Source organism: Ascidia mentula, chromosome 5 (genome assembly GCF_947561715.1).
Source record: "Ascidia mentula chromosome 5, kaAscMent1.1, whole genome shotgun sequence".
NCBI lineage: Eukaryota > Metazoa > Chordata > Ascidiacea > Phlebobranchia > Ascidiidae > Ascidia > Ascidia mentula.
In genome coordinates, this window is record NC_138570.1 from 19410511 (window position 1) to 19474288 (window position 63778).

The following is a 63778-nucleotide window of genomic DNA, read 5'->3' on the forward strand; positions in this document are numbered from 1 at the left end:
CACGCCAACGCCCGCCGGCAGCCCAGGCCAAAACAACGAGACGGAAATTGGGCAGGGGGAAACGAACAATCACGGAAAATATCCAACGTTGTATATGGGGAACGATGAAATCCGTGCGTACGCGAATTGAATCTCCTCTAAGCTCGATTTAAAGCGCAGGGCTGGAGTTGACGAATCCTCAGGAAAGCACTTGTGAATGGAAAGAACCGACGATGAATCCAAGAGAAATGGTAGTAGCAACGGTCCAAATAAGAAACAGAGGAACCTTGAAAATCTCAGCAAGTGTTGAAAGATTTTCGATAGATTCCTCGTGACAGTTAAGATGATGAAAGAATTTCGACCAAAAGTACAACTGGTTTGGTACTCACGGTCAAAAATTTGTCGTTCGTCTTGGAAGAATTATCTTCAATCTTCTTTCTTCGAATTTTGCAGGAAACTTTGCAGGTACGGGGTCGCCAAATTGTATAATGGAATCAACAAAGACGAAAGAATATACAGACGGAGCCCCAGAGTAGAATATACAGACGTTGATTCTACGCTAAAGGCGAACCAAAATGTAGAATGGAATGGTGAAACTACACTAGGCAGAAGCCCAGCGCAGAGTAGCGATTCCACGATGTGGAATGAATTCGGACCACAGAAACCACAGATTTAAAGACAATTCATATTGACCAGTTATGCAGCTTGCGTGAGAACCGCGATACATAATTACATGTTACGAGCGATCTCCTGTGTCGTTTCAGAAAATAGGAGTTACACTTCCTGGTACGAACTGCTAAGTCACTCTGCATTACCTAATGGAAAATTACGTAAATGTGAACACTACGTCACAGCATAAACGTTACACTGTTTCGCCTCCCGCAGTGTTTCGTGTTTTGCCTCTGCTACGTGATCTAACAAGCGGTGTAAACGTGTCCTTTTTTGTGCCCCTGAATGTTTTAGTGTAGTTTACTTTGAAATTGCGGCATCAATACCTGATGAAGTCTCGCTGAATGGCAGACGAAACGTCGTAAAAATACAGCACGTATATTTTATGCCAGAAGAGCGGTACATTTTAAATTGCAATATGTCTGTGGCAGCAACAGGAGTTCCAGGTTTGTTTTAGGTTGAATGCATGGCCAATAAAAAATCAGAAAATCTTCATAAACTAAATGCAATTAACAGAAGAATATTTTTGAGAAAAAAAAACATCGCAAACCCATTTTCGGAAATTTATACGAGATAAAACTATTAATATTGCGAATTTTAATTTGTTTTAAACCTTTAAATTTCTTGTTTACTTCTAGCGTATGTTCTTTAATTTTGTGTAGCAATGATGTTAAAGTATTATTTGCAAGCTTTCCTGCTTTGTTATCTGCAATGCAAGAATCAATGCAATTCGTTGATAGGTAAGCTGCGTTTCAAATTTACTCAACAAATTTTCATGTACTGCTTATAAGTCTACTAAATATTTCGTTTTCACAGCAACGTGTGACACAAAGTTATCAGATTTAAATCACTCAATTTCAAAAGTAATCTGCCCACCCAACTGCTTGAGACAATATTCGGATTTGTGTGGAAGTGATGATTACGCCTCTGGTCCCCTTTGTCTGGCTGCAATGCATGCAGGAATGATGGACAGTAAGTTACAGTGACAGTACCCTGGCATGTTTACCGGATTTTCTTTTATATGAACTCAAACCAAATATTTTTGTAAAGATGATGGAGGCTACTTTGAAGTATACAAAAGTGATCCAATACATGAATATAAAGGATTGGACAGGAACGGAGTGAAAAGCAAATCTTGTTCGTTTGCAAGATGGTCGTACACATTTGAAAGTAAGCTATGCTCCGGGTAGCGTTTTGGTTAGAATAAATAATTACTATTAATGTAAATATAGTGAAATGCAGCACGACAGCAAACAGTGAGTTTTCTGTAACTGATGTATTTTCCCCACCTGGTTGTTCGTCCAACTACGTCTGTGGAACAAATTCGTACAACAAGAATTCCTCGGTTTGTGCCTCTGCCATTCACGCTGTTATCTTGTCGCGTAAGTTGGTGTAATTAACACTTTGTGGTTTGTTTGGTGGAGCTTGGTGGCATCGTGATTGTTCATATGAACCGCCTCAATGGTCCGTGGTGACAACACTATGAGTTAGTGGCATTGGAAAAACTCATGAAGCGGAATAATGAGTTCTAAGATGAAAGTGAAATGCGAGTAAATGTTGGGGAGGTTTAAAGTGACGAAAATTAACATTGCGTCGTTAGTTACCATGGCAACGTTGTGTTGATTTACAATTATCCGACAGACATTGTAAATACTTTCACCTGTTTTGAAAAAGGCTTTAAATCGTAAATAACAGGGAAACAATTTCACCAAACCGAATTTATTCCACAAATCCTCACAATTTTTGTGTTAGTAACGAACTTCACCTTTCTGCATGTTTGTTATTATCATGGTATTTGTAGGGCGTTACCTAAAACGTCCACAAATAATAACACTGCCGTATATCTGACTCCTGATAAAAAGGCTGCTATCAAACCCAAAGTCAATCGTGCAGTTTAATACATATTAAACAAACGCACGAGGATTAACAATAACACGTTACAAACCACGCGTACAAAAAGTCTTTGTCCTATATGTCCTTTGTCCTCTGTCCCTTCGTATCTTTTTTACGCAAAAGACCTGTGGCCTGTATAGAAAATGCACACCGGGTTATTTGAGTTCGGATTACCACGTGACACATTTGAAAAGGCGGCTTGTTGCTGGAAGTGTCAACGAACGAATAGCACGTTCGCCGTAAATGAGTTAAACTTGGTTTACAGCGTGATAATTATCCGACGTTAATAAAAAAACGGTTGATGCCAGAAAAACGCAACATAATAATTGCAATTATGACGTCGACACTACTTATTATTACATTTTGTGTGTTTCGGATGTCACTTCTTCCATATAATTATGTCAATGTGTCAATTAGATATTGACAACATATTCCGTTTTATCATTCCTTGTATATCATGTCGTTGTTGTAATATCGCATGCAACCGTTTCCATGTTTTATGTTGATAATCCATGTAAATATAAACATTGATCCATCAGATTTGACAGTTGATTTCTGATTCGAGGATGTCAGTAAATTTGATTCAGTTCAGTTTGGCTTTCTCTGATAAACCTCAAAAATGCAGTCACGCCAATTCACCGCTAATATTTACAGAAATGCGCGGATATCGCGGCGCCATTTCACCGACTTATGGGAAAGGTTTTTTGTGAGGGTAAATTGTGTAACAAGGTTTCTTGTCAACACCCAGGTCCTCATTGCAGCCCAAATGATGACGTCACGGCCGTGGGCCTTCGAGTGGCGTCTGTCACGTGTTTCATTTTGTTGTTGTTTTTGTCTGTTCAGTTACCTGCCTCCCTCTGCACACACCTTGCTGCAACTCATTCTTACTGGGCACTGATGATGAACACAGAGGTGTTGGAAACGTTTGCTTCGGCATGAGTAGGATACTAGCTTTGGCTTTCATTTACAAATCATTTCCTTGTCACCTCCCAAGGTTAGACTTTATACACTCTTGTGTAATAACCAAACCTAACACAGCAGTTTGTGGAGGACACAGACGCGTCTGATGCGTCTGCCGGTTGCATTCCTTACAACGAATTTGTAACTAGACTTCTCAAATCAAGTAAAAAAGTTCCAACGGCAACTTACTGTTCGAACTTTGCAACGATATCAGCGAGGAAAGTGTTTGGTTCAATCGCTCTGTCAACATCGCCCTTGTGTTCGAATAATGCGAACGTGTTCTTATTCCCTTCCACGTTCATTCCATGCTGGAGTTTCTGGACAACATGAACACCAAAGTTGGACGTAAACTGTCTAAAGTGACTCCTCTAATTTAAAGTAAAAATATTTTGTAACTAAAACAACGAAACGCTTCTGAACACATAAAAATGCAGAACATAATTTAATAACAAATATTGAAAAAGAAGCATGTTTGCCACCAACCAACAAAACCAGATCATCAGAAGAAAATACAATTCAAAATTATACAAGAAATACTTCCGAGTGTTCGACATTACAATTTGTAACAAAACACTACTTGCATTTCAAGCAGTGGTGAAAGAGTTGATGTAGATTTCGCATGTTGCGCCACCATAGCAGTTAATCACAGTGACCAGGTCCCTCATCTCCAGCACAGCACAAATCTCAGCAATGGAAGGAACCATCTCACGTCGACGTGACGTCTGCTGACTCAGCGCATTTTCACCGAACTCGGCATAAGCTCCACCAAGAGTGCCAGGAAATCGCTCTTGTACCCTGATAACGGATGTTAATAAACAAACGGTGAAAAGGATCCCCGAATAATCATTACTGTACAGATTCCCAGGCATCTTATGGCACATTTGTGTGCAGTCAACAGCGCGAGGTAAGATAACCCGACCCGCTGTAATGCAAAACTACTGCTTAGTAGCAAGTGCTTCTCAAAGTGCCGCACGCCCCACCAATTTGGCTCGGAAAAATCGTCGGTGGACGTGAAGGTTTAAGACATTTCTTGGCTTATCTCTCATTAAACGAGCATTTTGTTTCAAATTTACTGGGAATACAAAGCATTGAGGCAAGCAATAAATTCTGGTTTACCAACAAAAGTGGGGTTAGAGATGTTTTAGAATTAGCGCTCAGACCAGATATTCACAAACTTTTCGTCTGCAAAACCTATGAAGATTGTTTAACTTAACAAAGAACCCCCTAATGTAGTAAACCTTTTGTGTTAAGGGTTCCGCGAACTCTACATTGGATAACGAAGTTATTTACACACTTTGGTGACGTCATACCTCTTTAGATTCAGCTTCAGGTAAGACAGCACGGGACGTGATGGGTGGTACGCGCAACACATACAAGCTATGAGATGCCAGTAATGCGGACATGACGTCACATGAAGCTGGTCACACATTTGCTCGTCTGTGGTGAGTTGGAGGGTGTAGATGGCGGTTTGTTTGATTAATTGGAGATAAAGCTCGTCCTGGAATAGCTTGGAGCCGTGGCACACTCGCATGATCGCCTGGAACGAACAGATGGATAGTTTGTTGGATGGACGGTGTCGCAATTTTATTAGTTTATCTTTTTTGAATGCTGATTGATGTCAAGTAAAATTTTGATATAAAATGTGATCTGTAAACATCATTCCCCACTCATTGCAAAGGAAGATCCACAATTACCTGACAAACGTCATAACATGTGCAAATATATAGGGGAGGAAAATCAGTTACAGGCGGGAATTCGAGAAATATAAAAAGCAAAATTTAAAAACGATTTTTTCATTTTTTTTCCCTGGAGTGATTTCGTTTCCTCCTCAATGTTCTGAAAAGTCCGTTCTTCCAATTGAAGGAGGACGTTAAAAATCCTCACAGCCTCGTCCCTCAACGTGTAGTGGTCGTCACGAGAGGGCACCTGTGAGCGAACAACGGTTGATTATGATTTATATGCCCCTTTTTTCTAAGTAGCGAAACTATTAATTTTTTAATTTTTTTGGAATAATCAACTTGGTTCCTTAGCAACACAACAATATGATCAATGTTACGTCACAGATAGTTCGGGTAAGATGATGTTGACGTCATCGTGGTTTTATGACAACCACGTGGATACTTGCAGCACTATTAAGTTTGCGTTAGCATTGGATTCTGGGACGGATAGTTGTAATATTGGCAGGGTTACCTGTTCGTATGGAAGGGATAGCAAAGGGGATCTTGAAGGTTCGCTTGATTGCCTGAAGATTGGGTTCCTCTTGTAGATTAAGTCGATCTCCTTTTCATTGTCGTCTGAACGCTGTTGCAACATACACAAATTTTTAGCCATAGTTTCTTACACTATGGGCAACATGCTAAATATAAGTGAAAGAATGAAATGCTTTGGGCAGAGTCGTTTTGTTAACAACATTGTAATAATATTTTCTGATGTGTTTTTTAAGCAGGTAATTTCAAAGCAATGAGCTTTTCGCCTGGCTACCTAAGTGGCAAGATAGTCACCAGCACCCAAACCGACATATTAGATCGAAGCAGTTGCCCTGAAAGCAGATTACTCCAAGCAATAAGCTCAGTTTCAATTCTACACTTCTGTACCTTGATCTTGTCCATTAGGATCTTTGTTTTGGTGATAATCAGAGGTTGTCCATCTATCATAGCCTGGATCTCACTGCTCCAGATGTTCGCGTCTTCCTCTACCTCCGTGCTGAGTCGGAGGGTGTGTTTCCTCCCGTACACCACAATCTCCAACAAACCTGTCTGCGTCTTTAGTGAAATAGAGGTGGCGTAACTTCTAGTATAAAAAGTGTGGATCAAAACTACAGCTGCCGGTCAATGTTCAGTAATATTACGCAAAAAATCACATGCTTAAAGAATCAACGTATATTTCCCTTGTATTATACCAGACTGATCCTGTTTAAACAAGTGCTTTTTGTGTAGGCAACATACATATTATTAAACTTTATTACATTCGTTTTATGATTTTAAGTGTTACGTGTTTTACATGGTAAGACGGAATCGTCCAACTATACAGGATCTCACAGCGAGGGTTATTAAATCCCTCAAGCTGGACACTGCCTTGCCACGTGACGTAGAGCACAGTATGAACACGAGGCTCTGGAACTTGCCTCTCGACTTGATTGAGGTAACGCCGCTCCAATTGACGGGCATTCCGGCGCACAACAACATGCCCAGCCTCGACACGTGGTTGCATGTGCAAACTTTGCGTTGCCGCCGTTTGATTTGTGACACAAATTTGTACAGCTTTAATCAAAGTGAGATTTTCTTTTTTATGGAATATCACGAGGTCCACACACAATTTGATCTCTTATCAACGAATCTTGCAACTTGCAGAAAGGTTATTTAATTCCATTGTATATTGGTCGATGGGCTCACCTTGATGCTGATGTCGAGAAAAAAACTTGTGCCTCTCAAAAGTGACATTGCGTTTTGGACAGCAATATTGTCCAAACTGATGTATTACGGCTTCATACCCTGCTTCGTCAAAAGATTCTTTTCGAAGTGCTGAGGTGTCCATTTGCACTTGCATTCCTACTGTTTCGATTGCACAAACGATGTCTACGTCATCGGCACTTTCCTCTCCGTCGAAAGTTATATCATCGCCTTGTGGAAGTCGGCTTAAAACATCAGCATTGTTATGTTCGCAGGTTTTTCTGTACTCGATGGTGCTGTACTGAAATTGGTTTATAAAAAATGCCCATCGAGCCAACCTGTTGGCTGCTAAAGCTGGTGTAGGTTTTAGTGGACCAAATAAAGACATCAGTGGTTTATGATTTGTTATCTTCTTCCAAACAAATATTAAAAGAACTTCTTTAGAGCGTAAACGATTGACAAAGCCTCTTTTTGAATTTGACTGCAATTCCTCTGGCTTTGTGTCAAAGTTTTCGATACATTGGCAGTTGGCCGCTCTCTGCCGTCGGGAAAACGGTGAAACAACGTAGCACCAATTCCAACGCTTGATGCGTCACAAGCAATACCAACAGGAATGAATGGATTGAAATGAACCAACACTTGGTTTCTGATAACAATTCCTATAGCTGATTGAAAGAACGTTCTTCTTTTTGACACCATTTCCAAGGAATGCCTTTCTTCGTGAGACGATAGAGTGGTTCTGCTACAGTTGAAAATTCTGCGGGCAAAAATTGTACAGATCCAAAGAAAGACCGCAGCGTTGGTACATCGTGCGGTGCAGGCATCCTTTGTACAGCGTCGACTTTGGCACCCTTCGTGATGCCCTTGTTGGAGAGAACATGGCCAAGGTACTCAACCTGCTGTTGAGCAAATTTGCATTTTTCCTTCCTGCAACGTAAGCCTTTAGCTTGGAGCCGTTACAATAAACGTTTGAGATTGTGAAGTTGGTCCTTGGCAGACGAACCACTGACCAATATATCATCTAGATATACTGCAACATCCGGTAGGTCTTTAGTGATATCATCCATAATTTCTTGAAAATAAGCTGGCGCAGAACTGATACCAAAAGGCAATACGTTCTGTAATAAAACTCCGCGATGTGTGCTCAGAGCAAGCTTCTTCCGACTTTTTGGTCCCAACTTGATTTGATTGTACGCATCCGCCAAATCGATCTTCGTGAAGCCATAACCACCACCTAACTTTCACATTAAATCTTCTGGTAATGGCAATGGGTGACGATGAACCTCCAATTGTGAATTGGCAGTCACTGAATAATCACCAGAAATTCTTAAAACAGGCTTTTGCGAAGAAGTGATTGATTTGCGGACCGGAACTATTGGCGTACCCCAGTCGTTGAACTTCACTGGAGTCCAAATTCCTTTGCTTATCCCGGAATCCAAAACCTGGGACAAATCACTCTGCATAGCGAACGGAACTGAACGTGGTTTGCAGAAAACTGGTTTTGCGTCGTCCTTGAGTTGTACCTCCAGTTCATAATCTTTAAGACAGCCTAGATTGGGCTTAAACAGTTCTGCAAATTCACAGCACAACTTGACACACTCTTCATATAGTGATATATCTTGCGGTTCTTGGGCGGTTACGGCTTGTAGTACCTCTCCAGCTTGTAAGTTTGACTTGCCGTACAGAACTTTGTCTAACGAAATACCATTTTCTGTAGTTCGTTCCGCCCCACCAAATTCAGACGTTGAATGTCGCAGACGTTGAAATGAAGGTAAGCTACCTTTCCGGAATCTGCACAACTGGTAGCAGACGTAAATGTGCCCATCACCGGCAAGTTGTGCCTGCTTGCAGACTGATACTGGGACGTTGCTTTGTGCAGCTTTGGAGAACCAATCTTCTTCCATGTTTCTTTTGACAGAAAATTTCCGCCTGTAGCTGTATCAAGTTCTATGATCAGCGAACGATCGTTCATAGAAATTGGAACTTCCAACTTGAGCGTGGCTGCTGTAATATTGGAAACACAAGTCAGTTTCTCAATTCTTTTAATGCCATGGGACGTGCACTGTCGAATCTTTTTGCGGCAAACGGATTCCAAGTGTCTTGTTAGGTGACAAAAATGACAGGTTGCATTCTTGAAGCGACATTCGGAAGCCTGACGCGAAGTCTTGCCACATCGATAACATTTCCTCCCTTCAGGTAATTGCACCGACCTCGAATCCACTTTACGTTTCTCCCACGGTTTAGCTGTAGCACGTACCTTGAACACCGAAGTTGATGGCTGCGTCCCGTTAACAGTTTCTTTAGACATTTTGGCAGCATCTTCGGTTTCGACCGCAATGTCAATTGCACGAGCAAAACTCAATTCGTCATCCTTTGTCCTGAACAGAGCTTTCAAAACCGCTTCGTTTTCAATTGAACAGATGAAACGAGTGCGCAAAGCTTCATCCAATCAATCTGTGATGGATGCAAAGTCGCAAGTTGCTGCGCTTTGTCGAATGCGAACAGCGAGCTCTTGAATGGTTTCACCCGGCTTGCGCTTCATGTCGGTCCAAAACTTGTTTCACGGACTATGAAACGTTTGGGGTCGAACTGAAACTTCATGTGTTGGACGATTTCTTCTAACGTGAGCTCGTTGATATCTCTTGGTGGCGATTCCTGTGCAGCCAAATTGAAAAGCATCTTGTACACAGCTGAAGATTGATTCGTCAAAAATACTTTTGCCAGTCGATCGTCGGGTACCACGTGAGACCAGTAGTCAACCCACAGCTCTGATGTCGAATCAAAAGGCGAAAAATTTGGCGTGAGTTACCGTTGATGCTATTCCTTCTCTCGATCCTTCACTCGAGCGAGGCTTCCCCAGAATTGCTATCATTTGTTCTTGGTGTCGACGTTCTTGAATTTCGCGTTGACGTTCTCGGTTCGTTTGAAGCGGAAATCTTCGTTTTCGTTTGTGATCTCGTAAGCGGCCATCAACTTGTTGATTGGATAATATTTGCCGATGTCAGCACTGGAAAAAGAATCCATGTTTTATATTCGCAAGATATTTATACAGGCTGCAAATGCTGTGTGGTTCATTGTTTGCACTCATTTATACAGGCTGCAAATGCTAAGTGGTTCATTGCTTGCACTCATTTATACAGGCTGCAAATGCTGAGTGGTTCATTGCTTGCACTCATTTATACGAGATTTAAAGATTTTGTTTTTGATCCATTAGCATTTTTATATTTTTATTTTTGTGTTTTTTTGGGGGGGTTAAACGGAACGAAGCAATGAAAATCAGCTAATTTAAATATTCATTAAATTGCATTAAGATCAACTACGTCTTGTTCCCGAACAAACCAATTAAATGTAGCCATAACTCGAAGCCAGAATCAATGTAGAAGTTTACAAACTCTTGCAATCGAGCGCACGCACTTTAAGTTATTTAAAACCGACTTCCATTGCCTAGATGTATTTTGATACGCAGTGACGTCATTCGTTACGCCAGGTCTGATTGGGTCCTCGGAAATTCAAAGGTTTCCGGCACATTGAAGGAGGTTTTAAGCAAGTTACCGTTGCGTCGTGATTACTGCTTGGAGTTTGCTCGGGTCTGTGTAGTTGGAAACGCAACGTTATCCAGTTCAGATCAAGCTTGTATTGCAGCTGACCGTCTATCATAGCCTGGATCTCACTGCTCCAGATGTTCGCGTCTTCCTTTACCTCCGTGCTGAGTCGAAGTGTGTGTTTCCTCCCGTACACCACAATCTCCAACAAACCTGTCTGCGTCTGTAGTGAAATAGAGGTGGCGTAACTTCTAGTATAGAAAGTGTGGATCGAAACTACAGCTGCCGGTCAATGTTCAGTAATATTACACAAAAAATCACATGCTTAAAGGACCAACGTATATTTCCCTTGTATTATACCAGACTGATCCTGTTTAAACAAGTGCTTTTTGTGTAGGCAACATACATATTATTAAACTTTATTACATTCGTTTTATGATTTTAAGTGTTACGTGTTTTACATGGTAAGACGGAATCGTCCAACTATACAGGATCTCACAGCGAGGGTTATTAAATCCCTCAAGCTGGACACTGCCTTGCCACGTGACGTAGAGCACAGTATGAACACGAGGCTCTGGAACTTGCCTCTCGACTTGATTGAGGTAACGCCGCTCCAATTGACGGGCATTCCGGCGCACAACAACATGCCCAGCCTCGACACGTGGTTGCATGTGCAAACTTTGCGTTGCCGCCGTTTGATTTGTGACACAAATTTGTACAGCTTTAATCAAAGTGAGATTTTCTTTTTTATGGAATATCACGAGGTCCACACACAATTTGATCTCTTATCAACGAATCTTGCAACTTGCAGAAAGGTTATTTAATTCCATTATATATTGGTCGATGGGCTCACCTTGATGCTGATGTCGAGAAAAAAACTTGTACCTCTCAAAAGTGACATTGCGTTTTGGACAGCAATATTGTCCAAACTGATGTATTACGGCTTCATACCCTGCTTCGTCAAAAGATTCTTTTCGAAGTGCTGAGGAGTCCATTTGCACTTGCATTCCTACTGTTTCGATTGCACAAACGATGTCTACGTCATCGGCACTTTCCTCTCCGTCGAAAGTTGTATCGTCGCCTTGTGGAAGTCGGTGCTGTACTGAAATTGGTTCAAGAAAAGTGCCCATCGAGCCAACCTGTTGGCTGCCAAAGCAGGTGTCGGCTTTTGTTGACCAAATAAAGATCAGTGGTTATCAGGATGAATCTTCTTCCAAACAAATATTGAAAGAACTTCTTTAAAGCGTAAACGATTGACAAAGCCTCCTTTTGAATTTGACTGCAATACCTCTGGCTTTGTGTCAAAGTTTTCGATACATTAGCAATTGGCCGCTCCCTGCCGTCGGGAAAACGATGAAACAACGTAGCACCAGTTCCAACACTTGATGCGTCACAGGCAATACCAACAGGAATGGATGGATTGAAATGAACCAACAGTCTCTGGATAGCAAGTCCTTCAGCGAAGGTGGTCCTTGGCAGACCAACCACTGAAGGTGGTCCTTGGCAGACCAACCACTGACCAATATATCATCTAGATATACTGCAACACCCGGTAGGTCTGTAGTGATATCATCCATAATTTCTTGAAAATAAGCTGGCGCAGAACTGATACCAAAAGGCAATACGTCCTGCAATAAAACTCCGCGATGCGTGCTCAGAGCAAGCTTCTTCCGACTTTTTGGTCCCAACTTGATTTGATTGTACGCATCCGCCAAATCGATCTTCGTGAAGCCATAACCACCACCTAACTTTCGCATTAAATCTTCTGGTAATGGCAATGGGTGACGATGAACTTCCAATTGTGAATTGACAGTCACTGAATAATCACCAGAAATTCTTAATGCAGGCTTTTGCGAAGAAGTGATTGATTTGCGGACCGGAACTATTGGCGTACCCCAGTCGTTTCCTTTTCTTATCCCGGAATCCAAAACCTGGGACAAATCACTCTGCATAGCGAACGGAACTGAACGCGGTTTGCAGAAAACTGGTTTTGCGTCGTCCTTGAATTGTACCTACAGTTCATAATCTTGAAGACAGTCTGGATTGGGCTTAAACAGTTCTGCAAATTCACTGCACAACTTGACACACTCTTCATATAGTGATATATCTTGCGGTTCTTGGGCGGTTACGGCTTGTAGTACCTCTCCAGCTTGTAAGTTTGACTTGCCGTACAGAACTTTGTCTAACGAAATACCATTTTCTGTAGTTCGTTCCGCCCCACCAAATTCAGACGTTGAATGTCGCAGACGTTGAAATGAAGGTAAGCTACCTTTCCGGAATCTTCACAACTGGTAGCAGACGTAAATGTGCCCATTACCGGCAAGTTGTGCCTGCTTGCAGACTGATACTGGGACGTTGCTTTGTGCAGCTGTGGAGAACCAATCTTCTTCCATGTTTCTTTTGACAGAAAATTTCCGCCTGTAGCAGTATCAAGTTATATGATCAGCAAACGATCGTTCATGGAAATTGGAACTTCTAACTTGAGCGTGGCTGCTGCAATATTGGAAACACAATTTAGTTTCTCAATTCTTGTTAGGTGACAAAAATGACAGGTTGCATTCTTGAAACGACATTCGGAAGCCTGACGCGAAGTCTTGCCACATCGATAACATTTCCTCCCTTCAGGTGATTGCACCGTCCTCGAATCCACTTTACGTTTCTCCCACGGTTTAGCTGTAGCACGTACCTTGAACACCGAAGTTGATGGCTGCGTCCCGTTAACAGTTTCTTTAGCCACTTTGGCAGCATCTTCGGTTTCGACCGCAATGTCAAGTCGACCTGAAACTTCATGTGTTGGACGATTTCTTCTAACGTGAGCTCGTTGATATCTCTTGGTGGCGATTCCTGTGCAGCCAAATTGAAAAGCATCTCGTACACAGTTGAAGATTGATTCGTCAAAAATACTTTTGCCCATCGATCGTCGGGTACCACGTGAGACCAGTAGTCAACCCACAGCTCTGATGTCGAATCAAAAGGCGAAAAATTTGGCGTATTTAAATGAGTTACCGTTGATGCCATTCCTTCTCTCGATCCTTCACTCGAGCGAGGCTTCCCCAGAATTGCTATCATTTGTTCTTGGTGTCAACGTTCTTGAATTTCGCGTTGACGTTCTTTGTTCGTTTGAAGTAGAAGTCTTCGTTTTCGTTTGTGATCTCGTAAGCGGCCATCAACTTGTTGATTGGATAATATTTGCCAATGTCAGCACTGGAAAAAGAATCCATGTTTTATATTCGCAAGATATTTATACAGGCTGCAAATGCTGTGTGGCTCATTGCTTGCACTCATTCATACAGGCTGCAAATGCTGTGTGGTTCATTGCTTGCACTCATTTATACAGGCTGCAAATGCTGAGTGGTTCATTGCTTGCACTCATTTATACGAGATTTAAAGATTTTTTTTTTGATCCATTAGCATTTTTATATTTTTATTTTTGTGTTTTTTTGGGGGGGTTAAACGGAAAGAAGCAATGAAAATCAGCTAATTTAAATATTCATTAAATTGCATTAAGATCAACTACGTCTTGTTCCCGAACAAACCAATTAAAGGTAGCCATAATTCGAAGCCAGAATCAATGTAGAAGTTTACAAACTCTTGCAATCGAGCGCACGCACTTTAAGTTATTTAAAACCGACTTCCATTGCCTAGATGTATTTTAATACGCAGTGACGTCATTCGTTACGCCAGGTCTGATTGGGTCCTCGGAAATTCAAAGGTTTCCGGCACATTGAAGGAGGTTTTAAGCAAGTTACCGTTGCGTCGTGATTACTGCTTGGAGTTTGCTCGGGTCTGTGTGGTTGGAAACGCAACGTTATCCAGTTCAGATCAAGCTTGTATTGCAGCTGACCGTGGTTTAATGTCACTCGTACTTGGACAAGTTATAACTGATAGAGTTGAAGGTGAAGTTTAAACCAAGTAGAGATGCCAGATGTAATTTGCGATGGATAACTCGACTGCAAAACTCGTTTACAAGGATATGTGTTTCCTTTGTTATCAGAAAACAACTTTAATCATAAACAAATATTCTTAACACTTTCTGTGCGGCTGACTTATATCTGCATCAAAAAATCCTTAGCGCACAATGTTAATTGACGTAGAAGTACGTTTTTTAAATGCGGTTGGATATTAGTTTTCGTCGAGACCAAGCGGTCCACGTGATGAATGCGTGATCGCCGCGTGTCTAGGTCGACGCATTGCGATCACTAAGGCATTACGTGGCAGGTGCCTTTTTACAACGCGTGACGTAAGAAATCAAGCAAAAGTGACTTTTGTGTCGCAACAATTGACAAATCAGTTTGTCCTAACAAAGTTTTGTGGTGTATTTGGCAACGATGTACATAACAACAGCTTTCTTTTCATTGCGTTCGTTTGCTGATGTTGTTGAGACCTCAGTAGACGGGATAATGCAGTTATGTGCAATTAACAATCAACAAACGCACGCACTGAGCACTTCCTTGCATAATTGCTGGCCGCACTGAAAGTTTTACATTAAGTAACGTAACATTGGTCAACAGTTTAAGGTTGGATTATGCGCGACTTTCCTTTAAACTCCACATTTAAACATTTGCATTATTTTCATATTTGTTTCATCTACGCAGCATAAACGTGTATTGATTTTCGCCAGCAGGTCTCAGTGAATCTTCCATATTTTCAGTGTAGTTGTTAATTAGGTAATTTTGGTGCAAATTTAACGTTGGTGTTTACTTTGTTAATTTCCATGTGATGACTGAGCAACTATTTACAGATTTTCAAAGTCTAGCTTGTTTGAAAATGTTGAAATTTATTTTGTTTGGAGTTTTGTTGGTCGGCCGTCTTGTCATAACTCACCAACAACAACAAGTATGCAGAGTTGTTTCCATTTGTGACGGACAAGAACAAGGATCAGAGATAGAACATTCCGGCTTGAAAGGTGGCAGAGGAGAGACTGGAAGACCAGGAAAGATGGGACCACGTGGACCTCAAGGTCACCGAGGTGAAAAGGGAGACCAAGGACCTGTGGCTGGCAAAGAAGATTTGATGAGACTTGTTACAGGTATAAGATTCTTCTCTAAACACTTTTCGACAAAATTTATTATTGGATAGGAAACTTTAACAAACCAAGCAGTACAGATAGATATTTGATACAAACACAACAGTACAACAAATCCCCTACACGGTGAACTCTCATAAAATCATATTCAAGTAAATTCATCGAATATTTTATTCACAGAGTTGTCGAACAGAGTGAATCAACTGCAAGGTCAACTGAGTAACACTTCCAACAGTTGAGTTTCATATTCATATAGATTGATATCTCTCAGATGTGTCAAGATAACAAATGCTAAAACCTTTGCCCGTAACACACGTCATGACTCCCTTCTGCCCCTAGTGGTGTAAATACCTGCGTACTCACCAATCACGTGACTAAACTCAAACCCCCTCCGTAACGAACAGTCCGTCGGTGTTACTACAGGTCACTCATGTCGTACCACCCACAAAAAAAGCAAATTCTTTTTGAAAATAGTTTGTTTATGTCAAGTATTGTGTTCTTATTGTTAGTTATCTGACTTACCCTTGCAAGCCTCGTGGTACGACACAAGTGACCTGGATGTATGGCAGAGATTTGTTTTGTGCAAAGTAAGTATTGCATATAGCAACCACAGTCAAGATTTGCATCACTTGTCAGGGATTAAGCTGAAGCTTATTTTTCATAGGATTTTTCGACTTAAAGGATTTTTTTACCATTTAGCCCCAAACTCTTTGACTGACGAAAACATGCCAACGTAAACGTGAGTTTTGTTGACAGCTTTGGCGCAAAGAGTGGATCAACTGCAGAGTGAGCAGAACCTCACATCCAACAGTTAAGTTCATGCAGTTAACATTCAATGTCCACTCACACATCTAACATTTTATTCACAGAGTTGTCGAACAGAGTGGATCAACTGCAGAGTGAGCAGAACAGCACATCTAACAGTTAAGTTCATGTACTTAACATTCAATGTCCACTCACACATCTAACATTTTATTCACAGAGTTGTCGAACAGAGTGGATCAACTGCAGAGTGAGCAGAACCGCACATCTAACAGTTAAGTTCATGCACTTAACATTCAATGCCCACTCACACATGGAACATTTTATTCACAGAGATGTCGAACAGAGTGGATCAACTGCAGAGTGAGCAGAACAGCACATCTAACAGTTAAGTTCATGCAGTTAACATTCAATGTCCACTCACACATCTAAGATTTTATTCACAGAGTTGTCGAACAGAGTGGATCAACTGCAGAGTGAGCAGAACAGCACATCTAACAGTTAAGTTCATGCAGTTACCATTCAATGTCCACTCACACATCTAACATTTTATTCACAGAGTTGTCGAACAGAGTGGATCAACTGCAGAGTGAGCAGAACAGCACATCTAACAGTTAAGTTCATGCAGTTAACATTCAATGTCCACTCACACATCTAACATTTTATTCACAGAGTTGTCGAACAGAATGGATCAACTGCAGAGTGAGCAGAACCGCACATCTAACAGTTAAGTTCATGCAGTTAACATTCAATGTCCACTCACACATCTAACATTTTATTCACAGAGTTGTCGAACAGAGTGGATCAACTGCAGAGTGAGCAGAACCGCACATCTAACAGTTAAGTTCATGCAGTTAACATTCAATGTCCACTCACACATCTAACATTTTATTCACAGAGTTGTCGAACAGAGTGGATCAACTGCAGAGTGAGCAGAACAGCACATCTAACAGTTAAGTTCATGCAGTTAACATTCAATGTCCACTCACACATCTAACATTTTATTCACAGAGTTGTCGAACAGAGTGGATCAACTGCAGAGTGAGCAGAACCGCACATCTAACAGTTAAGTTCATGCACTTAACATTCAATGCCCACTCACACATGGAACATTTTGTTCACAGAGTTGTCGAACAGAGTGGATCAACTGCAGAGTGAGCAGAACCGCACATCTAACAGTTAAGTTCATGCAGTTAACATTCAATGTCCACTCACACATCTAACATTTTATTCACAGAGTTGTCGAACAGAGTGGATCAACTGCAGAGTGAGCAGAACCGCACATCTAACAGTTAAGTTCATGCAGTTAACATTCAATGTCCACTCACACATCTAACATTTTATTCACAGAGTTGTCGAACAGAGTGGATCAACTGCAGAGTGAGCAGAACCGCACATCTAACAGTTAAGTTCATGCAGTTAACATTCAATGTCCACTCACACATTTAACATTTTATTCACAGAGTTGTCGAACAGAGTGGATCAACTGCAGAGTGAGCAGAACCGCACATCTAACAGTTAAGTTCATGCAGTTAACATTCAATGTCCACTCACACATCAAACATTTTATTCACAGAGTTGTCGAACAGAGTGGATCAACTGCAGAGTGAGCAGAACCGCACATCTAACAGTTAAGTTCATGCACTTAACATTCAATGCCCACTCACACATGGAACATTTTATTCACAGAGTTGTCGAACAGAGTGGATCAACTGCAGAGTGAGCAGAACAGCACATCTAACAGTTAAGTTCATGCAGTTAACATTCAATGTCCACTCACACATCTAACATTTTATTCACAGAGTTGTCGAACAGAGTGGATCAACTGCAGAGTGAGCAGAACCGCACATCTAACAGTTAAGTTCATGCAGTTAACATTCAATGTCCATTCACACATCTAACATTTTATTCACAGAGTTGTCGAACAGAGTGGATCAACTGCAGAGTGAGCAGAACCGCACATCTAACAGTTAAGTTCATGCAGTTAACATTCAATGTCCACTCACACATCTAACATTTTATTCACAGAGTTGTCGAACAGAGTGGATCAACTGCAGAGTGAGCAGAACCGCACATCTAACAGTTAAGTTCATGCAGTTAACATTCAATGTCCACTCACACATCTAACATTTTATTCACAGAGTTGTCGAACAGAGTGGATCAACTGCAGAGTGAGCAGAACCGCACATCTAACAGTTAAGTTCATGCACTTAACATTCAATGCCCACTCACACATGGAACATTTTATTCACAGAGTTGTCGAACAGAGTGGATCAACTGCAGAGTGAGCAGAACCGCACATCTAACAGTTAAGTTCATGCAGTTAACATTCAATGTCCACTCACACATCTAACATTTTATTCACAGAGTTGTCGAACAGAGTGGATCAACTGCAGAGTGAGCAGAACCGCACATCTAACAGTTAAGTTCATGCAGTTAACATTCAATGTCCACTCACACATCTAACATTTTATTCACAGAGTTGTCGAACAGAGTGGATCAACTGCAGAGTGAGCAGAACCGCACATCTAACAGTTAAGTTCATGCAGTTAACATTCAATGTCCACTCACACATTTAACATTTTATTCACAGAGTTGTCGAACAGAGTGGATCAACTGCAGAATGAGCAGAACCGCACATCTAACAGTTAAGTTCATGCAGTTAACATTCAATGTCCACTCACACATCTAACATTTTATTCACAGAGTTGTCGAACAGAGTGGATCAACTGCAGAGTGAGCAGAACCGCACATCTAACAGTTAAGTTCATGCAGTTAACATTCAATGTCCACTCACACATCGAACATTTTATTCACAGAGTTGTCGAACAGAGTGGATCAACTGCAGAGTGAGCAGAACCGCACATCTAACAGTTAAGTTCATGCAGTTAACATTCAATGTCCACTCACACATCTAACATTTTATTCACAGAGTTGTCGAACAGAGTGGATCAAATGCAGAGTGAGCAGAACCGCACGTCTAACAGTTAAGTTCATGCAGTTAACATTCAATGTCCACTCACACATCTAACATTTTATTCACAGAGTTGTCGAACAGAGTGGATCAACTGCAGAGTGAGCAGAACAGCACATCTAACAGTTAAGTTCATGCAGTTAACATTCAATGTCCACTCACACATCTAACATTTTATTCACAGAGTTGTCGAACAGAGTGGATCAACTGCAGAGTGAGCAGAACCGCACATCTAACAGTTAAGTTCATGCAGTTAACATTCAATGTCCATTCACACATCTAACATTTTATTCACAGAGTTGTCGAACAGAGTGGATCAACTGCAGAGTGAGCAGAACCGCACATCTAACAGTTAAGTTCATGCAGTTAACATTCAATGTCCACTCACACATCTAACATTTTATTCACAGAGTTGTCGAACAGAGTGGATCAACTGCAGAGTGAGCAGAACCGCACATCTAACAGTTAAGTTCATGCAGTTAACATTCAATGTCCACTCACACATCTAACATTTTATTCACAGAGTTGTCGAACAGAGTGGATCAACTGCAGAGTGAGCAGAACCGCACATCTAACAGTTAAGTTCATGCACTTAACATTCAATGCCCACTCACACATGGAACATTTTATTCACAGAGTTGTCGAACAGAGTGGATCAACTGCAGAGTGAGCAGAACCGCACATCTAACAGTTAAGTTCATGCAGTTAACATTCAATGTCCACTCACACATCTAACATTTTATTCACAGAGTTGTCGAACAGAGTGGATCAACTGCAGAGTGAGCAGAACCGCACATCTAACAGTTAAGTTCATGCAGTTAACATTCAATGTCCACTCACACATCTAACATTTTATTCACAGAGTTGTCGAACAGAGTGGATCAACTGCAGAGTGAGCAGAACCGCACATCTAACAGTTAAGTTCATGCAGTTAACATTCAATGTCCACTCACACATTTAACATTTTATTCACAGAGTTGTCGAACAGAGTGGATCAACTGCAGAATGAGCAGAACCGCACATCTAACAGTTAAGTTCATGCAGTTAACATTCAATGTCCACTCACACATCTAACATTTTATTCACAGAGTTGTCGAACAGAGTGGATCAACTGCAGAGTGAGCAGAACCGCACATCTAACAGTTAAGTTCATGCAGTTAACATTCAATGTCCACTCACACATCGAACATTTTATTCACAGAGTTGTCGAACAGAGTGGATCAACTGCAGAGTGAGCAGAACCGCACATCTAACAGTTAAGTTCATGCACTTAACATCCAACGCCCACACACACATCGAACATTTTATTCACAGAGTTGTCGAACAGAGTGGATCAACTGCAAGGTCAACTGAGTAACATTTCCAACAGTTGAGTTTTACTTTATTTAAATATAAATCTCACATATGTGTCAAATTCGAAAAACCTTTGCCCGTAACTCACGTCATGACTCGCTTCTGCCTCTAGTGGTATAGATTGGTATGATATCTACACCACTAGGGGCAGAAGCGAGTCATGACGTGAGTTAAGGGCAAAGGTATTGTCATACCCAACATATACGTCATCACGTGCGAATCAGAGAGGGTTCCATCTGGCACCGGTATATTCTGGTCATAATGCAGGTCGTGCAAATATTGTGGGGTTTTCACCGCCTACTTGCGTGTGAATGAGTTTAAATCAAATACTTCTGCCAATCTGATGAGTTTTAACCGTCTGCAGATCTCTGGAATTTCATATATTCTCTTCCACCGGTTTCCTGTAAAACTTCAGATATTAAAGGTCGCCAACATCTCATATCGGGAGAAGAAGTTTACTGTGAAGATGGATGGCAGGTATCGATAATGTGGTAAATATCACTAACACAGGGGTGGGCAATCCCTGGCACCAACGCTATGTTGTGTAAGCGAGGTGATTATGCACGCCATGTAATTTCCGATTTCACACTACAATACTTAACCATACGTCCGGGATTGTGTTGTTTGTAAAGGTCAGGAAATTACACATGAAAGTGAAAAGTCATATCTTGACATGGAGGTCATCTAACTTTTTTGGACCAATTCTCCGAAAATCAATGTCAAGTGTTTTACTTGATAAATACCAGGTGTTCCAGCGTCGTTATGATGGATCTGTGAGTTTCGATAGAGATTGGGTGGATTACAAGAACGGGTTTGGGAATCTATCAACAGAATTTTGGATTGGTTTGTATTCCAATAAAGCAATCCTTAACCAAGTACAAATGTTGCAAAACTTTGAATAATAGTTTGTTTTAGTTTAAAATGTACCGCTCTTCTGGCATAAAATATACGTGCTGTATTTTTACGACGTTTCGTCTGCCATTCAGCGAGACTCCATTATGTATTGATACCGCAATTTCAAAGTAAACTACACTAAAACATTAAGGACCACAAAAAGAAAAAAGGACACGTTGACACCGCTTGTCAGATCACGTGACAGAGCCAAAACACGAAACACTGCGGGAGGCGAAACAGTTACAACAAATTGTTATAAACTGCAGGAAAGTAAACACATTGGTCTTTGTCGTTAACGCATCCACTATTTTTGTGAATGTAAAGCGACTCAAGAAAGAGCCGCTTGGTGTGGTCCAACTCCTTTTCCAGAACTTAGGCTTTGTCGAAGGCAACTTCGTGTCAGCAAGACTGCGTTGGCCAAGCATGCGGTGACACTGCGATACGAAGTTGCCTTTGATAAAGCCCTTTCCAAGCTCTGGAAAAGGAGTTGGACCACACCAAGCGGCTCTTTCTTGAGTTGTTTCACATTCACAAAAACAGTGGATGCGTCAACGACAAAGAACAATGTGTTTACTTTCCGGCAATTTATAACAATTTGTTGTAACTGTTTCGCCTCCCGCAGTGTTTCGTGTTTTGCCTCTGTCACGTGATCTGACAAGCGGTGTCAACGAGTCCTTTTTTCTTTTTTGTGCCCCTGAATGTTTTAGTGCAGTTTACTTTGAAATTGCGATATCAATACCTGATGAGGTCTCGCTGAATGACAGACGAAACGTCGTAAAAATACAGCACGTATATTTTATGCCAGAAGAGCGGTACATTTTAAATTGCAATATGCCCGGCAGCAACAGGAGTTCCAGGTTTGTTTTTCTGAACACATTGTTATGACTTGTGCACACCCAGTTAAACATACAGGCCTACCAAGCAAAACGTTTCAAGCACGCTACGTAACAATCCTAGAGTCAATATAACAGTATCAGTTAATCCAATTTAAATTCCTGTGTTTTCAGCAATATTATTACAACCAACAAATGTTATCAGGTTTGGAGAAACTGCATCAAATCACCAGTGCGTCCACTAGATGTCGTCTTCGTGTTGACCTCCAGGATTTTTCCGGAGGTCAAGGTTTTGCCGAGTATAGGTAAGACTATGACGTATTTAACGTTTTCAATCTAATGCCATTGTTTCAACGATAATTTACCCGATGCTGCCAGGTCGTCATAACTAACAAAATCTTAAAATATATTAGGGAAATACCCCCCTTATTACGTCAGATTCACAAAATTCGGGATTTAAGTTTGAAGCAACACAGAATATTCTTGCTGTGTTTCAATGCATTTACTCAGTTCGGAATAATTATGAAAACAAAAAGTTTAGATACCGCACACACATAGGGATGGTAATCAACTCGTAACGACCCCACATCACCGCTCTTGAGGTTTGCGCGATCGCTTGGTCGCGGATTGCCGGGACCGAACTCAGTGGGGCTCGGATTGGGTCGAATGTCACCTTTTTGCGCTTAGAGAATGTGGCTGCAGAAAATTTTCTTTCCCTGGATTCCAAATCTTCTGAAGCGTATAGGCATATGGAAGTCAGTTCAAGCGAAATTAACCACGGCCAAACCGTTTGACAATTGATGGCAGCAATTCAGTGAATATTAGTGTTGTGTCCCACATCGATATATGGGATCAAATGGTTATTATATTCTCCATCTAACACCCATGCATAATCCAGTGTTTGAAATTTCGATTTTCTGCCCAACATGCTCGGCTCCCAATGTTTTGAATGAGGCAACAAAAATCCCGTAATCGCGACGTGTAAGACGCTGACACAACTTGATTGTTAGTGTATAAGTTGTATAGTGTAAACACTCTGTGTTCTCTTTGCCCACCCCTGGGTTAGCTGCTGGTCGTTGCGTGGTTGATTGGATATTGTTGGGTCTCTATGCAAGAAAATGGGTGCATTGGCCTGCAGAGTTAATTCCTTGGCCAGTGGTTCTTATCCGGTGGGAAATTTTAGGGTTGTAGGTGGATAATTGGTCGGCACCGAAATACACAAAAGTAGTTGTAAACGAAATATAATGATCTTTTTTCACTGTGTGTTGTACACTTATTGGTAATTGGTAATGCCATGCGGTAGAAAAAGTTAAAAAAGTATAACAGATATAACGAAAATACAATATTTAAATTCTTAGTTAAAAAATGTAAATACCAGTGGGAAATAAGGATTCCGTTTACACTGGAAGTAGGAAATGAGATAAAAAAGGTTAAGAACCACTTAAAAAAGGTTAAGGAAAATCTGTTGCCCAGACGAGTTTATGCGGTTGTTGTTGCCCAAGTCCTTGTGGTAAAATCTTGAGTGCCAAGTACTGACCTTTGCCAAAACGTTGCATCTTGACTGGAAAGTTAGAATTATCCGCTTTGTTCTTCAGCTACAATAAAGCCTCCTTGTAATCCTCCAGTCGTTTGTGAACTTAAAGTTGAAAAATAACTGGGTTTCCTTCTGAAAACTTCCAATCCCACTCTGTGTTTATTGCTTAGTTGAGAAATAATTATCCCACACAACACAACACAATGTATGACACATGTCGTTTATTACGTCATAAAGGGTTTTATGTTTAACAATCATTTCCATGAGCAACAAACCAATGTAAGCGGATTGATTTAAAACAACAAATTGTCCGTTGTTATTTAAATTACTTTGCATTAAATTAAAGATTATGACATTGTTGTTTTCAGTACTTTCAGCATTGGCGATGAAGGAAGTTCTTACACAATTACTATATCCGGATATTCGGGGGATATATCAGATTCCATGGTTGGGTCCTACAGTCTAAACGGGATAAGATTTACAACACGCAACAGAGACCATGATGCGTGAGTAATAATGATACAACGTGTCTGATTATATTTCTGTTTTGCTAACGAAGTAAATCGAGTTGAGTCAAAAAAGATGAAATGCATTTCCTCAAATAGTTGATTTTCGTTGACAAAGTTAACAGCCCACCCTAAATCAACAATTGTAAAAATCAATTGCTCTGAAACAGGGGGTTGCGTTAAAGTTTTAGTTAAACACAAGTTTTAACTGAGTTTAAATAAGTTGTAACACAGATTTATTGACAACCGACTTAATTATAATTGCAGGTCAAGTGTTAATTGTGCTGTGACTCGTGGTGGAGCTTGGTGGCATCGTAGTTGTTCATATTCCCAACTCAATAGTATGTGGTCGAGAACTTCTACTAGTCGCAACACTATGAGTTGGTACTGGTGGAAAAACTCATTTGGCGGAATAATGAGTTCTAAGATGAAAGTGAAATGCGAGTAAATGTTGGGGAGGTTTAAAGTGACGAAAATTAACATTGCGTCGTTAGTTACCATGGCAACGTTGTGTTGATTTACAATTATTGACAGACATTGTAAATACTTTCACCAGTTTTGATAAAGGCTTGAAATCGTAAATAACAGGAAAGCAATTATACCGAACCGAATTTATTCCACAAATCCTTACAATTTTTGTGTTAAAAGCGAACTTCACCTTTTTTGCATGTTTGTTATTATCATGGTATTTGTAGGGCGTTACTTAAAACGTCTACACAAATAATAACACTGCCGTATATCTGACTCCTGATAAAAAGGCTGCTATCAAACCCAAAGTCAATCGATCAGTTTAATACATAATAAACAAGCGCACGAGGATTAACAATAACACGTTACAAACCACGCGTACAAAAAGTCTCTGTCCTATATGTCCTTTGTCCTCTGTCCCTTCGTATCTTTTTTACGCAAAAGACATGTGGCCTATATAGAAAATGCACACCGGGTTATTTGAGTTCGGATTACCACGTGACACATTTGAAAAGGCGGCTTGTTGTTGGAAGTGTCAACGAACGAATAGCACGTTCGCCGTAAATGAGTTAAACTTGGTTTACAGCGTGATTATTATCCGACGTTAATAAAAAAACGGTTGATGCCAGAAAAACACAACGTAATAATTGCAATTATGACGTCGACACTACTTATTATTACATTTTGTGTGTTTCGGAAGCCACTTCTTCCATAGAATTATGTCAACGTGTCAATTAGATATTGACAACATCTTCCGTTTTATCATTCCTTGTATATCATGTCGTTGTTGTAATATCGCATGCAACCGTTTCCATGCTTTATGTTGATAATCCATGTAAATATAAACATTGATCCATCAGATTTGACAGTTGATTTCTGATTCGAGGATGTCAGTAAATTTGATTCAGTTCAGTTTGACTTTCTCTGATGAACCTTAAAAATGCAGTCACGCCAATTCACCGCTAATATTTACAGAAATGTGCGGATATCGCGGCGCCATTTCTCCGACTTATGGGAAAGGTTTAATGTGAGGGTAAATTGTGTTATAACAAGCTTTCTTGTCAACACCCAGGTCCTCATTGCAGCCCAAATGATGACGTCACGGCCGTTGGCCTTCGAGTGGCGTCTGTCACGTGTTTTATTTGTGTTGTTGTTTTTGTCTGTTCAGTTACCTGCCTACCTCTGCGCACACCTTGCTGCAACTCATTCTTACTTGTCACTGATGATGAACACAGTGGTGTTTGAAACATTTGCTTCGGCATGAGTAGCATACTAGCTTTGGCTTTCCTTTACAAATCATTTTCTTGTCACCTCCCAAGGTTAGACCTTATACACTCTTGTGTAATAACCTAACTTAACACAGCAGTTTGTGGAGGACACAGACGCGTCTGATGCGTCTGCCGGTTGCATTCCATGGCAGAATGTAAATGGCATGGAGAGAGTGAAGTTTTGTAGAATTGTTCAAGGAAATTTTGATAGAAATTGAATTACAGAAGTATGCCTTGATTTGACTTGTCGAGTTAGGACCTCCTCTTGTCTACGCAATCGGGTCAAAAAAAGTATTTTGCCCCCAGGTCGGACATTATTTCAGTAAAAAAGTATTCAAAAGTGTCGATTGGTTTTGTGAAAAAGTAAATCACAAAAACCTCATGCAATTTGCAATTCAATGTTGTCCCCAAGCCTTTTTCTGTGCAATGGTAAAAACATTTTTGTCGGGAAAGTTGCTTTGGTTGCCCCCTGGGAGCTATTTCTGCTATCCTATTGGGCATAAGATCCTCCTGAATGCTCCTCAGATCCTTGCTGCGTTTTGTCCAATGCAGTTGCAATGATTGTTTTTTTTTTTGAATATTTAGTGCTAGTGTGCCTTCATAGGTCATAAGCCACAGGAAATGTTTTTGAAAAGGGTTTCCACCTTCGCGACCCATCATCAAGTCTGCCAAGAAAGTCTCGGTCTGACATCATGTTGGTATAGGTATCGTCATCAGTGTTTAGTTCTTGGATCTAACCTAGTTCTGGACTATGAGACGAAACTGCGATCTCTGTGATCCATGAGACCACATGTTAGGATCTAGGAGACCAAATGTTGTAACCCAAGAAACCACATTGCGATCTGAGTTGGACCGAATGTTAGGATCTGTTTATTTGTGGAAAGTGTCGCAAATATATAGGAAGATATCAAAGACGAGGCGGAAACAAAGAGATAATTGCTGCGATTACGCGACAAAGGGGACTTAAAAGAAGTAGCGCAAGTTGAATGGCGTAACGCAAGCGAGATAACTAGCAATGTCGTCAGAAAGACGGGTGTAAATGTAAAAGAGTAGAAAGCAGTTTCAAAAGTTTAAACAAAATATTAAAATGTTTCGAAGCATGACAAGCTGAATTTACATTCTTTGGCAAAAACGCAAGTTACTCAGTATGTGTATTAATGCTGAAAAGCCTCAAAACTTTAAACAAGAAATCCAAAGCTAATATGCTGCTATACATTATGTGCAAACGTTTCGATCATCAGTGCAACTTGAGAAAGAGTTGCAACCAAGAAAGCGCTGAGGTAGGCAGGCAACTGAACGGGCGAAACATAAAAACACTGCAGGGACTCACGTTTGCAGAAAGAAAACACTCCCGACTCCAATGACTATCAAAAGAATATTTGCCACGAACTACCTTTACAACCTTATAATTAGAACAATAATACATACCTCAGACCACTACACGTAGGCGCTCAATGCAGCCTTCTCCCCACTTGTCAAAGCCTACCCTCTGTCATAGTCTGCGCTTAGCTTATTCTCTTTTCGCTCCCCTCTTAGCTTATGGTCGTGGCGATATTTATATCTTGGTCGAAATGAGGAAAAAATATTAATATGGACAGGATTATTAAAACGTCGATTTGATTATTGAACCCAAAGCTGATTTCCATATGTCAGACATTTACCCATATGTGTGGGAGAAGCGAAGCGATTACCTCGAAATAACATATGCACGTATACGCGGCGGAAATACAGTTTGTCACAATTAACAAAGAATAATATAAAGTTTTGCTGCAGGAGTCCCCGTTTCGAAAATGTTTGCCGGGTGGTTGTAAGGTGTTGTACGTGCGTCATGGATTAGCATGCTGAGGTTGAATCATTCCGAACATCTTCATCAATCGTAGCATTTAAGCGTACACTTACGGAGATCGTTGAATGGTTGTCGTAATCTGTACAGATACTCGAACAAACAATTTAAATTTCCTAGGCCCAAGTTTCTACATAGGTTTCGCGCGTTAATATGACTTGTCTGGTATACTTCAATTTTTACGTGACAAACAGCTTCGGTTTTGTTGCAATGAAGCAAGTGACATTTAATTTAAGCGCAAAACAACAAGGACAAAAACCTGAGGATAATTTACAAATAATAATAGCTTTGCGTATTGTCATGTGTCAAAAGTTCGAATCAACAGTGAAAAAATATCAAACATGTCTTTAGTAATTTCCAGGAAAGGCATTCGATACAGTCCACTAATCACATTAAATCAAATCATGTTTATTTTGCAATAAAAGCAACTACGCGTATGAACAATATACAAAGAAATTAAATGCCATCGGCACCGATAAAACCATAAAGGTTATGAGCAATGCATGACTCCAGGCTCAGTAAACAAGTGTATGGCGTCTGGTCACTTGCGAAGTGGAGGCGTCAGTTGCGCCGTGCGACTAGCAGTCTCGTGCTGCTCTTCGGACTCGTTGTCCGGTATAGTGAAAGAGATGTGTGCATTGAGTGAATGCGTCGCGACCAGCGAAATAGCCCTGTGATTGCTCACTGAAAACACCATTCTGTACAGATGAAATTCTCCTGTTATTTTCCTAATGACAAGTTGATCAATTTATACAAAAGTTTACGTTTTGGAATTAAACATGACAACAGCAAATCTAAAATCATTGTTATACCGTATCCTACATCACAGACAACAAATAGGGTTATCCGCTGATCTTCTGGCATAAACGTGCTGTATTTTACGACATTTCGTCTGCCATGCGGCGAGACTTCATCAACAGGAATTTCAGGATTATCCACGTCCGATGTTAAGTCAATTTCGAGTACTTAGTCCCGCAAGAAGCCGTTAGTCCCGCAATAAAAAAATTTTTAGTTATATCCGCACGACATTATATGAGGTTGGCATAACATGACGTAACCATTAAAATGCTGGTTAGGCATTACCTAACAATGATCCACATTTACTTGCGTTATGTCAGAAATTTTCCCCATATGTGTGGGTGTAGCAAAGCGATTACCTCGAAATAACATATGCGCATGTACGCGACCTAATTACGATACACAAAGAATAACAAAGAATAATATAAAGTTTGATGCAACACTTCAGAATTTAATTTGGGGGATTTCATACTGATACGGATCCCATAATGTTTAATACAGATTAAATACAGAGTGCATATAATACAACTAACACTAAAAATTGGGATGGTGCCCTCAAAACCATTGGAGCGTGCAATAAATTGACTTTGTAGATTCAAATAATTGTGGAATTTCAGATAAAATAAATATATAGATCACTCCATTCAAAATTTTAACGATTATATTTTGGCTGAAATTAAAATAACAATTATTTCCTATCTCTAAAGTTAAAAATTGTGGTTATTCCCCTGCGTGGATTTTTTCAGCGATAAAAGGAGTTGAAGAAAGAAAAGTTTAAAATTTTCCCCGATTCCACGTTCGTATAATGAATAACCTTAACGTGTTTCTCGACACCGTTGATCGAACTCTTGATGTAAGGACGACTTTGGAAAGATATCGCGCTGAAAAATATGGTAAGTGTTTGTCTAGAGCAGGAAACTCTTTGCTACGGAACTCCGATATGAATTTGTGAATATATTTTTCTCCGGCATATTTATAAGTTTTTTGCATATGCAGAACGGCAGATCTTATTAGCAGCAACTCGACAGACTGTAAGTTTGCAAAACAATAATTGACAAAATTGAGCAACAACTGCAAAGCTCCCAAATCACTGTAGCAATTTTACACAACATAAGTTTGATTTCCTGCCATATCTTCACAGACCTCCTACGCAGACCCCAGTTTGGAACCTCGGTCTAGAGTGCATCTTTTTAATATTCTTCTTTATTGTTACTTTACACAATATTTTGGTAAAAACTCTTTGGTCTTTGTTTCAACCGAATTCGGTTGAAACAAGGTTTCAACCGAATGCGAATTTGAAATGTTTAAACTGTGTTAAATAAACATGAAAAAATGAACGTGTGTTACGTTTCAGAAAGCTTGCTACAGCCATGGGTAACAGAAAGACATAACAGCAAGCAAAGTCAACTAACCACAAAAGAAGAACCAACAGTTGAAAAAAATGTAAAGCTTCAAAAAGAAATTGAAAGTGTCGACAGCATGCTTCAAAAAGCTAAATTAATTCGAGAAACTGGTGGAGAATCATCAAAACGTTCCTCTTCTGCCCCAACCCAGTCAACAAAACAAGGATGCAGATTATGCACGAAAGGAAACAGCCCCATGCATAAGGTGTTTATGGTGAAAACAAACAAACAAAGCATTGGCCATGCGCCCGACTCATATATCAAGAAGAAAACCTGATCGGGATTCGTGCCCAGGACATCCTGGGTTCAAATCCCGGTGTGGTAAAAAAAAGAAAGTAACTAGATTCTTAACGTTATACCTCAAAGGAGGGCAAATTCACACAGTAGGGGACAATTTACATTTCATCAAATCTCCAAGTAACTGATAGAGACGGACTTAACACTGAATGTATTAAATTTGAGGCCATTTTATCCCAAAACCATCAAATGTGGTTGTTAGCCGTAATATTGTGTTCATCATTCTGGAAGCAATGGTAAGTGATCATCATTACAGGCAAAACTACTTCGAATCTGATGAACGTCATATTCTGAAAAAACAAAATATCTGTAAGATGCGCCTTCCTGTGCTCCAGCTTCACCAAAGCAGATACAACAATAACCAATCCATTGATATATATATATATGTGTGTGTGACCAAATCAAGCGATGGGAAAGAGTGTTTGACAACTTGTTACCTCTGTGCACATCTTTTAGGTGGGGCGAAAAGTAAAATTTAGATTATGGCCACCACAGTGTTCGCCTGTGCATCGAAGCGCGCCATTGCCTTTCTCGTGTTGCGGTTGCCGCCTCATGAACGAGTGTTTTGCTTGTCTCAAGTTTGACTGCGCAACTTAATAAAGCATCAACCAATTTGAAACCAAATCGATTGAATCTGTATCTTCCCCTGCCTAAATATACAGTTGATTGGTTGATTAACCGGTGCAATAAGTGCTTTGTGTATGACCCGTTAGTCTTGAGATGTGCGTTGAGCTGTACGGTTGTTTTTAGTGTCGGGCGTTTACTGGAATTGTAAAGTTTGGGCTTCGCAGCCAAGGCATTGCAGCCGAGCTGGATCAACCACTTTTCCAGACAAGTCGGAGCGAGATCTTAAAAATCAAGCTCCGGGTGAGGTTTGAACTCACGGCCCTGGGCTAACCAGGCCCAACGCTCTACCAACTGAGCTACAGGAGCTCAGTGGCTTCACGAGGTATATTGTGGCCAAGGTACACTGATGCGCAAGCGCACAACTTGTCATGCGACCTTCACATACGTAGAGGATCTCCACCACCGTAATCAGACAACGCAGAAGTAATATCACGCTTTCACTGCCCCCCAAGTGAGAAGATCCTGCCTTGCTATGCGAAAGCATGTATTACTACTGGAATTGTATGTACGTTTTATTGTCGTTTTTAACATTAGTCCGTTTAATAAAGTCAGGCGCCCATTTAGTGAAACCAGTGCAACTCCATTCGCCCCACAACCACATTCCTTCACGCCTCACTACAAACTTGTATTGACTTCACGCTCAGCGCCTACGAAGAATTTCCCCACTTTTTGCAGTTTTGTGTCGTGACGTCAATTGTGTTGCCAACGTTCTATAGGATGTTGAGCGATTGTAGTCATTATATTAATATTAGACAAAGCATTAAAAGGTTTAATTTTTGGTATCTGAATAGTTGCGCATGCAAGAGTTTGTTTGAAAGCAGAGGATTAGGAAAAGAAGCAACGCATAAGTTCTTTAATATTAGCGATCCGTCATCCGCCTGGTTTTGTTAAAGTGAGAAAAGAAATTCACCTGAAAACCAGGAGCAAGATACGAAAATATTTGTGTGTGATATTTTATTTGAATATGTACATGTTGTAACTTGTATATTTAAGCGACTTTTTCCACCGTCTTTCATCCAATTCAGAAGTTAGGTTTTCAACATATTTAATTCGTCTCAATTCAGTGTCAACCATTGGTATTTAGACAGAAGTACCTCAGGTGTGATTGGGTCCTTTGGAAATTCAAAGGTCTCCGGTAACTTGAAGAAGGTTTTAAGCAAGTCACAGTTGCGTCGTGATTACTGCTTGGAGTTTGCTCGGGTCTGTGTGGTTGGAAACGTAACGTTATCCAGTTCAGATCAAGCTTGTATTGCAGCTGACCATGGTTTAATGTCACTCGTGCTTGGACAAGTTATAACTGATAGAGTTGAAGGTGAAGTTTAAACCAAGTAGAGATGCCAGATGTACTTTGCGATAACTCGCCTGCAAAACTAGTTTACAAGGATATGTTTGTTCCTTTGTTATCAGAAAACAACTTTAATCATAAACAAATATTCTCAACACTTTCTGTGCGGCTGACTTGTATCTACATCAAATCATCTTTAGCGCATTATGCTAATTGACGAACAAGTACTTTAAAATTGTTTTTTTAAATGCGGTTGGACATTGGTTTACGTCGAGACCAAGCGGTCCACGTAATGTGTGCGTGATCGGCGCGTGTCTAGGTCGACGCATTGCGATCACTGAAGAATCATGTGACTTGTGACAGGTGCCTTTTTACAACGGGTGACGTAAGAAATCAAGGAAAAGTGACTTTTGTGTCGCAACTATTGATAAATCAGTTTGTCCTAACAAAGTTTTGTGGTGTATTTGGCAACGATGTACATAACAACAGCATTCTTTTCATTGCGTTCGTTTACTGATGTTGTTGAGACCTCAGTAGACGGGACAATGCAGTTATGCGCAATTAACAATCAACGAACTCACGCACTGAGCACTTCTTTGCATAATTGCTGGCCGCACTGAAAGTTATACATTAAGTAACGTAACATTGGTCAACAGTTTAAGGTTGGATTATGCGAAACTTTTATTTAAACTCCACATTTAAACATTTGCATTATTTTCATGTTTGTTCCATCTACGCAGCATAAACGTGTATTGATATTCGCCAGCAGGTCTCAGTGAATCTTCCATATTTTCAGTGTAGTTGTTAATTAGGTAATTTTGGTGCAAATTTAACGTTGACGTTTACTTTGTTAATTTCCATGTGATGACTGAGCAACTATTTACAGATTTTCAAAGTCTAGCTTGTTTGACAATGTTGAAATTGATTTTGTTTGGAGTTTTGTTGGTCGGCCATCTTGTCATAACTCACCAACAACAACAAGTATGCAGAGTTGTTTGTGACGGACAAGAACAAGGATCTGAGATAGAACATTCCGGCTTGAAAGGTGCCAGAGGAGAGACTGGAAGACCAGGAAAGATGGGACCACGTGGACCTTAAGGTCGCCGAGGTGAAAAGGGAGACCAAGGACCTGTGGCTGGCAAAGAAGATTTGATGAGACTTGTTACAGGTATAAGATTCTTCTCTAAACACTTTTCGACAAAATTTGTTATTGGATAGGAAACTTTAACAAACCAAGCAGTACAGATAGATATTTGATACAAACACAGCAGTACAACAAATCCCCTACACGGTGAACTCTCATAAAATCATATTCAAGTAAATTCATCAAAGATTTTATTCACAGAGTTGTCGAACAGAGTGGATCAACTGCAGAGTGAGCAGAACCGCACATCTAACAGTTAAGTTCATGCACTTTTATTTAAATTGATTTCTCACGTTTGTGTCAAGTTAACAAATGCTAGAATCTATACCCGTCAGGAGTCCTTTCTGCCCCTAGTGGTGTGGTTATCGGCGTACTTGCCAATCACCTGATAATTATACTCGTGACAAGTTTAAAACTTGTATCTAACCTGTATTGAATACTGGTAACACTTTTCGACCTCGAATAAACCTCGGTCACTCACAAATTCACGCAACACACAGAAACCAAGTTACTCATAGCCACCAACGGCGCTAGGGGACAGTAAAGTATGATTATGTGCAACAACAAGACATAAATGTTTTCCAAAATTCAAAACCCATACATGGGATTGAATCGCAATGCGAAAAGTAAAACATTCACGTGGCACAGAATATATTGGGACAAAGTATATCTCGAATCATCGTACTTAATCATCAGTCAGAAGTTTCAGCAGATAACCGCACAATGGGGATAATCCTACATTAAGCATTTCACTTCTGGTTAGCCGCCACTAATTTATTACAATTATCAAAATTTTAAAAACATTTTTAGCAAAATCATCGTATATTTGTTGACTCCACATGTGTCTTATATTAAAACCTCAACCCATTTCATGCGTCCGTTGATTGAAACCAACCAGAATTCATCACAGTATTTCTGTAGGACTGGAAAATCTTCACGAATTTGTGCATTTCGAATCTTGCAAAACTTCCCCATTTCAAGGTCGCCAACGTCTCAGATCTGGAGAAGAAGTTTACTGTGAAGATGGCTGGCAGGTATTGATACTGTGGTAAATATCACTAACACAGGGGTGGGCAATCCCTGGCACCAGCGCTTAGTTGGGTAAGCGAGGTGATTATGCACGCCATGTAATTTCCGATTTCACACTACAATATTTAACCATACGCCCGGGATTGTGTTGTTTATAAAGGTCAGGAAATTACACATGAAAGTGAAAAGCCATATATTGACATGGAGGTCATCTAACTTTTTTAGACCAATTCGCCGAAAATCAGTGTCAAGTGTTTTACTTGATAAATACCAGGTGTTCCAGCGTCGTTATGATGGATCTGTTAGTTTCGATAGAGATTGGGTGGATTACAAGAACGGGTTTGGGGATCTATCAACAGAATTTTGGATGGGTTTGTATTCCAATAAAGCAATCCTTAACCAAGTACAAATGTTGCAAAACTTTGAATAATGGTTTGTTTTAATTAAAAATGTACCGCTCTTCTGGCATAAAATATACGTGCTGTATTTTACGACGTTTCGTCTGCCATTCAGCGAGACTTCATCAGGTATTGATGCCGCAATTTCAAAGTAAACTACACTAAAACATTCAGGGGCACAAAAAGAAAAAAGGACAGGTTGACACCGCTTGTCAGATCACGTGACAGAGGCAAAACACGAAACACTGCGGGAGGCGCAATAGTTACAACAAATTGTTATAAACTGCAGGAAAGTAAACACATTGTTCTTTGTCGTTGACGCATCCACTGTTTTTGTGAATATGAAGCGACTCAAGAATGCTAAAATAATCGCTCCTTTTGTTGGGCAATAGTCCGCACCATGTGAAAAACTCACTCGAGTTTGCAGTCGAGGTACGGAGCTTACGAGTGGAGCAACATGACAGCATGGTATCCTTTGATGTGGTGTCATTGTTCACCAATGTACCGGTATCCCTAGCAATCACCACTGTTATGGCACGATCAAAATATACTGGCAATAACCCGTAAGGATGAAACGCCCACTAGCGGAGCCGTTGTTATTCCCTTCAACCCTGGCCTTAACGAAACATTGCGAAGATTGATGTCGGATTAGGCATAAAAATCTATACTAAGCCCCATACAATGCATGGCAATGTAATTTCACGACCCATTGCTACGGAGGCTTCCGAGCCAAAGGGAATGGTCTATTTAATACCATGCAAATATTGCGATGGTATTTACATCGGCGAAACTAAAAGGGCCTTTAAGACGCGACTGAAAGAGCATCGCCGTGATGTCGCATCGAAAGATGCCAGCAAGACTGCGTTGGCCAAGCATGCGGTGACATTGCGACACGAAGTTGCCTTCGATAAATCCCTTTCCAAGTTCTGGAAAGGGAGTTGGTTCTTGAGTCGCTTCACATACATAAAAACAGTGGATGCGTCAACGACAAAGAACACTGTGTTTACTTTTGTTGTAACTGTTGTGCCTCCCGCAGTGTTTCGTGTTTTGCCTCTGTCCCGTGATCTGACAAGCGGTGTCAACCGGTCTTTTTTTCTTTTTGTGCCCCTGAATGTTTTAGTGCAGTTTACTTTGAAATTGCGGCATCAATACCTGATGAAGTCTCGCTGAATGGCAGACGGAACGTCGTAAAATACAGCACGTATATTTCATGCCAGAAGAGCGGTACATTTTAGATTGCAATATGCCCGTGGCAGCAACAGGAGTTCCAGGTTTGTTTTACTGAACACATTGTTATAACTTGTACACACCCAGTTAAATATACAGGCCAACCAACCAAAACGTTTCAAGCAAGCTACGTAACAATCCTAGAGTCACTATAACAGTATCAGTTAATTCAATTTAAATTCCAGTGTTTTCAGCAATATTATTACAACCAACAAATTTTATCAGGTTTGGAGAAACTGCATCAAATCACCAGTGCGTCCACTAGATGTCGCCTTCGTGTTGACCTTCAGGATTTTTCCGGAGGTCAAGGTTTTGCCGAGTATAGGTAAGACTATGACGTATTTAACGTTTTCAATTTAATGCCTTTGTTCCAACGATAATTTACCTGATGCTGCCAGGTCGTCATAACTAACAAAATCTTAAAAGTCATTAGGGAAATACCCTCCTTATTACGTCAGATTCACAAAATTCGTGTTTTAAGTTTGAAACAACACAGAATATTCTTGCTGTGTTTCAATGCATTTACTCGGTTCGGAATAATTATGAAAACAAAAAGTTTAGATACCGCACACACATAGGGATGGTAATCAACTCGTAACGACCCCACATCACCGCTTTTAAAGTTTGCGCGATCGCTTGGTCGCGGATTGCCAGGACCGAGCTCAGTGGGGCTCGGATTGGGTCGAACGTCACCTTTTTGCGCAGTTCAAGCGAAAATGACCACGGTCAAACCGTTTGACAATTGGTTGCAGCAATCCAGTGAATATTAGTGCTGTGTCCCGCATCGATATATAGGATGAAAATGATTATTATATTCTCCATCTAACACCCACGCATAATCCATGGTTTGAAATTTCGATTTTCTGCCCAACATGCTCGGCTCCCAATGTTTTGAATGAGGCAACAAATATCCCGTAATCGCGACGTGTAAGACGCTGACACAACTTGATTGTCAGTGTATAAGTTGTATAGTGTAAACACTCTGTGTTCTCTTTGCCCACCCCTGGGTTAGCTGCTGGTCGTTGCGTGGTTGATTGGATATTGTTGGGTCTCTATGCAAGAAAATGGGTTCATTGGCCTGCAGAGTTAATTCCTTAGGCCAGTGGTTCTTATCCGGTGGGAAATTTTAGGGTTGTAGGTGGATAATTAGTCGGCACCGAAATACACAAAAGTAGTCGGAAAAGAAATATAATGATATGTATTCACTGTGTGTTGAACACTTATTGGTAATTGGTAATGCCATGCGGTAGAAAAAGTAACAAAAGTATAACAGATATAACGAAAATACAATAATTAAATTCTTAGTTAAAAAATGTAAATACCAGTGGGAAATAAGGATTCCGTTTACACTGGAAGTAGGAAATGAGATAAAAAAAGGTTAAGAACCACTTAAAAAAGGTTAAGGAAAATCTGTTGCCCAGACGAGTTTATGCGGTCGTTGTTGCCCAAGTCCTTGTGGTAAAATCTTGAGTGCCAAGTACTGACCTTTGCCAAAACGTTGCATCTTGACTGGAAAGTTAGAATTATCCGCTTTGTTCTTCAGCTACAATAAAGCCTCCTTGTAATCCTCCAGTCGTTTGTGAACTTAAAGTTGAAAAATAACTGGGTTTCCTTCTCAAAACTTCTAATCCCACTCTGTGTTTATTGCTTAGTTGACAAATAATTATCCCACACAACACAACACAATGTATGACACATGTCGTTTATTACGTCATAAAGGGTTTTATGTTTAACAATCATTTCCATGAACAACAAACCAATGTAAGCGGATTGATTTAAAACAACAAATTATCCGTTGTTATTTAAATTACTTTGAATTAAATTAAACATTATGACATTGTTGTTTTCAGTACTTTCAGCATTGGCGATGAAGGAAGTTCTTACACAATTATTATATCCGGATATTCGGGGAACATAGGAGATTCCATGACATATAATAACGGGATAGGATTTACAATAGGGATGCACCGAAAGTTCGGTTTGCCGAATTTATTCGGCCGAAACTATGGTTTTTATAATTATTCGGTTTCGGCCGAATATTTTTGCGAAATTCGGCCGAAACCGAAACTTTTTTACAGCATGTAACGATTGGAATCATTGTTCAAACTGCACCCATGTGTTCTTTTTATTCGTTTATTGTCACCGAAATGATGAAAATCAACTTTAAGCAGCTGGTACAGCAGTCGAGGTTATTTTTTAAGTGCCAACAAAGGGCTGTATGATAGGATTAGATCCAATGCAGCACATGTTTTGTTTAAATTTATTGCGTTTGAAGAGATCGATGCCAAAATTAGTTTCGGTTTATTCGGCCGAATTTATTCGGCAACCTTTGCCGAATATTCGGTTTCGGCCGAATAAAAAAAATGCTGTTTCGGTGCATCACTAATTTACAACACGCAACAGAGACAATGATAGGTGAGTAATAATGATACAACGTGTCTGATTATATTTCTGTTTTACTAACGAAGTAAATCGAGTTGAGTCAAAAAAGATGAAATGCATTTCCTTAAATAGTTGATTTTCGTTGACAAAGTATAATTGCAGGTGGTCAGAAGGTAATTGTGCTGTGGCTCATGGTGGTGCTTGGTGGCATCGTAGTTGTTCATATGCCCAACTCAATGGTCCGTGGTCGAGAACTTCTACTGGTGGCAACACTATGAGTTGGTGGCATTGGAAAAACTCATATGGCGGAATAATGAGTTCTAAGATGAAAGTGAAATGCGAATAATCGTTGGGGAGGTTTAAAGTGACGAAAATTAACATTGCGTCGTTAGTTACCATGGCAACGTTGTGTTGATTTACAATTATTGACAGACATTGTAAATACTTTCACCTGTTTTGAAAAAGGCTTTAAATCGTAAATAACAGGAATGCAATTATACCGAACCGAATTTCTTTCACAAATCCTTACAGTTTTTGTGTTAGTAGCGAAAACATCACCTTTCTGCATGTTTGTTATTATCATGGTATTTGTAGGGCGTTACTTAAAACGTCTACACAAATAATAACACTGACGTATATCTGACTCCTGATAAAAAGGCTGCTATCAAACCCAAAGTCAATCGATCAGTTTAATACATAATAAACAAGCGCACGAGGATTAACAATAACACGTTACAAACCACGCGTACAAAAAGTTTCTGTCCTATATGTCCTTTGTCCTCTGTCCCTTCGTATCTTTTTTACGCAAAAGACATGTGGCCTATATAGAAAATGCATACCGGGTTATTTGAGTTAGGATTGCCACGTGACTGATTTGAAAAGGCGGCTTGTTGCTGGAAGTGTCAACGAACGAATAGCACGTTCGCCGTAAATCAGTTGAACTTGGTTTGCAGCGTGATTATTATCCGACGTTATTGAAAAAACGGTTGATGCCAGAAAAACACAACATAATAATTGCAAATATGACGTCGACACTACTTATTATTCCATTTTGTGTGTTTCGGATGCCACTTCTTCCATAGAATTATGTCAACGTGTCAATTAGATATTGACAACATATTCCGTTTTATCATTCCTTGTATATCATGCCGTGTTGTAATATCGCATGCAACCGTTTCCATGCTTTATGTTGAAAATCCATGTAAATATAAACATTGATCCATCAGATTTGACAGTTGATTTCTGATTCGAGGATGTCAGTAAATTTGATTTAATTCAGTTCGAGGATGTCAGTAAATTTGATTTAATTCAGTTCGACTTTCTCTGATAAACCCCAAAAATGCAGTCACGCCAATTCACCGCTAATATTTACAGAAATGTGCGGATATCGCGGCGCCATTTCTCCGACTTATGGGATAGGTTTAATGTGAGGGTAAATTGTGTTATAACAAGCTTTCTTGTCAACACCCAGGTCCTCATTGCAGCCCAAATGATGACGTAACGGCCGTGGGCCTTCGAGTGGCGTCTGTCACGTGTTTCATTTGTGTTGTTGTTTTTGTCTGTTCAGTTACCTGCCTACCTCTGCGCACACCTTGCTGCAACTCATTCTTACTTGTCACTGATGATGAACACAGTGGTGTTTGAAACGTTTGCTTCGGCATGAGTAGCATACTAGCTTTGGCTTTCCTTTACAAATCATTTCCTTGTCACCTCCCATGGTTAGACCTTATACACTCTTGTGTAATAACCAAACTTAACGCAGCAGTTTGTGGAGGACACAGACGCGTCTGATGCGTCTGCCGGTTGCATTCCATGGCAGAATGTAGATGGCATGGAGAGAGTGAAGTTTTGTAGAATTGATTCCTGAACCCGAAATAAATTACTCGATAAATAGAATTTCCAGCCACCAAACACCAAGGGTCATGATGTCAGTTTCAGGCCATGTTAAAAACCAGAATTTTCCGACAAGATCTCAAAATATGAATTTCTTTTCGATCCCAATTCAGGGTTTGTTTCTTTTTCAAAACCGAGCGACAGTGAAACAATAGCAGTAATTGGAACGTAACAATAAGCAATTGTGACATCACAGGCCTCAACAGGCTTGCCGCAGACATACAAGGAACTGTGTTTATAAAACAACCAAATCGAAGAAGCAATAAATTGATGCAAATGTACAATAAATAATATTAGACAGATAACAATGTAAAAAGATAGGCAGTCTAAGGATAAAAGGGTTGACAAAAATAGGTACGAAAGCGGTTGGAATATTTCATGTTACGTGGTGACGTCGTCGTTTTGATGACGTTATTTAGATGTTAAAATTAAGCAGAAACACATGTTTTGGGTGTGGGTCATGATTGGGGCGAAATAATTGTGAAATAATATTGAAATTACAAATCACAAGTTGAAATGCCATGAGTGGGACTGACAACTTTATAGCTGGTTGTGATTTCTATGGTTATGGAATTTGGTTTCCCGAAAACAAAATAGACAGAAAGACCCACCAAGTGCTTCAGGACAAGAAAGAATATGTCTAGCGAAAAAAACATGTGAAAGTGGCAAAACAAATGAAAATCGTCACTGCAAGGTTTAAACACTGGAGCGGAGTATTGAGAGTGGGTGTAAGCGTATATGCCGAAACTATAAGATACATGATCCTGTAAATAAACCTTATTGGGACGTAAAAGACCTTGAACATCTCGCGAGCTCGTTCGGGTACAACGACACCATGGTTAACTCTGTGAATCCTCCCAACCGACGAAAGTTTTTGCTTAGTAATGTCACAAAAACATGCATCGGCGAAGGTAATATTGTGTGGTAATGTGGAAGCCATTGAGATATATCGCTGTGGTCCGTATGGTGACCCTGTGGAAAACCCCTGATCTTAACATTCAAGTTTGTGGCTAGAACGACAAATACTGAAGTTTCGTTAAAATCTGAACGCAATAAAATTGCTCGGTGTCAACTTTTAATGCTTTCGGCGGAAGAGGGCGGTGACGTAAGCTCGCATGAGTTTCACAATCTCGTTAACTTGTTCTGCGGTGAAGGAAATGTCCCCTCTTGACTCGGTCTGAAGTCTGAAAACATTCGCAGATCCCGCTCCGAAAGACTGGATCCTGAGAGGAAGACACAATAACATGTTCAACTCAAGGAATGTAGCTGCAAAATCTTGTTTAATTGTTTGGAACAGTGGTTCTGAGACTTTTCAAACGTCAGAGCCGAATTCGAAACCGGCCGCAGCAAACCCGAAACCCTATTTGAAAACTTTTTTTTGTAAGTGGGCATTTGACCGAATCAAACATTTGGGCCGTAGTTCACCAACAATTTTGTTTTCTGACGCCAAATAAACTGCAGGGAAATATGGACTCCACGTTACCCCACTGCTATGGTTATGGTAAGTTTATGTTTCGTAAAATAAACTGCATTATATTCATAAGACCGATAAGCAGAAACGTTGAGAGCCAATAACTCCAACAAGTTTCATGTCTTCCCGCGTTGAAAACGAACCATTGTGTTCGATCAAACTTACTTTTCATATGAGAAATGATCCAGGGACTGTGAGTGACCTCGTTTGAACACAGTTGCTCCCTGCGCCGATATCGCCAGAGTGAGAAGGGTTTGACCGAACTGCGCGTCGTGATTTTCAACTTTAAACAAGTAGGATCTGTATCCGGGCCACCGACGTGCAAGGTTAACATATTCAGCCTGAAACAAATTGTTGAGATAAAATGAATTAGACGGAATGAAGAGAACGCGAAATATGCTGAACATAAAATTATGCGAATAATATTTAAACATCAAGCAGCCAAATACAATGCCAATAAATATCAACCACGGGCAGAGATGTCCCGACATCCAATAACACAAAACTCCAGTCTTATTGTTTAGTGAGATTATTGTGATACTGACCACGGCGTCTTCTTGCGGCATTCCTCTCAATCTCCTCCATCTATCCAGGACGTTTGATTTGACATCCTGCAGTTCCTCCAGGAAGAGAGTCCTCTTCATCTCACCGCTCTCACCTTCCTCCTTCACCTTCTTCATCCCTCTCTTCCGGAACGTGTTAAAAAGACTCGACCCCTGAAAGATTTAAAAATCTGACGAAACTCTTCGTTGGCAATAAAACGATTTGTTAAATTTTAACGTTTCGGCCTCAATTAGCTTCGTCCACAAATTAAAATCCTTTATTATTTTACTAACTATCAATATACGAGCTGATTTAAAGAATGACGATTAGTTGTGGAATACGATCCATGCGCGGTTGGTGCCAACGTCCAAATATAACTCAATTTTGTTTTGAGCAAAAACGACTTGAACGCGTGTGAACAATAAATATGCGGAATAAAATGGCATGGGCACCGATGAAACCACAAGTTTGTCGAGTCAGGCCCCCATGGGAACGGATAACTAGCATGGGATGAAAGGATGTGTTCGAAGGGGGGAGATCTACGTGGCGAGTTTGGAATTTTACATAATTTATGAAAACGTCTTTAATTACCGAAAAAATCAAATTGAGACCGAATAAGAACCTTTACTCACAGAACGTTTCTTGGCTGGCATTGAGTTTGCATTTAATTCATTCGAGAAAGAATCGGTTCGTTTGAAGTAGAAGTCTTCGTTTTCGTTTGTGATCTCGTAAGCGGCCATCAACTTGTTGATTGGATAATATTTGCCAATGTCAGCACTGGAAAATGAAATCCATGTTTTATATTCGCAAAAGAAGTCTTGAAAATCCATTGGCATTTTTATATTTTTATGCTTTTTGTTGGTTAAACGGAACGAAGCAATGAAGATAAAGTTTCGGCTCCACTTAAATAAACTTACTCAATATTGATTTGATGGTAATTTCCTTCAGCGAATTGCAACCTTAAAGCTGCGATATCTTTCAATACGTCATCAGATAGAGGGTAAAGTCCTTGTATCACTTGTTCGTGGACCTGCGACATTAGGGAAGTTCTGAGTTAATGTTTTTAAGAAAGCTAGAGGTTTTATGAAAGTTATTTCCTGCATTGGAAACTCCTGCCTTCAGAAAATACAAAATACAAAAATGAGTAAATATTTATTTTAAGTCAAACACTCAAGGTCAGCCGTTTGGTCTGCAAAGTTCGTCTTATAGTCACACCAGCTGCACTGATGAGACCTTTTAGGTCGAAATAGTGGGCATCTGTCTGCAGCTTATACACAAACTCAAGGTCAGTGTTTCCCGAAATTTTTTCGCCAAAGTTATTTGAGTTGAGAAGGAACCCAGACGATTTAAGGTGTCCAGTAGCTCATGTAAGGAATTCTAGGGCTTCGTGAAATCCGCGTTGGATGCCAGGTTACCATGACGACAGAATCAACCGAGGCAAGTTTTCAATCAAAAAAACTAAAATCACTGAATGGAAACAGAGAAACTCCCGACTCACGTCTTCGTAAACGAAGTGATATTCGATTGAGTCTTCCCCCTGCATCAATCGGATCGAACACACAGTAAAGTTTGAAGTAGAATACCCATTCCGAATCCTTACCGCCACTGTCCGGATTCGTTTGTGATTCCGAGTTTGTTCTGTTTAAATTCGAATGTTTCGCGTTACATGAGAAAGGGTTAAAGTTCATGTTGCGAAAATCTACTTTTGTACGATAATATTTTTATTTTCTTCTTTGAGCTGTGTGACCAATTGCTTGCAACGAATTTGTAACTAGACTTCTCAAATCAAGTAAAAAAGTTCGAACGGCAACTTACTGTTCGAACTTTGCAACGATATCAGCGAGGAAAGTGTTTGGTTCAATCGCTCTGTCAACATCGCCCTTGTGTTCGAATAATGCGAACGTGTTCTTATTCCTTTCCACGTTCATTCCATGCTGGAGTTTCTGGACAACCTGAACACCAAAGTTGGACGTAAACTGTCTAAAGTGACTCCTCTAATTTAAAGTAAAAACATTTCGTAACTAAAACAACGAAACGCTTCTGAACACATAAAAATGCAGAACATAATTTAATAACAAATATTGAAAAAGAAGCATGTTTGCCACCAACCAACAAAACCAGTTCATCAGAAGAAAATACAATTCAAAATTATACATGAAATACTTCCGAGTGTTCGACATTACAATTTGCAGCAATGCTCTACTTGCCTTTCCAGCAGTGGTGAAAGAGTTGATGTAGATTTCGCATGTTGCGCCACCATAGCAGTTAATCACAGTGACCAGGTCCCTCATCTCCAGCACAGCACAAATCTCAGCAATGGAAGGAACCATCTCACGTCGACGTGACGTCTGCTGACTCAGCGCATTTTCACCGAACTCAGCATAAGCTCCACCAAGAGTGCCAGGAAATCGCTCTTGTACCCTGATAACGGATGTTAATAAACAAACGGTGAAAAGATTCCCAGGTATCTTATGGCACATTTGTGTGCAGTCAACAGCGCGAGGTAAGATAACCCGACCCGCTGTAATGCAAAACTACTGCTTAGTAGCAAGTGCTTCTCAGTGGCGCACGCCCCACCAGTTTGGCCCGGCAAAATCGTCGGTGGACGTGAAGGTTTAAGACATTTCTTGGCTTATCTCTCATTAAACGAGCATTTTGTTTCAAATTTACTGGGAATACAAAGCATTGAGGCAAGCAATAAATTCTGGTTTATCAACAAAAGTGGGGTTAGAGATGTTTTAGAATTAGCGCTCAGATCAGAAATTCACAAAATTTTCGTCTGCGAAACCTAAAACGATTGTTTAACTTAACCAAGAACCCCCAAATATAGTAAACCTTTTATGTTAAGGGTTCCGCGAACTCTACATTGGATAACTAATTTATTTACACACTTTGGTGACGTCATACCTCTTTAGATGCAGCTTCAGGTAAGACAGCACAGGACGTGATGGGTGGTACGCGCAACACATACAAGCTATGAGATGCCAGTAATGCGGACATGACGTCACATGAAGCTGGTCACATATTTGGTCGTCTGTGGTGAGTTGGAGGGTGTAGATGGCGGTTTGTTTGATTAATTGGAGATAAAGCTCGTCCTGGAATAGCTTGGAGCCGTGGCACACTCTCATGATCGCCTGGAACGAACAGATAGATGGTTTGTTGGCTGGACGGTGTCGCAATGCTTTTTGATTGTCTGTTTTGAATGCTGATTGACGTCAAGCAAAACTTTGATATAAATTGTGATATGTGAACATCATTCCTCACTCATTGCAAAGGAAGATCCACAATTACCTGACAAACGTCATAACATGTGCAAATATATAGGGGAGGAAACTCAATTACAGGCGGGAATTCGAGAAATATCAAACAGCAAAATTTGAAAACAATTTTTTTATTTTTTTTACCTGGAGTGATTTCGCTTCCTCCTCAATGTTCTGAAAAGTCCGTTCTTCCATTTGAAGGAGGACGTTAAAAATCCTCACAGCCTCGTCCCTCAACGTGTAGTGGTCGTCACGAGAGGGCACCTGTGAGCAAACAACGGTTGATTATGATTTCTATGCCTTTTTTTTCTAAGTAGCGAAACCAATACTTTTATATTTTTTTTGGAATAATCAACTTGGTTCGTTAGCAACACAACAATGTGAGCAATGTTACGTCACATATAGTTCGGGTAAGATGATGTTGACGTCATCGTGGTTTTATGACAACCACATAGATACTTGCAGCACTATTAAGTTTGCGTTAGCATTGGATTCTGGGACGGATAGTTGTAATAGTTGCTGGTTCACCTGTTCGTATGGAAGGGATAGCAAAGGGGATCTTAAAGGTTCGCTTGATTGCCTGAAGATTGGGTTCCTTTTGTAGAATAAGTCGATCTCCTTTTCATTGTCATCGGAACGCTGTTGCAACATACACAAATTTTTAGTCATATTTTCATACACCATGGGCAACATGCTAAATATAAGTGAAAGAATGAAAGCTTTGGGCAGAGTCGTTTTGTTAACAACATTGTAATAATATTTCCTGATGTGTTTTTTAAGCAGGTAATTTCAAAGCAATGAGGTTTTCGCTTGCCTACCTAAGTGGCAAGATAATCACCAGACACATTACCGACATATTAGATCGAAGCAGTTGCCCTGAAAGCAGATTACTCCAAGCAATAAGCTCAGTTTCAATTCTGCACTTCTGTACCTTGATCTTGTCCATTAGGATCTTTGTTTTGGTGATAATCAGAGGTTGTCCATTTATCATAACCTGGATCTCACTGCTCCAGATGTTCGCGTCCTCCTCTACCTCCGTGCTGAGTCGGAGGGTGTGCTTTCCTTGTTGTTTTCAGTACTTTCAGCATTGGCGATGAAGGAAGTTCTTACACAATTACTATATCCGGATATTCGGGGAACATAGGAGATTCCATGGCTGGATCCTACAGTCTAAACGGGATGAGATTTTCAACACGCAGCAGAGACCATGATGAGTGAGTAATAATGATACAACGTGTCTGATTATATTTCTGTTTTACTAACGAAGTAAATCGAGTTGTTTTAATAAAGATGAAATGCATTTCCTCAAATAGTTGATTTTCGTTGACAAAGTTAACCGCCCACCCTAAATCAACAATTGTAAAAATCAATTACTCTGAAACATGGGGTTGCGTTAAAGTTTTAGTTAAACACAAGTTTTAACTGAGTTTAAATAAGTTGTAACACAGAGTTGTTGACAACCGACTTAATTATAATTGCAGGTCAGGAGGTAATTGTGCTGTGACTCGTGGTGGAGCTTGGTGGCATCGTGATTGTTCACAAGCCCAACTCAATAGTCTGTGGTCGAGAACTTCTACTCACTTCAACACTATGAGTTGTACTTCTACTAGTGAGAAGAATATGAGTTGGTTATATTGGAAGAGATCATGGAGCGGAATAATGAGTTCTAAGATGAAAGTGAAATGCGAATAATTGTTGGGGAGGTTTAAAGTGACGAAAATTAACATTGCGTCGTTAGTTACCATGGCAACGTTGTGTTGATTACAATTATTGACTGACATTGTAAATACTTTCACCAGTTTTGATAAAGGCTTGAAATCGTAAAAGCAATTATACCAAACCGAATTTATTTCACAAATCCTTACAATTTTTGTGTTAAAAGCGAACTTCACCTTTCTGCATGTTTGTTATTATCATGGTATTTGTAGGGCGTTACTTAAAACGTCTACCCAAATAATAACACTGACGTATACCTGACTCCTGATAAAAAGGCTGCTATCAAACCCAAAGTCAATCGATCAGTTTAATACATAATAAACAAGCGCACGAGGATTAACAATAACACGTTACAAACCACGCGTACAAAAAGTCTCTGTCCTATATGTCCTTTGTCCTCTGTCCCTTCGTATCTTTTTTACGCAAAAGACATGTGGCCTATATAGAAAATGCATACCGGGTTATTTGAGTTCGGATTACCACGTGACTCATTTGGAAGTGTCAACGAACGAATAGCACGTTCGCCGTAAATGAGTAAAACTTGGTTTACAGCGTGATAATTATCCGACGTTATTGAAAAAACGGTTGATGCCAGAAAAACACAACGTAATAATTGCAATTATGACGTCGACACTACTTATTATTACATTTTGTGCGTTTCGGATCCCACTTCTTCCATAGAATTATGTCAACGTGTCAATTAGATATTGACAACATATTCCGTTTTATCATTCCTTGTATATCATGTCGTTGTTGTAATATCGCATGCAACCGTTTCCATGCTTTATGTTGATAATCCATGTAAATATAAACATTGATCCATCAGATTTGACAGTTGATTTCTGATACGAGGATGTCAGTAAATTTGATTCAGTTCAGTTTGGCTTTCTCTGATAAACCCCAAAAATGCATTCACGCCAATTCACCGCAAATATTTGCAGAAATGCGCGGATATCGCGGCGCCATTTCACCGACTAATGGGAAAGGTTTAATGTGAGGGTAAATTGTGTAACAAGGTTTCTTGTCAACACCCAGGTCCTCATTGAAACCCAAATGATGACGTCACGGCCGTGGGCGTTCGAGTGGCGTCTGTCACGTGTTTTATTTGTGTTGTTGTTTTTGTCTGTTCAGTTACCTGCCTACCTCTGCGCACACCTTGCTGCAACTCATTCTTACTTGGCACTGATGATGAACACAGTGGTGTTTGAAACGTTTGCTTCGGCATGAGTAGCATACTAGCTTTGGCTTTCCTTTACAAATCATTTTCTTGTCACCTCCCAAGGTTAGACCTTATACACTCTTGTGTAATAAACAAACGTAAGACAGCAGTTTGTGGAGGACACAGACGCGTCTGATGCGTCTGCCGGTTGCATTCCATGGCAGAATGTAAATGGCATGGAGAGAGTGAAGTTTTGTAGAATTGATTCCTGAACCCGAAATTACTCGATAAATAGAATTTCCAGTCACCAAACACCAAGGGTCATGACGTCAGTTTCAGGCCATGTTTAAAACCAGAATTTTCCGACAAGATCTCAAAATATGAATTTCTTTTCGATCCCAATTCAGGGTTTGTTTCTTATTCAAAACCGAGCGACAGTGAAACAATAGCAGTAATTGGAACGTAACAATAAGCAATTGTGACATCACAGGCCTCAACTGGCTTGCCGCAGACATACAAGGAACTGTGTTTATAAAACAACCAAACCGAACATGCAATAAATTGATGCAAATGTACAGTAAATAATATTAGACAGATAACAATGTTAAAAGATAGGCAGTTTGAGGACAAAAGGGTTGACAAAAATAGGTACGAAAGCGGTTGGAATATTTCATGTTACGTGGTGACGTCGTCGTATTGATGACGTTATTTAGATGTTAAAGTTAAGCGGAAACACATATTTTGGGTGTGGTTCATAATTGCGGCGAAAAATTGTGAAATAATATTGAAATTACAAAAGTTGAACAGCCATGAGTGGGACTGACAAAACTATAAGATACATGATCCTGTAAATAAACCTTATTGGGACGTGAAAGACTTGGAACATCTCGCGAGCTCGTTCGGGTACAACGACACCGTGGTTAACTCTGTGAATCCTCCTAACCGACGAAAGTTTTTGCTGAGTAATGTCACAAAAACATGCATCGGCGAAGGTAATATTGTGTGGTAATGTGGAAGCCATTGATATAGATCGCTGTGGTTCATATGGTAACCCTGTGGAAAACCCCTGATCTTAACATTCAAGTTTGTGGCTAGAACGACAAATACTAAAGTTTCGTTAAAATCTGAACGCAATAAAATTGCTCGGTGTCAACTTTTAATGCTTTCGGCGGTAGAGGGCGGTGACGTAAGCTCGCATGAGTTTCACAATCTCGTTAACTTGTTCTGCGGTGAAGGAAATGTCCCCTCTTGACTCGGTCTGAAGTCTGAAAACATTCGCAGATCCCGCTCCGAAAGACTGGATCCTGAGAGGAAGACACAATAACATGTTCAACTCAAGGAATGTAGCTGCAAAATCTTGCTTAATTGTTTGGAACAGTGGTTCTGAGACTTTTCAAACGTCAGAGCCGAATTCGAAACCGGCCGCAGCAAACCCGAAACCCTATTTGAAAACTTTTTTTGTAAGTGGGCATTTGACCGAATCAAACATTTGGGCCGTAGTTCACCAACAATTTTGTTTTCTGACGCCAAATAAACTGCAGGAAAATATGGACTCCACGTTACCCCACTACTATGGTTATGGTAAGTTTATGTTTCGTAAAATAAACTGCATTATATTCATAAGACCGATAAGCAGAAACGTTGAGAGCCAATAACTCCAACAAGTTTCATGTCTTCCCGCGTTGAAAACGAACCATTGTGTTCGATCAAACTTACTTTTCATATGAGAAATGATCCAGGGACTGTGAGTGACCTCGTTTGAACACAGTTGCTCCCTGCGCCGATATCGCCAGAGTGAGAAGGGTTTGACCGAACTGCGCGTCGTGATTCTCAACTTTAAACAAGTAGGATCCGTATCCGGGCCACCGACGTGCAAGGTTAACATATTCAGCCTGAAACAAATTGTTGAGATAAAATGAATTAGACGGAATGAAGAGAACGCGAAATATGCTGAACATAAAATTATGCGAATAATATTTAAACATCAAGCAGCCAAATACAATGCCAATAAATATCAACCACGGGCAGAGATGTCCCGACATCCAATAACACAAAACTCCAGTCTTATTGTTTAGTGAGATTATTGTGATACTGACCACGGCGTCTTCTTGCGGCATTCCTCTAAATCTCCTCCATCTATCCAGGACGTTTGATTTGACATCCTGCAGTTCCTCCAGGAAGAGAGTCCTCTTCATCTCACCGCTCTCACCTTCCTCCTTCACCTTCTTCATCCCTCTCTTCCGGAACGTGTTAAAAAGACTCGACCCCTGAAAGAATTAAAATCTGACGAAACTCTTCGTTGCCAAAAAATATTTGTTAAATTTTAACGTTTCGGCCTCAATTCGCTTCGTCCACAAATTAAAATCCTTTGTTGTTTTACTAACTATCAATATACGAGCTGATTTAAAGAATGACGATTAGTTGTGGAATACGATTCATGCGCGGTTGGTGCCAACGTCCAAATATAACTCAATTTTGTTTTGAACAAAAACGACTTGAACGTGTGTGAACAATAAATATGCGGAATAACATGGCATGGGCACCGATGAAACCACAAGTCTATCGAGTCAGGCCCCCATGGGATCGGATAACTAGCATGGGATGAAAGGATGTGTTCGAAGAGGGGGGGATCTACGTGGCGAGAAACGTTTTGACCAGAAATCAGTTTTATCAAATATGAGGGAAACCACCCGAAAAACCATTGAAGCGTGCAAACGTCAACATCGGTATGAAATGCAACAGGGGGCAAACTTTGTTTCCCCTTATAATTACTAAACAGCTAAACTGTACTGACTGCAGTGGAAACGTCACTGTTCGTTGGCGAGTTACTTTAATGGCGCGTTTGTAATGCTGGAAAGTGACCACGTGGTACCGCTGTGCGTACACTTCCATAAAACCCAGTGTTACGAACGGGCGAAACGGGATTTCCCCGTTTCATGCGTGACTACTCAACATTAGTTTTCACGAAGACTTTGCAATATTATAACTCTAATATTTAGTTTGTTTATGCATAAAGGTTGTTACACACTAAGAGCATATTGTTGGTTGGTAGATTTGATTAAAGACCAAGGATTTTGATACTTTAGGACGTGTGTAGCATTGCCGAAGCACGTCGTGCACGAAACAAACATTTCGTTGATGTAAGATGTGTTGCTTGCTTTTTAACATACCTCTATACAATGCCTTGATAACTATTTTCGTTCAGAAGGAATAATATTTCCAACAAACATGTTTTTTCACGTCATTCAGTATTCGGATTCGGACCGGTTTTGTCCGAATATTGGTTGCAGGTATTCGAATATCTTTATCCTACATCGGAAAAATAATTGCCAGAAGCAATTTAACATGTTAAGTCAATCATATTGTTACCAACCTGTATGGCACATCTGCCACTGTGATAATTTTTTCTGAACCTTACGTAAGAAATATCGATGTGACCAAATGTGGGAAGCTCCAGCATGGACAATAAGGACGGGGTACGTAATAAGGAGACTTAAGAGAAAATTTGGTAAACAAAAGCTATTAATAGTAAGTCGAAGAGAATAACAAACATCGTAAACAAACAGTCGTCCGCTGATGGTTAACTGTATACAAATTTGTCCCAAATGCTTTGTAGCAAATCTTGCCCAAATAATAAAGCACTTTTCTATATTTAACACGTTTTTCCGATTCCTTATCTTTTAGTTAACTCTGTACTGCCTTCTAACGGAAAGTCGCATTTTGGAGTTTTTCCGCTTAGTGATTTTGGAGGTTTTTATTGCACACAAACACGATGTCGCAATATTTCTCTGGTTGTTCTGGGTGAAAAATATGAAAATCAAGCTCCGACACTAGAAATCATAGATTTTATTGTTAACGCAGCAATGTTTCATGCAATCGCATGAATGGAAGGATTTCCCCTGTAATGCCTGGGATGCGAAGTCTGTACGTATTAATATTGTCAATTACCACAAATCAAATACCCGCTAACATTTTCCACCGGTTTAAACAATAAGTCCACAGCTATCGTATTGTGAAGAGTTCTCACTCGTATGACAGTGCATTATATTTACTCCAAACATTTGACCACAGCTCGTCACGTTGAGGGGAAACGAAACACTCAGAAACGCCGTCAGGTGTCTCCCACTGACCAGAAATAAATGCGTTCTTAGAATGAGTCAAGCGTGGTGGGGGATTGACAACATCGGTCGAACGCCAGACCTTGGTTGATCGAATTTTCGAATTTAATCAACTAGCGATCGCAACAACCCATAGCAAGTTTCGGTTTTAACCTGTTAAAATTTCATGTGGCTGATTGCCAAATTCAAATCAAATAAAGGTCAATATTATAGCATTTATAATTTCAAATCTATTCATGGAATGTCTGTGAAGAATGCGCAACCAACAACAATCTCCACATTGCTCGTCACGCAAACACAGGTTGAATATTTGAAACAGGGTTTCCACCAACAAACATGGGTGACCTCAGTCAAAGAAGTCGTCACCTTTGACGTGGCAGGATTTCGATAAAGGGTTTGAACTAAGGTGGGAATTGCAACCTTACACCAACGACCATTCCCGCAACTGATCGAGACAATAAGAAAACTGTAGTCGAGGGCTTTGATTGGTCGCTACGGACCACATGATTGTGAATGAATAAAATAGCGTTGGTTGCGTTTGTTTGTTTAAAGTTTAAACGATATGTCGAATTTCGAATAACGACTGTCCAGGGATTTTTCATGCAATGGCAAGTGGCTGATTCAGTCAGGCTGCATTGCCTGGGCAGCCAACCATTTTTGATATATTGATAATTTTCTCTTATTTGCTATATGTAATTAGCAAACAGTAGTAAAATGTTGGGATATTATTATTTTGATACGTAATGGATGTTGTGTACCCCTCACATTTTTTCCATGCACCAAAGCAAAGCTAATATCCAGGCAAGTAGTTAATATTCAGTTTAGGTCCCGCCAGCCCTGCGTCGTCAAGTGTGTTTACTTTGCTTATTTACATTCAGGGCAAAAATCAAAGGAAATCAACTTCAATCTTTTCAGTAATTTAGTTACTATAGAAGATAAAAACAATAATCTTGAAAGATTTAGATCTGTTATTTTCCCGTCTCGTGCACCGAACAAACGTCTTTCGTAAACATTCAGAAAATGTCGAAGTAAGTCGGCTTACAACAAAACATTGGAAACTTCAGGTATGGAGGTCACCACATTTGTCGTGTCTGGTTTCGTGTATGCGAGTTGAAGCGAACAAAAGACTTGTAACCTTACACTGAATAAACCAACTTTAGTTTCCCAGCTGGCTGCAGAGGGGCACCGGCGGCGTCTTTGCTTTCAAAATTTAAATCGTTTTTTAATGAAAACCTCCATTGTTTAAAATCACAAGATCAAGTATTTCGGAACTGACAACAAAAGCTACTGTTTGGAGAGATTTGCATCATGTTCAAAATCATTTAAATGTGGTTTTCAGACGAAAAATACTCACAGACTGTACAACTGTGCCTCTTTCATCGGCACTAAACAATCAGAAGAATCCGATTTTCACTGAAGAATCAGATTCCACTGCTCCCAATGTACTTCGCGTGAGATATAACAGAAAACACAATGAAGCTAAAAAGATCGAGAGTTTCAAAACTGATATTGTTTAGTGTTCGCAAAAATTCGGGTGAAGTTAAGAAAACTCACTTACACCAGTCTGTATGTATTTTTTGTGTTGAGGTTACGCTTCGGTACATTCTGCACATCAGTGATTGCGCGCTTGCATACTACAATCACGTGATTTGTGGAATATGTCTTCCATCGTATGAATAAATGTGTGAATACTACCTTCATATGGAATGCTGATTGCAATTGTTTGTCAGCGTGCCCCCTCATTGTATTGTTGACAACCATTTCGATCTGAATGAATGTAAATCAGCAACACAACTGCCTTCGTTGGCGACAGTGCAAGGGAACTTCAAATTTTATTTTCCGATTAAATAATTACATTCACGTGCATTGTCTTAAAATCCTGAAAACGCGTCAGATAGCCTGAACATTATCCGTTCACTCATGTATCTTGTAACACAACGTACATCGCTTACGACAGGCAACAAACCACAAGACAAGATTAAAGATTTAAACAGGATTGCTATTCTGGAATAAATAAACGTAGATTGTGTCTCCGACGTTTCGTCTGCCATACAGCAAGATTTCGTCAGCGTTTAACACCACAATTCAAACGTGAACCGAACAATATTTAAAGGCATGAAAATGAATAGGTGCAAATACGTATCGCGGGAGGTGCAGCAGTTACAGCAAGTTGTTGTATACAGCAGGTAAATACACACATTGTTCTTGATCATTAACACATCCGCTGTATTTGTGGGTGTGGAGTTTCAAGAAAGACCAGTTAGGCTTTGGAAAAGGTCCAACTCTTTTTCCATAACTTGGGTTTTATCGGAGGCAATTTCATGCCATCGCAGTCTCCGGGTATCAAGTAAAAAACTCCCATTGGCTCGGAAGCCTACGTAACAATAGGGCGTGTGATTAGGCTACCAAGCGTTCTATGGGCGTAGTGTAAACTTACATAACTGGATACCAATGAACAGAGACGAACCACGCAGAACCAACTATGACCAAACAACTGTTTGGTATCCGATAGATATCGCCCCGGATTTCAACTAAATCATGTGATTGCAAAAAAACCATAATAATCGGTGAGATTGATTATAATGGCTTTTATACACATGTAGGCATTTTTAACTTTAACAAATCAACCAGATACAGCAACATATTTAATATTTGTATTTCGGTTTTGTTACGAAAAATGTTCCAATTGCTGAACACTCCATAAAATAATTTTCAAACAAGGAAACATTCAAAAAAACTTGATTAAAGTTGTTTTGTTCCAAACAGTTTCCAAACAGGTAATTCCACAACACAAGTTACGCTATTGTTCGGTCACAACTAACACCTCTACTCATGTGACTATCCGGTTACGTAAAACACAACAACGGCAACAGAAGACGTTGCTGGAAACGGGAACTCGAACCATCGCAACGTAGTTACGATTTGGTTTTGTTGACAATATTTGCCATCGAGAAAAAGTTACCAAAAATGTCAACTCCGAGCAAAGTAAGATTTAATTCTGCATTTAAATGAAATATTTCGAGACATAATAGAATGCTGATTTTGATATAGATACGTGAGATTGATGCTGGTGAGATTATGTGCGACCCGAGGTCAGCTGTTGTCGGTGGTGGAAGTTTTGGAATGGTTTTCTTGGGTGAACACAAGTCACTCAACAAAGTTGCTGTGAAAATTCTGACTGTACAAGGTGGAGCAAGAGACATGCGACTTATTAAGAACACGTAAGTGAATAAGTGTTTGTAAGTAGTCATGTAAAGTACAAGTATAAAAAATTAACCCTATTAATTGCCATTTGAAAGAATTTGATGCAAATGAATGTACAAAGTTTTTACAAGTTCCTTACAAGTCTTCATGCAATGTACCATCTATTGATTCCAGCATCCTGAACGAACTTGGGAAACTTCAAACCGCCCAATGTGAAAACGTGGTCAGAACATATGGTTGGACAATGCTGTCCTGTAGCATGGATTTGGTCACAGAATATTGTGCTGGCGGAAATCTACGACAACTACTCCTAGATCACAACCTCGACATCCAAATTCCACTACGTCTTCGGATGCTCAAAGAAACCATGGATGCAGTCGTTTTCTTCCACGAGTTTCCAGAGAAACCTCTGGTTCACGATGACCTGAAACCCGAAAATATTCTTGTAACCCACGATCTCCATGCAAAGGTTGCCGACTTTGGTAGCGCTCGTTTGGCCGCCGTAACTGGTTCGACCACCATTCGGGCTCCAGTAGAAGGTGGAAAAATCCAATTTACTGCAGAATATACGGCACCAGAAAAACTCAAGAAAATGACTATGAAGCCAAAGAAAGAACACGATGTTTATAGTACTGGAGTGATGACCCACATGTTCATCTTCCGTGATTCTCCCTACCCACCATTGGATGCAAACGAACTTCGGGTTGCAATCATCAACGGAGAGAGACCCGACTGTGATGAGATTGAGGAGTTGAAAGCAAGCTTGAGTGACGGTGACAGGGAAATCCTCACAACGATGGATGAAGAAATGAAACGATGTTGGGATCAGGATCCGAAGAAGAGACCTCCTATGAGAGAAGTTCGCGACCGATATCAACGCTTGTTAGACAAGCAAAACCCAGCTGATATCTTGCAACACGTGACAGATTCTGTGCGGCAAATGGATTTAAACGACCCTATCTCACCCAATCAGGGTCAACTCGTTCCGCTTCACCAGTTTTCTACGCTCACTGGAAAGTTTTATTCGTCTGAAGGTAAAAATGATTTTTGAAACATGTATTTGGTTGTTGATTTTTGTTGCAAGCAATGCACTACATTTGCTTGAGTCCTTTTGGGTAATGTTGATTTTGTATGTTTGTATTAGCCGGAAAACCTGAAAGAAGCAAGGACCTTCCCAGCACATCACGTGACAACCAACAAGGTCAATCACAACACGATGTATCTGAAGTACAAATGTCATCCCCTCAACAGCATGTAACTTCGTTGCCAAGACAACAAGGTACACGCTTTGTAGAAATTCACTTATCTTCTTGTTGAGTCTGCAAGAGCAACCTTGGCTCTGGCTACAAGTAATCTTTATTACATCATACAATTAATTCAACTGTTCATTTCGACGGACATTGCAGTCACGACAATTTAGATACCAATGTATATTTACAACTTATATTGACATAGTGTGCAACAAAATAGCTTAAGACCAGATTGTAATTTGGGTATTTTGGTTTGTCAATTGTATATCCGTCTCAAGCAATCTTGCAATAACCAGTGCTTTGGGAAAAAAACTTTCTGTCTCAAATGCGCCCTCATGCGATTAGTTAATTGTTACTTTTTTACAGGTGACGTTACACATCTCACACTGGAGCAAGTGTTTCAACAGCAAGGTGAGTGGTTCAGTTTCATTATTATTAAAATATTTCCCAGCATTTCCCTCTGTCATAAAATTGTCGCAAAACAAAACATTTTTTGTCTGCAATCTCACAAAAAGCGAGCACACTTTAAACATGAACCCAGATACTCTTTGTTTGAAAGGTTCACTGGCATCACATCAGGGAAATATCCAAAACATTTTATTCCGACAAAGCCTAAGTAAATTGAAAATAGGTAAGCGAGGTTTGAACTCACGACCCTTCGCACACCGCTGCACTGTTCTACCCACCAAACCAGGGGTGTGCAACCTTTAGCTCAGCCAGGTCAAACACAACTAACCAGATTAAACCACGGTCAATTTCTTCCGCAAAATTATGGCAGCAAATTATCTTTAACTGCTTTTAGTGATGGCAAGAAAAACTTTGCTTAATGCAAACTTACAGTAAAATGGGGACTGGGATCAGTGTGACCTGTTGTAAGGAAATGTCAATAATGGTCATTGTTATACAACAATGGACTTTTCAGCAGCCTGTAAACGGGTGAACACTAATGCAAACTCGATTCGATTTCACCTCGTGTCTTGGCATGCGAGAACATGCATTGTTTCCCCAAACGTATTTGTTTCAAAGCAACGCGTGAATATTAGGATTTGTTGACAGTCGAATATGTGTTAATTTTAATCTAATAATCTGTTCTTCTGGCACAATAAAAAACATAACTTTATTCACCGAAAAGAGATTATTAAACTACAATATGCCTCGCAGCAACAGTAAGATTATATATGTTATTTGACACGTTATTTGCTGCACCTGATGGAGCGAGATCAATCTCGCGAAAGCTCGTGCGAATAAAGTTGTTTAACAGTCAGTCTCTTATAAAAGCAGTGCACAAGCAAGCATATAATTTTATATGTGATTACGTCATACAATATATTGCCATACCGAAACATTACTTTTAGATAGATTCCAAAACCAATCACTGCACAATTAATAAAAGTTATTGTTTGTTTAGGTGAAACCAACGACAAAACTCAACTGGTGGAAAAGTATTGCAAGCAGCTGAAGGATGGAAAATATATTGAAGCAAACTTTACGAAGCAGCAACTCTCTCGGTTGATTGAAGCTCGAATTAAAACCACGCCTGCAGATTTGCGGGCATTCGCAAAGAAAAACAGAACTGAGAAGAAATTTCTTAAAGCTTTGTTGTTCTTCCAAATATCAACAGATTTCCATGCCAAGAATCCCAACCCCGAACTTGCAGCTAAAGGTTTAAAGGAATGTGCTTATGGATTAAGAGACACAAACGAAGCAATGATGGAAAGTGACGTCACAAGTACGCTCATTGTCGGTGATTACGTCATTCCTTTGATCAAAGATATTCGCCAACAAATAGAGAACTTAGCAAACGTTGATGACAAACTACGCACTGTGTGTGTGGCCGGATGTATTCAAGCCGTCGAAGTGAGTCTTGGTTTAATCGACTCCTTGCAATTGGAGGAAGAAACCATCAATGAAGGGTTGGAACTGATGAGGAGAAAGTTTGGAGCAGATTCAGTAAAGTACGAAATATACGGACATCTCCTCAACAACCTTGGTGTTGTTTGCGAGAATACTTCACGAATTCGTGACGCAATCAAATACTACCGGGAAGCAATCCAAGCTTACCGAATGGCCGAAGATTTCAACACTGAAGAGGAAAGGGTGAAAGTGATTAAAAACAGTGAAAACAATCTGAAAATAAACGAAGCAAAGTTGGCCAAACAGTGACTTGCGATATTGAAACAAACGAATGTTTAATATCCTACGAAATAATGTCTTCAACTGACCCTGTGACGTCATAATGAACATTTATTTCGCTTGTAGTTATGATTTATTATTGAAAATGTGAAAGAACATTTTTTGGATTTTCTGCAACTAACATTCAACCAATGCAATATTTGTAAACGGACGTAGATGTTTCTAGCACTGTCCAGTAACCGCGTGTCATCCTATGTTGTCTTCGCAACCCATCACCTACCAGCGCGACTGAGTATGCCATTCTACAGCAGAGTGCGATTTTCCGTGAGGAGTGTGACCTTAACATGACCCCAGACTCCATAACCTTGTGACTTTATCAGTTTCCATGCTATTTTGAATTTTTGTACATAGTTCATTTATGTTGTAGTCATTGGCGCCAAATAAAATGATTTGTTTTTGATATTTTTGTTCAATGTTGATCGGCAAACCATATTCTGTAGCAGTTGCTTCTTAACTTTGCACACTTGCGAAACGTTAAGTTTCAAAACAACCTTGCGCGACTTTGATTTCACAAAATGACCGTTAAATGTAGGAAAAAAGTCAGTCAGAGAATTTAAATAAAGCATGAGTAGATTACGAAAATACCATATATTGACGGACTCGCAAACACAATTGATCTAGATCGGTGGCGATTTGAATTGCCTTTAGTTTGTTAAAGTTACATTCGGCTGTTGTGCTGGTAAGGTTTCATTCATTCATTCATTGGTTTATTTTTGCCCAAAGTATTTCAGTATAAAAAGATGGGGAATGCGTGAGTATGGGCAGGGGACGCTGGATTAACCTTCAGGTTTTCGGTGCCAAGCGTCACCCTTGGTCTAAGGTTTCTCAAAAGACTCTTCACCTCAAGTAATTTAACCAACATATATAGCGAAAATCAATCAGATTGTTACCAACCAACATCACACACCTGTCACGGTGATAATGCCGACTGAGAATAACAAATACCAAATTGGCAGCATTAACCAAGATCCCGACCCGCGTAGCAAGAAAAAAAACTCATCGGGATTCGTGCCTTGGATATCCTTGGTTCACATCCCCGTGTGGTCCAAAAAAGCCCATCTTTAGAATAAAACCTGATCGCGACTCGTGGCCAAGATATCCAAGGTTCAAATACAGGTGTGAAAAGAATATATTTGTTCGGTTATTATTCGGGATTAGACGACCGGTTGCACTAGATTATCAAAACTTTTTTGAATTAGTGTAACCGATTCAGACTGTGTTGGGTTTGCGACTATTTCGACTATTTCAACTATTTCATTGCAACTATTTTATTGCGACTATTTCAACGCATCACCACCAAGTGCGATCAGCTGCGGTCATGCAGTGAAACGTGCAAATTCTGTCTCTGCATTTTTTTAAAAATTCTCTCCTATCGACTCAATGTTGGTGATTTAAAATCACACCTCGGTCACTCAGATAAAGCGACTCTAAAGTTATAGTTGAGGACGACTTACGCTGCAGCAGCAAATCTTTGTACACAAAACCACTTATCAGTACAAAACCATTTGTTATTTATTTGCTTGAATAAAGTACCCATATGCATTTGCGTTATTTGTGATTTTGGTTAGAATTATGTGTTGCATCTTTTAGGGATCTTCAAGTTACAAAAATATTCTCAATTGTACCTAAACCTTTCTAACTACACAACGTCAGACTTGAAACAAACGTCTGTGGAATTTTGCTCATGACGGCATAAGAATTATAATCCGTATTAAACAAATTCTAATTCATTTAAACGAATCCAAGTATTCAGATTAGGGTCGGCACAAATCAAGTGTAAGGATGTGTCGTTCGTTAGAAGTGGGTTTGCTGTAGTTGAGATTAATCTGCAGCAGAAATATAATATGTCGCCACAGCAAAAGGGCATGTGTTACATTTTTATGACAAAAATTAAAATTTTTCACGTCATTCAGTATTCGGATTCGGACCGGTTTTGTCCGAATATTGGTTGCAGGTATTCGAATATCTTTATCCTACATCGGAAAAATAATTGCCAGAAGCAATTTAACATGTTAAGTCAATCATATTGTTACCAACCTGTATGGCACATCTCCCACTGTGATAATTTTTTCTGAACCTTACGTAAGAAATATCGATGTGACCAAATGTGGGAAGCTCCAGCATGGACAATAAGGACGGTGTACGTAATAAGGAGACTTAAGAGAAAATTTGGTAAACAAAAGCTATTAATAGTAAGTCGAAGAGAATAACAAACATCGTAAACAAACAGTCGTCCGCTGATGGTTAACTATATACAAATTTGTCCCAAATGCTTTGTAGCAAACCTTGCCCAAATAATAAAGCACTTTTCTATATTTAACACGTTTTTCCGATTCCTTATCTTAGTTAACTCTGTACTGCCTTCTAACGGAAAGTCGCATTTTGGAGATTTTCCGCTTAGTGATGTTGGAGGTTTTTATTGCACACAAACACGATGTCGCAATATTTCTCTGGTTGTTCTGGGTGAAAAATATGAAAATCAAGCTCCGACACTAGAAATCATACCTTTTATTGTCAAAGCAGCAATGTTTCATGCAATCGCATGAATGGAAGGATCTCCCCTGTAATGCCTGGGATGCGAAGTCTGTACGTATTAATATTGTCAATTACCACAAATCAAATACCCGCTAACATTTTCCACCGGTTTAATCAATGAGTCCACAGCCATCGTATTGTGAAGAGTTCTCACTCGTATGACAGTGCATTATATTTACTCCAAACATTTGACCACAGCTCGTCACGTTGAGGGGAAACGAAACACTCAGAAACGCCGTCAGGTTGTGCCCACTGACCAGAAATAAATGCGTTCTTAGAATGAGTCAAGCGTGGTGGGGGATTGACAACATCGGTCGAACGCCAGACCCTGGTTGGTCGAATTTTCGAATTTAATCAACTAGCGATCGCAACAACCCATAGCAAGTTTCGGTTTTAACCTGTTAAAATTTCATGTGGCTGATTGCCAAATTCAAATCAAATAAACGTCAATATTATAGCATTTATACATTTTTTTCAAATCTATTCATGGAATGTCTGTGAAGAATGCGCAACCAACAACAATCTCCACATTGCTCGTCACGCAAACACAGGTTGAATATTTGAAGCAGGGTTTCCACCAACAAACATGGGTGACCTCAGTCAAAGAAGTCGTCACCTTTGACGTGGCAGGATTTCGATAAAGGGTTTGAACTAAGGTGGGAATTGCAACCTTACACCAACGACCATTCCCGCAACTGATCGAGACAATAAGAAAACTGTAGTCGAGGGCTTTGATTGGTCGCTACGGACCACATGATTGTGAATGAATAAAATAGCGTTGGTTGCGTTTGTTTGTTTAAAGTTTAAACGATATGTCGAATTTCGAATAACGACTGTCCAGGGATTTTTCATGCAATGGCAAGTGGCTGATTCAGTCAGGCTGCATTGCCTGGGCAGCCAACCATTTTTGATATATTGATAATTTTCTCTTATTTGCTTTATGTAATTAGCAAACAGTAGTAAAATGTTGGGATATTATTATTTTGATACGTAATGGATGTTGTGTACCCCTCACATTTTTTCCATGCACCAAAGCAAAGCTAATATCCAGGCCAGTAGTTAATGTTCAGTTGAGGTCCCGCCAGCCCTGCGTGGTCATGTGTGTTTACTTTGCTTATTTACATTCAAGGCAAAAATCAAAGAAAATCAACTTCAATCTTTTCAGTAATTTAGTTACTATAGAAGATAAAAACAATAATCTTGAAAGATTCAGATCTGTTATTTTCCCGTCTCGTGCACCGAACAAACATCTTTCGTAAACATTCAGAAAATATCGAAGTAAGTCGGCTCATTCCTTACAACAAAACATTGGAAACTTCAGGTGTGGAGGTCACCACATTTGTCGTGTCTGGTTTCGTGTATGGGAGTTGAAGCGAACAAAAGACTTGTAACCTTACACTGAATAAAACCAACTTTATTTTCCCAGCTGGCTGCAGAGGGGCACCGGCGGCGTCTTTGCTTTCAAAATTTAAATCATTTTTTAATGAAAAACCTCCATTGTTTAAAATCACAAGATCAAGTAATTCTGAACTGACAACAAAAGCTACTGTTCGGACAGATTTGCATCATGTTCAAAATCATTTGAATGTGGTTTTTAGACGAAAAATACTCACAGACTGTACAATTGTGCCTCTTTCATCGGCACTAAACAATCTGAAGAATCCGATTTTCACTGAAGAATCAGATTCTACTGCTCCCAATGTACTTCGTGTGGAACATAACAGAAAACACAACGAAGCTAAAAAGATCGAGAGTTTTAAAACTGATATTGTTTAGTGTTCGCAAAAATTCGGGTGAAGTTAAGAAAACTCACTCACTCCAGTCTGTATATGTTGTTTGTGTTGTGGCCACGCTTCGGTACATTCTGCATCAGTGAATGCGCGCTTGCATACTGCAATCACGTGATTTGTGGAATATGTCTTCCATCGTATGATTAAATGTGTGAATACTACC

The 63778-nt window shown here is 40.0% G+C and overlaps 5 protein-coding genes across 6 annotated transcripts; 4 read left to right on the plus strand and 1 right to left on the minus strand.

The window, feature by feature from the left end:
• Positions 1–1066: 1066 nt before the first annotated feature.
• On the plus strand, positions 1067–2044 carry LOC145903144 (cysteine-rich secretory protein LCCL domain-containing 1-like). Its single transcript, XM_082991218.1, has 5 exons — positions 1067–1094; positions 1311–1388; positions 1465–1620; positions 1699–1818; positions 1881–2044. Exons 1-5 carry the CDS (start codon positions 1067–1069, stop codon positions 2042–2044), a joined length of 546 nt encoding a protein of 181 aa, XP_082847344.1.
• Positions 2045–21263: 19219 nt separating this feature from the next.
• LOC145903145 (ryncolin-4-like) lies at positions 21264–24957 on the plus strand. Its single transcript, XM_082991219.1, has 4 exons — positions 21264–21390; positions 22480–22579; positions 24177–24314; positions 24582–24957. Exons 1-4 carry the CDS (start codon positions 21264–21266, stop codon positions 24760–24762), a joined length of 546 nt encoding a protein of 181 aa, XP_082847345.1. The 3' UTR covers positions 24763–24957.
• An 8372-nt stretch (positions 24958–33329) lies between these two features.
• LOC145903517 (ryncolin-1-like) lies at positions 33330–39245 on the plus strand. Of its 2 annotated transcripts, XR_014402656.1 has the most exons (7): positions 33330–33471; positions 33649–33702; positions 34369–34481; positions 34751–34847; positions 36327–36426; positions 37952–38516; positions 38646–39245. XR_014402656.1 is itself a non-coding variant. In XM_082991602.1 (6 exons), exons 1-6 carry the CDS (start codon positions 33456–33458, stop codon positions 38184–38186), a joined length of 615 nt encoding a protein of 204 aa, XP_082847728.1. In that variant the 5' UTR covers positions 33330–33455; the 3' UTR covers positions 38187–39245. The 2 variants fall into 2 exon arrangements, 1 of the variants encoding a protein (XP_082847728.1); XM_082991602.1 differs by having other exon boundaries at positions 37952–39245.
• A 2206-nt stretch (positions 39246–41451) lies between these two features.
• Positions 41452–46641, minus strand: LOC145903146 (unconventional myosin-X-like). Its single transcript, XM_082991220.1, has 13 exons — positions 46582–46641; positions 46179–46289; positions 45795–45914; positions 45298–45524; positions 44598–44811; positions 44206–44342; positions 43974–44028; positions 43889–43927; positions 43308–43420; positions 43023–43167; positions 42393–42563; positions 42013–42188; positions 41452–41599 (listed from the first exon to the last, which is right to left on the minus strand). The coding sequence occupies exons 1-13, from the start codon at positions 46639–46641 to the stop codon at positions 41452–41454; spliced, it is 1716 nt and encodes a 571-aa protein (XP_082847346.1).
• An 8897-nt stretch (positions 46642–55538) lies between these two features.
• On the plus strand, positions 55539–59661 carry LOC145903147 (uncharacterized). The gene is made up of 6 exons (XM_082991221.1): positions 55539–55628; positions 55695–55864; positions 56022–56881; positions 56992–57126; positions 57464–57508; positions 58506–59661. Exons 1-6 carry the CDS (start codon positions 55611–55613, stop codon positions 59258–59260), a joined length of 1983 nt encoding a protein of 660 aa, XP_082847347.1. The 5' UTR covers positions 55539–55610; the 3' UTR covers positions 59261–59661.
• The last annotated feature ends 4117 nt before the right edge of the window (positions 59662–63778 follow it).

Excerpts from the sequence above, each read along its gene's own strand:
- LOC145903144 (XM_082991218.1), top strand. The coding sequence starts at position 1,067 with ATGTCTGTGGCAGCAACAGGAGTTCCAG. Across the intron at positions 1,621-1,698 it reads GCATGCAGGAATGATGGACA|ATGATGGAGGCTACTTTGAA; the intron begins GTAAGTTACAGT and ends ATTTTTGTAAAG. Across the intron at positions 1,819-1,880 it reads ATGGTCGTACACATTTGAAA|TGAAATGCAGCACGACAGCA; the intron begins GTAAGCTATGCT and ends ATGTAAATATAG.
- LOC145903145 (XM_082991219.1), top strand. The coding sequence starts at position 21,264 with ATGTCAAGTGTTTTACTTGATAAATACCAGGTGTTCCAGCGTCGTTAT. Across the intron at positions 22,580-24,176 it reads CAAGGTTTTGCCGAGTATAG|TACTTTCAGCATTGGCGATG; the intron begins GTAAGACTATGA and ends TGTTGTTTTCAG. Across the intron at positions 24,315-24,581 it reads CGCAACAGAGACCATGATGC|GTCAAGTGTTAATTGTGCTG; the intron begins GTGAGTAATAAT and ends TTATAATTGCAG.
- LOC145903517 (XM_082991602.1), top strand. Across the intron at positions 34,848-36,326 it reads ATCAACAGAATTTTGGATGG|GTTTGGAGAAACTGCATCAA; the intron begins GTTTGTATTCCA and ends AAATTTTATCAG. Across the intron at positions 36,427-37,951 it reads CAAGGTTTTGCCGAGTATAG|TACTTTCAGCATTGGCGATG; the intron begins GTAAGACTATGA and ends TGTTGTTTTCAG.
- LOC145903146 (XM_082991220.1), bottom strand. The coding sequence starts at position 46,641 with ATGATAAATGGACAACCTCTGATTATCACCAAAACAAAGATCCTAATG. Across the intron at positions 45,525-45,794 it reads AGGAAGCGAAATCACTCCAG|GCGATCATGAGAGTGTGCCA; the intron begins GTAAAAAAAATA and ends TGTTCGTTCCAG. Across the intron at positions 44,343-44,597 it reads CTTTCACCACTGCTGGAAAG|GTTGTCCAGAAACTCCAGCA; the intron begins GCAAGTAGAGCA and ends TTTGGTGTTCAG.
- LOC145903147 (XM_082991221.1), top strand. Across the intron at positions 56,882-56,991 it reads AAAGTTTTATTCGTCTGAAG|CCGGAAAACCTGAAAGAAGC; the intron begins GTAAAAATGATT and ends TGTTTGTATTAG. Across the intron at positions 57,509-58,505 it reads GCAAGTGTTTCAACAGCAAG|GTGAAACCAACGACAAAACT; the intron begins GTGAGTGGTTCA and ends TTGTTTGTTTAG.